The sequence below is a fragment of the Stylophora pistillata genome, chromosome 1, assembly GCF_964205215.1.
Source record: "Stylophora pistillata chromosome 1, jaStyPist1.2, whole genome shotgun sequence".
Taxonomy (NCBI): domain Eukaryota; kingdom Metazoa; phylum Cnidaria; class Anthozoa; order Scleractinia; family Pocilloporidae; genus Stylophora; species Stylophora pistillata.
In genome coordinates, this window is record NC_142519.1 from 39716330 (window position 1) to 39788418 (window position 72089).

Genomic DNA, 72089 nt, shown 5'->3' on the forward strand with positions numbered 1-72089 from the left:
AGCTATAATCACCACCTATTCTACGCTGAAAGGTTTGCAAGAAAAAACGTATCGAGGACACAGCGTGACAGAACCAAGTATAAGTTGTAAAGGAGATTTCCCTTCGTTGTCCGTTAGAAATTTATCGCAAATGGCATCATGATACTTCTTAACTACTCAGATAGAAAACCCTAACATGGACTAACTCTTTGATTTTTTTCTTTTTGTTAAGCATTAACTACACCATATTTTTGAGATTATTTTAGACATTCAAAATACTTCCTTCGAAATATAACGCGATTCAAGTCATGTCCCTTCTCTCAATATCGGTTATGGTCATGAAGTGTGGCGAGAAATCAATTGTATCAATGAGCGGATCCTTCAGTTTGCGCAAAGATTTCTGGGATCGCCACGGGACAACCATTGTAGGTTGCTAGAAGGAGACATTTGGCGAAAGGTTGCTTTGACATTAAAAAAAACATTTTGTACGTAGATAATAATAATAACAATAAATTAAAACTGCTATGGCGCGGGAATCATAGGGATATGTTCTGTCGCGCTTTGCAATATTGCAATCAGCAATGATATTATAATTGCGCTTTACAATCAGCAGTTATTTTTATAATAATTAAAATTGAAATATAACTCATAAAACTAGGTAGTCTCCGGACTAGATAGAACTATTGGATTAAGCTGTAAGCCTTTTCGAATGGGTGAGTTTTAAGAACTCTTTTGAAAGATTGTACATTATCTGCACAACGGATGGTAATTTATTTCATAGCGCTGGTGCAGCCGCGGTAAAATATCAACGGGTTTTAACCGTTTTTTTTTTTCATCATAAATGGATTAAGATAATGTGGTACGAGGGAAATTTAAGTTTTCTTTTTCGAATAACCACGAAATATGTTATAAAACATACCAGTAACGGTTTATGGTGAAATCATCATCACGTAATGGTCTCGAAGTATTACAAACTCAGCCATGCATCGCTAGGAAATTACTCAATAACGTCTTTTCAGTTATATTCATGTGTCTGAAGCCTGTTTGCCCCTGGAACTGGGGCAAATATTGAAAATTATATTTCAATGGGTTTATTATAGGCTAAAGATCTCAGAAAGAGAAGAGCAATCTTTTTCGCTTCGTACTAATGCATATAGGTTTGACAAAAGTTCGCCGAAGATCTAGATATTTCATGCTCGTGGAAGGCCCTGATCTCAAGAAAACTTTTATCTTCAAACAAAAAAACCCCCAACTTCTGAAATTAGCTCCGTTGATAATCTTTGCAGGTGAATTTTATATGGTTAAAGGGTGGAGGTCAAACGCCGACCTCGATCTTTTGCTCCTGCCCGGTTTTCTCTGACAATAACACTTAATGTTCCTGATGAGATCCCCTGAGGAGTTCGAGGAAAAGAGTGGCCACTCAAAAACCTTAGATTTTTCTCAAAGTATCACTTGACCTAGGGATTTTCTCATGTTTTTCTTCGCTTATTTTATCCCTCCAAAGAGCAACAGCTCCATAAAACAATTTCCATTTCCGGTGACCACGACTTTTCTCTTTAGAAGAGGTATATTGTCAGACACCTTAAATTGTTTATTGGAAACGTTAAAAAGTACGAAAACAGGCTTCAGACACATAAATATAACTGAAAATACGTTATTGAGTAATTTCCTAGCGATGCATGGCTGAGTCTGTAATACTTCGAGACCATTACGTGATGATGATTTCACCATAAACCGTTGCTGGTATGTTTTATAACATATTTCGTGGTTATTGGAAAAAAAAATTAAATTTCCCTCGTACCACATTATCTTAAAATCGGTTAAAACCCGTTGATATTTTACCGCGGCTGCACCAGCGCTATGAAATATTTTACCATCCGTTGTGCAGATAATGTACAATCTTTCAAAAGAGTTTTTAAAACTCACCCATTCCAAAAGGCTTATAGCTTAATCCAATAGTTCTATCTAGTCCGGAGATTACCTAGTTTTATGAGTTATATTTCAATTTTAATTATTATAAAAATAACTGCTGATTGTAAAGCGCAATTATAATATCATTGCTGATTGCAATATTGCAAAGCGCGACAGAACATATCCCTATGATTCCCGCGCCATAGAAGTTTTAATTTATTCATTTTTATTATAACCCACCCATTGATTTTGGCGCGATTTTATTGGTTACTTTAAGTCACATGGTGCAAAATCACAGGACAGTTATCACGCAATAACCCCCGTCCGCGTCGATATTTGTCCTCCGATTTTTTTCCGTGTAAAAGAAACATAGTCAACACAAGAGTTTCAACTTTTCCGTTCTGCTAAAACATGGAAGGAAACAGAACTGTTTTTTTTTTGCTTTCGTCAATCACGCGCATTCGCCATCAGATCACCACTGGCTTTTTTACTGTGTTTACGCGAAGTTTAATTGCGATGTGAAAATGAATGGGAAGGTTATGAAATAAATAAACCCTGTTCTGGCTTACTGGTATGTCGGCTGATAATATCCTTGGCTGAGAGATTGTCCTCAAGGTTTCATACTTGCACTCGAAGCCTCGTTTCTCGGCCAAATATTCATTTTTCGGACAATCTCAGCCGCGAACATTATCAGCCGACATACCATCCGCCCGAAGGGGTTTATTTACTAAGTATTTAGCACGTGCACGTTGTTACGAGCTTTGTCGTAAGCCCTTTTGTGTTCAACGTGAATAAATAAACTCACTTACTTACTTACTTACAAACATAACTAACTTACTTACTTACTTACCTCGCACCTCATAAGTCTTGGAATTAGTGGAAAGCGTGGTCGAAGAGAGGCAGAAGTCAGCGAATCGGAACTGATACTAAACCGGGCGGGACGTATTGGTATGTTTAGAGAGGATGTTTAATCATCTGCCCCAAACATAGAAAACACTTAATTACCGACTGGCCTGGCCGTAGGAATTACATTTGCTCTTATCCGGCTCATCAGGGGTTGAAAAAGCGACTTAGTCTCCCCAGGCGTGTTAATGCAAAAATATCCGCAGAAATATTTGTTGAGTTCAAGGAGACTGTTCTTATCGGAGCAGGTGAGTGAAGACTTCTCTTTATACATTTAGTTAATTCTCGCGTACTCACTTGTTTAGGTTATGGGACGTCTGATACGTGCGGTTCATTGCACTGTTCTTTCATGTGCAAGTAATTTAGTTTTTGGAGGCATGTAATAACGAGCCAAAGTAAACAGCACAAAACCATATAAAGGTGATTCACTAATAGTACACGAGTTACAAAACATATATGCCAATAGAATAAAAGACGCCGATAGAATAAAGCGAGGTTGATAACGTTCACGCTTATCAAAAACCAATCTTATCTAAAAGTTATTTAAAAGTTGCTGTTTGCGCGCGTGCCATATGGAGCCGGGCTGCGAATTATGTCTCATATAAAAATTAGACTGGTGAGAGTATTATCAGTTATATGTTAAACTCTCAACACAAAATTTTCAGTAAACATGCATTATGTTAATATAAAAATTAAAACAAAAAATACTGTTGGTGTAGCAAAAAGAATTGTGATCTTCCTGCATTGTTCATTTCCACTAAAGTGTCTGGGAGGGAGAGGTATGGGTGTGGCACTTTTGAACCACAGTCCTCGGACGATTGATCTGCAAGTTTTAAGTCCCCCAGATGAATGTATGACTGTTGAGCGAACTGTACGGCATGATTCGTCAAAGGACTGCAGATGAGAGGAGCGGTAAGAGCAGTCATCCGAACACCTAAGCTTTGACTCAATCCTCTGACACAGAATTCGACAATGCCACAGTCTTGTAAGTCTTCCTTTTCTTTTCCAAATGTTTTGATGGGTAGCTTCTCTTTTATCTTCGGAAACACTGCCAATCTTTCCTTTGCTCTTTTGGTAATGTAGCTCTGCCGACTGCCACTGTCAAATAGAATTGAGCATAGCCAAAACGAGGTTGATTGATCTGTGACATAGAGGTGTTGGCTGTTAGCAACAAAATTGACGTGTTTGAGTACACGTACACTGTTGAAGAGGACTTGCTTTCTAAGCGATTTTTTTCATTTACGACATTTACGGTCATTACTTTATTTCCTTGAGCTGTGTTTTCTGAGGTGAGAAGACGGCTGTTGGCTTTCTCACAAACTGACATGTGATGTCTTCCTAACCAAATGCAGCATGTCTTGCTTTGAGAACAATTCCTCGCCAAGTGGTTTCGACGTAAACAAATAAAGCAGCAGCCCTCTCGTTTCAACAGATTTCTTGTGGCTTCGATGTTAGTGACTACAGCACATCTCGCGCTGGGGTGCCCTTGCTTATAGAAGGTACAGGTTACAGATTCCTCAGACCGATTAGCAAAGACTGAAGGAGACAAAAACTCTTTACTTTTTCTTGACCGCACTGAGAAAGGCTTCTTAGGGGTAGGGGATCGGTCGGGTTTGTTCCAATCGGCTCGCATCGCTCTTTCGCTTCAATTTCACGGTCAAATGCATTAAAATCATCCAAGTCCCATTCTGGTTCATCCACAGCCCTTGAAATTATCAAACGCATATTCGGAAGTAATTTTTCCATCAGAAGGGGAATCAAAAGCTTCCATACGATTCAGAGTTTATTCTCAGGGTTTGCAAAGTTCGAACGTTTGCTTCAACTCGATCATAAAGAAGGCGTAGACGTCTCAAACCATTGTCCGCGCTTAGAGCTGATACTTTTACTAATCCCTTCATGTGACGATTGATAATCTGAGTTGGGGTTGCCCAAATCGTCTCTTTAGGGTGGATTTGACTAACTCGTAGTTTTTCTGCTGTTAGCGGTAGCCCTCGAATGGCTCCTGTGGCTGACCCTTCCAAAAAATTTCTCAAATGATTGGATTTGTCAAAATCCGATAAAACAGGGTTCTCACCGACAGCAATTACAAACGAGTCCTAGAATGGTTTGAGAGAAATTGGATCACCTTAGAATTTACTTCTTTAGATCAATCTTCGATAGTTTTGCCTTTCCGATTCCCAGATTTTCAGTGAACGAATTAGAATTAGAGAGGAATTGACATCACTGTATTTGCGGCCCTTTCCAGTTCAACTGTGTTTATGGTTTCGTCAATTTCCACATAATTTGATAAATAGATTCCCTGAAGTTCCCAGTTTGCTGGATTTCATCCTCGCTATATATGCTCCTCTGTCATTAAAGCCAGAATTTCGTCGTCCAGGGCTCCAAGGAAATTAAAGTTTTCGTAAGAGCAATCCGATAAGTTTTCAATTGATTCGCCAGAGGAGGTTCAAATTCATTGAGTAATGCTTTTTATTATCCAAATGTGCTTCGTAGAGTACAAGTAACGCGCGAGATGAGTACAAATGTCACGCGATATTTGCACTCCAGAAATATCCGCGAAATTCGCCCGCACTGAAATAACAATTTAGCGTGTCGGATAATAAATCTCTTATTAGACATAGTATTTGCAGTATCGATGAGTATTTTTACTCGTTGTTTGTATTTTCACGAGCCCGTAAGGCGAGTCAAAATGCAAACAACTAGTAAAAATACTCAGCGATACAACGCAACAAAACATGTAATAAGATATAACGTGTGATAAGCAGAAGAAAATCAACTACATTTCATCCCTATAGACCTATTTCGTGGTTGCCCACTCATCAGGGGATTTTAATGACATAATTGATTTGGTGCGAAAAGTGTCAAGTCAGCTGTTGAGTAGGAGGGCTTTGTTTCTGTGTCGGCAGGAAGAGACGAGTTCGTTACGTTTGTTGAGTGTAGATAGGTCGGGCCGGCAGATGATTAGGAATTTCTCTTTAAGGCATAGGTTGCATCGTTTGCTTGAGCTGTTGTAGGGCAGATGTGAAGATAGAATGCGTCAGGAGATGGAATAGCCGATGCTGTCGTCTTTAAGTGTCCAGATTTGTTTACTGAGTTCGGTAGCGTTGCGGTGTTTTGTGTGTCGGAACGATAAGGTGTGGCTGTTGTAGCGGGTCTTGAAGTCGATTACAGTGAGTCCGATGTATGAATCCGTCGAGTTGTCTTTACGTGTGACGGTAGCTTGGTAGATAACAGATTGTTAAAGGCAGTTTCCGTCTAGCGGGCATGAGTTTTCCTGTCAGCAGTTGCATTTCCTGAGAGAGGAAATTCTTAAGTGAGTCAAATTTTCGGGTCTCGGCACCATGTAAGAAATCCAAAAGTAAAAGAAAGAAACTAGAATCCTAACTCCGTAGAAATAATGTAATTGAAATTCACAATAGGTAGTTAAATTAAAACTCCTTAAACTTGAAATTCCAAACTGAGGAATTAGACAACAACAACCCAAACTAAACTCCTTACTGAAAATAAGTAAAAAAGACTAACATACAAGAGCAAAATGTACACGCCAGCCTCTTTTCAATATCAAGTCCAAGCCCAAAGTCCCCGACGCGATAAACCAATTAACAAAAAATCACGCGCGCCAGGCGTGAAAACAAAATAGCGGGGAAGGGAGAGGGGAGAAGCGAAATTGAAAGTCAAAAATGAAAGAAACTTCTACAGTGAGCCTTCGTGAACAGCTGCAGTTTTGCAAATCCCTCTCTGGATTTCCTAAAAGACGTGAAACATAGAAACCCATGCGATCCGGAATTGGATTTTTCAATTGAAATCCAGTTTGAGAACGGTTTTCTCAACGTCGTATTCTGTTTTCAGATTCCATGTTTTACCTTAAGGTAACCTCCTTGAACTTGTTCTACTATTAAACTTTTTTTGAAACTTGGTATAATTAACATTCATGATATAAAAAAAGGGGGTCACCGTGCTTGTTTACACGTCAGCAGGCTCTTAGAATGGGATATTTTTACTGGTTGTGCGTTAAAAACTCGAATCACCTTCATCAGAATTTAGCTTTGGTAACTTGAAAGACACAAAATTATATTTTGAAATTAAAGCTTCTTTTATTAAAATAAGCAGTATTGCTTCATTTTAGCTGTTTTTGATCGCCTGGTTGGGGGGATCTTGCACTTTTTCGGACAGTTCCATTGTTAGCTTGAATCCTCGCCTTGGCCAAAATACACTAAATACGGAACTATTTTCCAAAAAAAATCATGTTCTACAATCAAACCTTTTTCTTCCTCAAATATGTTTTTTATTAGACTGTTTTTAGCAAACACTTGCGAAAAAAAAAATGTTGGTGTCACCGCACTTGTTTCCTCACAAACTGCCCAGAAAAGTGGACATAGTTTTGAGATCGCAGTCATCCCATGTCACACGACGCTCCTATCCCCACATTTTCCCTTTCACTATCCTCTTTCCACAGCTTTCTTTCGCTTTCTAAATCTTCCAGACATGATTCCTTTGCCAATTTTTCAGTTTGGGGCCCTACTTCCCTCTCGCGAGCCTTCAGCATGGACTCTCAGAGTGATGAACTCAACGAATATTTCTGCGGATATTTTTGCAGTAACACGCCTGGGGAGACTAAGTCGCTTTTTCAACCCCTGATGAGCCGGATAAGAGCAAATGTAATTCACTGGAATTATCGCTCTATTACTCCTTAGCTTACCAACTAAAAATTAATCTCTTTACCTATCTGTCTCTTTTTTCTTTTGGTTAAATTCCAAGGAAGGAAAATCTTAGCAATTCTAAAGTGGATGATGATCAACGCTATTTTCTGCTGCCTTTTATTACCTATTTAATTATATATCTATATTCATTTGGTAGAGTACTTCTGTCAGAATAAAGACCATCGTTAATGTCGGGAGCGGGAAGCTAAATATGAAAGTTATACCAACCTTAAAGCTAGTTCATGGCTTGCCCTGTTTCCAGTGGTGCTTGTTAGAAATGATCGGTATCTTTGCTCCCCAACTGCAAACTCAGTTTATACTAACGCGATAGCTTTCAATTGCCTGGCTTCGACTGCCTTGCTGTGAGCAGTTTCTCTTTGCTTCATCTATACAGGCATATATTTTTTTATGATATTCGATTTATTTAATGGCATGAGAATTACTTTCTTACGAGCACATTTTGCTCTAAGCCTTTTTAAGACTCAGTGAGCGTGGAGAAGTCAAGCAATAAGACACTTGAAAACAAATGCGTGTTAAAAATTTTTCCAGTCTCTGGCTAAACAAAGCGCTAAAAAAAAACTACTCTTGTAGACATTCACGATCAAGAGAAAGAGAACAGACTTACAATAGAAAAAGCATAGGCCGTTTATATTTACAGCAACACTTTTTCACCAGAAAGTTTCAGTGGAAAGTTTAACTTACCACTCCATACATTTTTCCAGTAGAAGGAGCTTATCAAAGACACTTGATAGAAAACTTGCTGAAGAAAAACTGTGCTTAAATCCTTAAGCATTGTCCTTGCCAAGTCATCTCGAACGCTTTTTTCAACTCATCATTAAACTACAGGTGCACTCTTCAGAAATTTCCTTGTGAAAGTCCTTCCAGGTCAAAAGCTCAGTTATAATCGCCACCTATTCTACACTGAGAGGTTTGCAAGAGAAAACGTATCGAGGACAAAGCGTGACAGAACCAAATGATAGTTGTAAAACAGATTTCCCTTCGTTGTTCGTTAGAAATTTGTCACAAATGGCGTCATGATGCTTCTTAACTACTCAGATGGAAAACCCTGACATGGACCAATCTTACACATTCAAAAGACTTCCTTTGAAATATAGCGCGACTTAAAAGTCATGTTACTTCTCTCAACATCGGTCATGATCATAAAGTATGGCGACAAATCGATTATATCAATGAACGGATCCTTCAGTTTGCGCAAAGATTTGTGGGATCGCCACTGGTCAAACATTGTAAGCTGCTAGAAGGAGACATTTGGCGAGAGGTTGCTTTGACGTTAAAAAAGAGCGATTTTATAGGCAGATAATAATAATAACAATAAATTAAAACCTCTCTGGCGCTGGAATCATACGGAGATGTTCTCTCGCGCTTTCCAATCTTACAATCAGTAATGATATTATAATTGCGCTTTACAATCAGCAATTATATTATGGTAATTAAAATTAAAATATAACTCATAAAAGTAGGTGAGCTCAGAACTAGATAGAACTATTCTAAAGCTCTAAGCCTCTTGGAATGGGTGAGTTTTAAGAAGTCTTTTGAAAGATTGTACATTATCTGCACAACGGACCGACGGTAATTTATTTCATAGAGTTGGTGTAGCTGCGGTAATAGATCAACGGGTTTTAACGGTTTTTTATCATAAATGGATTAAGATAACCTGATACGAGGGAAATTTAAGTTTTTTTTCGAATAAGCACGAAATATGTTATAAAACATACCAGTAAAACCTCTCTCCTTGCGTAAGGTTTATCGGGTGAAATCATCATCGCGTAGTGATCTCGAAGTATTACAAACTCAGCCATACATCGCTAGGAAATTACTCAATAAAGTCTTCTCAGTTATATTTATGTGTCTTAAGCCTGTTTTCGTACTTTTTAACGTTTCCAATAAACAATTTACGGCGTCTGACAATATACCTCTTCTAAGGACAAAAGTCGTTGTCACCGGAAATGGAAATCGTTTTATCAAGCTGTTGCTCCGCTTTGGAGGGATAAAATAAGCGAAGAAAAACATGAGAAAATTCCTAGATCAAGTGATACTTTGTTTGAGAAAAATCTAAGGTTTTTGATTGGCCACTCTTTTCTTCGAACTCCTCAGGGGATCTTATCAGGGACATTAAGATAATGGGAACTCGAGCAGAAGCTGTGGACATTTATTTAGTTGTGCATCGCTCCTTAAGCGGACCAAGCTAGTTGAATCTCAATTTGTAAGATTTCTTTCAAAATCAAGATATGTGATTATAACTAGAAAAATTAGAAGATCGTCTCTTGATTTGATTGTCTTTGAAACTCTAAAAGAAGCACTTTGCTTGAAATTTATGCTCACCTTTTTAATTTTGAGTGCGGAACATTACTCGCAGGACGATCGGTTAAGACCATATTAAAACAGAGAATTATTTGACGCGCTTAAAGAAACGGTAGTTACAATAATAATGTTCATGATGGTGAAGTGGAAAAGAAGTTTATAAAAGTGATTAGCTAGCAATGAGACGTTGACATGACTTGCGACGCGAAGCTACAGAAATCTTACACAGAACACAGATGCGCTCACGCATAGGTTGGTGATTAGTAAATGGGGTGCACATTTTAGTAATATGACAATAAACACTTTGCGGTTGGCTCACAGAATGCAAGACTCCCTGTGAAACTGTACTATTGTCTCCCTTATAAAAAAATTTCAATCTTGCTTTTAGGCTGAGCCACCAATATTGCGGAATCGTATCTTAGGCTTACAACAGAAAGTAACACCAGCGGATAGGAAGTATTACTACTAGCTACTTCCTCTGGATTGCATGATACATATACTCTGTAGTCCATTGCAGGTTCAGCATGGGATCGCTGCAGGTTACCAGTAACACTGGACTTCATCAAGGGCAGTGCAAAGGCCTAGTACAGACCCAGAACTTCCTAAACTACCTCCAGTCACCTCACACGGCCCGAATGCATCTGAAAATTCATCAACGAGACAGAAAAAAAAGCCCTGTAGCCAGCCAAGCCATTTAAGTGGCCTAGCCTAGCTATAAGAGTGAAGAGAGTGTAAGGGGGAAAAAGGAACATTATTGAGATTTATCTTTTAATGCTCAGCTGTTGTTGAAGTGAGGTTGGTAGAGATAAACTGTAGTTTTCACCCTTTCGATTAACATCATTATCAGAGTGAAAGTATTTAGGCTCTTACAGAAAAGGAGGAAAAGGTCACACGACGGCTTCTCAAGATCGAACGGACATTGCAGAGAAATCTCAAGCTTAACGATTCATTCAGAATAGCCTTAAGTGCCATTCCTCTATCCCCTTCCCAGTCCTCGTCGGGCAAGAAATTGTACATTCCAATCTAAGAAGTTTTTGTTAATCAAATTTTTAAACCTGAAGAAAAAGAGAGTTTTCTCAACTGCTGTAATGTCATAATGAAGAAGTAGCCCTTTACCTTAGACCAGACGTAAAATATCAAACTAGACGATAAAATCTTCCCTCCCCTGTATCATTTCACCCTCCGATATCTAACCATGGGAATACCTATACATTGCGTCTCAAAGAGTCATCTTTCATCAAAGAGTTTTAAAAGTATAAAAGAGTGGATTTCAAATCGTCCAAAATATATGACTGGTTGATACGGATTTTACCAATATTTCTTAAGACATGAGCAGTTGATCTACCAGCGGGTAAGTCGGAGTTTCCATTCGATCGATACTTTTACGTGTTTACCTTATACATTTGTGACAGCTCATCAGTTGCTACACAGAAAAAGTCTTCAACCAGGTTATAAGTTATTTTAATTGTAAACTGACTTGTAATCCGTACTTAATCAATTTTTATTGTATATATGCAGCTTGAATCATAAAACTTTCCTTTTTTAACTTAGAAATATTTTCCATTTTTTTCCAAGGTACTCGTACTCTCAAGGTTCCTGCCATCCCAGAGAAGACAGAGTATGTCTCTAGTTAGGAAGACCGTTACAGTTAACTTACGTGAAGTGTGACTTGTGCGCACGTCTTTAGGGAGATTTATAAGCACGTGAGTGTCTGTGTGTAACATTTTAACGTGTTACCCTTTCGCGATTCGCGTTAGGGTTATAGTGAAAGGTTATTGGCAACCAGCAGGTTAAAAATGCTTTATCTGTCCTCACACTGAGAGATTTCTGTTGCTTGAAGAGGCGTTCAAAAGCAGTGGTGCCAAAACTTGATCAATGATGCACGCGCTTCCATAAGTAGGAATCGGTTGTTGTCATTTTTCAAAAGATGCTTTGGCTGAAAGCACGTCAATAAAAGCCAAACAATGCGGATATTGGGTGGGAACTCATTTTCTCTGTCAACTTTCATACTTGCCACTACTCTTTGACCATTTACTGGCTGACGATGTTATAGCTTCGTAGCGCTACTCACTTAGTAAGTAAGAAGGTAAGTGAGTAACTTTATTTAATGTGGGTGACACATGCATATCAGTGACAGAACTAATGAACTGATGACCCAGTGGCCTTCAAATAAAACGAAACAAAAACATGTATCACATAATAAATATAGAAGTAAATTCAAAATGTATAAATACGTCAATTTAAAAATGTGAAAATGTAAAATATGAGAAGGTATCACAATAGTTGAAATAAAAATTAAGAATTATTAGTCATAATTTATACAATCCATAAGCTACTATAGATGGAGGTTGCCGAGACCTAAAAGTCATATGGATAACTTAGAATAGCGAATACCTAGTGTGTTGAAACGCATAGATATCTATAATCAAATGATTTGTAAAACATTAAATCAACTTTCTGTTTACTTAGGATGTCCTTTTTTAATGATGCTTTAGATTCTCTAAGTGCTCTAGGAGAGGAATTCCATTCCCTAATTGAACGCACGGTAAAACTTCGGCCATCCTCAGTAACATTCTTATATATCGGGCACCTTAGATTTAACTTGCTATATCGAGTGTTCCTATTATGAATATCTGAGTTTGTTTTCAAAATATCGTTCATATATTTAGGAGTGTTCTTCTTTATTCTCTTATAAAGCAGTGAGCTTCTGTTGATGTACGAGTCTTGGTAGAATGGGATCCAATTTAGGGTTTTAAATGGGTCCACGGATCTTGATTTGGGAGGCGGATCCAGAATTACTCTTGCTGCTCTCTTTTGTAGTCTCAAAATGTTGTCTTGATTAGCCTTGTTTGTAGATGATCAGACACTTGATCCATATTAAAGAGTGGGTTTGATTACTGCGATAGAGTACGTTTTCCGCTGTGGACGAGTTAAAAGGGGGCTGAGTTGCTTTAGAAGCCCAATTTTTTTAGATAACTTTTTACATAAAGTACCAGTAAGTGCATCAGAGTTCAAATCCTTGTCAATTTCAACACCCAGGAGTTTATGGGTCCTAACTTGCTCCATCTCGGTATAATTTTTGTGGATATCAGGACTTCCTTCTGCTATCTACGCATTTTAGCACATCCACAAGGAATTTGCGCACTACAAATGCTGTGTAACTATTATTATTATGCCCGACCGCCTCCTTAAACGCTTGCCAGTCGATAACATGGATTTGTTTTGTTTCACTGAGGTACATTTTTTTCTTCTAGCTCAATTTCCAATGTTTTCTTTTTCCTCTGAGATATACTTTTCCATTAATGATTTCTCATTACTCCAGGTTGTACTATATGAAAGGGTTGCGTCATCCGCGCAAATATCAAAGTTAGAAAGCTAGAATTGCTAACATAGAGTTGCAAGTCATTAACAAAAAGCAAGAACAATATAGGTCCAACAATTGAACCCTGGGGTATTCCTTGTTTAACTGACATAAGAGAGGAAATAGTGCTATTAACCTCAACAGAATGTCTCAGATACGATTCAAACCACTTGACAGTTCGAACAGTTCGGCTGTATATTCCAATCTTATCTAATGGAACTTTATGGCTTACCAGGTCAAAGACCTTTTTTAATTCAATGAAAGATAAGGCCTGATACTTTATCACCATCCACGTCAAACAGAAATTTGTCAGTGAGCTTGATGAGAGCAGTCTCCGTCGGGTGATTTGGTCGGAATCCTGGTTGCACTCGGAAAATTAAGCTATTATCTTGTAAGTAAGCAAGTAAAGAGTTTGCAGCGTGCATTTCGATAACTGTATAAATAACTGAAAGGACCAAGATTGGCATGTAATCGTTGCAATCACCCCGAGGTCCACCTTTATACTTAGGCCCTTCGTGCAAAGATAAAAAAGCGACAACAACAACAACAACAAACAAAAGAGAAAATAGGGAAAAAGGCGATTCGAGGAGTCCGGCAACGGCGTGAGCGCGTGCGTTGGTGCCAGGATCAAACTCAACTGATGCATGCTTGCGTATGCTGCATTTCCTCCTTCCGTTCCGTTTGTTGTAAAAAATCAAATAGCGAAAAAACAAACTAGAGTCCAAACTCCGTAGAAGATATGTAATTAAAATGATCACAACATATATGTATATGTGCACGATCCTTCGCAGTAAAGCACTATTTGAGCAATAGTGAAAATCAGACCTGAAAAAAAATTTCAGGCCTGTACGGGATTCGAACCACTGACCTCTGCGATACTAGTGCAGCGCTCTACCAATTGAGCTAACAATCCAACTGGGAGCAGGCCATCAAATTAATTCGACATAAACCCGTAGATGATAAATCAAACAACAACAAACATATGAAACATATGTATGAACTGATCACAACACTCGGTTTGAATAAAACCCTTTCACTTCGTAAAAATTCCGAACTCATGGATTTAAAATAAACGCGAGTTAAAACTCAAAGACAACAACAACCGAACGTAGACTCATTGACTCGTCTCAACTCTCAGCTAGATAAACTGCTGCCGCGTACGCAACTTCTGACCCATCTCCAAAACCGTGTAATTGAATATAAATTACGCTCTCGTCTGAAAGATAACATCTTTGGATCTGGATACATTCGGCCTTTGACAGATCCGATAACCATTGCGAGTACCTCAAAAAAGGTCCCTCATCGAGAGGGGCATCCCATCCTATTCTTTTCCTGAAGTCATTTGTGGTAATCTTTACATCTACATTTAGTTAAAGAGATACATCTGTTTTTAGACAGATAGAAAATATTCCATTCCTCTAACATATTTCTGTTTTTCTCTTCAAATAGTTTGGGATTGCAGCAATAAGTTGAAAATATTTTAAATAGTTTAGTTCAACATTATATTTCCTTTTCAAATTTTCTTGAGATAAGAACTTACCGTCTCTATTTAGTAAGTCCTATATGAAATAAATTCCTTTTTCAAACAAATATTTCCATGAAATAGATTTGCTCTCTATTGTAATTTCTTTATTGTCCCAAAGAATAAATTCACTAATGTACACATCAGGATAACCACTGCGTAATTCCTTGAAATAGTCTAGCATTTCGCTATAAAAAAAGTGGCATTTTCTTGTCAAAGTGCTTAGAGTTGTAATTACATTTCAGTAGGAAAGATAATCCTCCATATTTATTAAAACAACTATTAGGAATAGCTTGCCAGGTCTCATTTGTGAAATTTGGAAACCTGCCTAACCAGCTCAAGTATAGTAATTTTACCACAGTGTGGACATTTAATTTGGGAAGTTCACACCACCATGAGAGAGAATGGCTGACATATTACTGCTCTTTTTACTTCATTATGTTTTTTATTTTTCCACAAGAATGCCTCAGCTGCAACTAAATTAATTGGCAAAACTGGGTCCTCCACTAATTTCTTTCCATTAGTACTAATGACAACATTATCTGTGTTTATCTCTGACAATAGTGTTTTCTTTATTATTGTCCTTCAACATCCTGACTAAAAAAAGATCATGCTTCCTCTACATTTTTTTATTTGAGCTTACTAAATGTACCTTTCAAACAGCCTGAGGAAAAACATGTATGACTTCAACATACTTTCTCCCCAATTCTCTAAATGTGAAAGTTAAGTAATAATGGGGGTATTAGTTTCTAAAGAAACTGTGATGCTGCGTCAGTGGGGGTTACCAATGTAATTTGGTTTTATCAACTAAGTTGAAATTGTAAATTGGCCACTGTGAAAGAGATAAAAAAGCTAACGTTTGGAGCGTTAGCCATTCGTCAGAGCAAATGGAGGAATTGTGGGTTCTGTGTGTGTTTATGTGCAGAAAGTGGAGTTACGCTATTGGTGGGAACATGATGACGAGAAAAGCAAGAATGAATTAATGGAATGGAAAATGTTCGTTGATAATATTTCAACTGAAGCATCAGTACCTTTTCAGTAGAGTTATTCCAGTCCTAATTAATCAGACCTGACCTTGATTTACATGTGTGTGAGACATTTAAAGTATACTCGTACCCTACATTAACAACAAAAGAAAATGATTTTCACTTAAACCATAGTTAGTAGAGGGGAAAAAATGGTACTGCAGTTGTACTTATTGCAGTATAACTATTATTGATGCAGAGTGCAGTATGCTTGTAGTATACTTGAAGTTATACTTCAAGGTTATCTTTTATGGTAAAGGATGCGGTCGGAATTTTCCTTCTGTAACGTTTGTAGTGCTGACTGTCGATCAATAAGTTGGGCGCGGTAGTGACCCACTTGAACGACAGAAACAGTGTGGCCACGTTTTTCGAAAAAGTGGCACAGTGACCTTGATTTCTCGACAAAATCAGTCAACACTACAGAAACGACTAAGTCTTAGAAACTGAGAAAAGGGAATGGAATTCTTGAAATAAGGTGGATGCAAAGATACATACTAACCGCCTCCCGGTTAGCTCAATGGATAGAGAGCTGGACTGTTGTGCGGGAGGTCGAGGGTTCCAGCCCCGGCTGGACCAATACTCAGGGTCTTAAAATAATTGAGAAGAATATGCTGCCTCTCTATAACATCAAGAAATGTCTAGATATTCTAGTCTTCTCGGATAGGGACGAATAAATGGAGGTCCCGTCTCCTGCAGGGTTAGGGGCAGGAGACGTTAATTTCCCACGCACGAGACTACTGCGTGATGGATGTCCTCTCCTGGGGTGGAATGGGTGGTTAACAGGACCCACGTTGATACCAGTGTTTAACAGACTGAAGGGGCTATCCTGTATAAATATAGATGTCTACAGCAAGTAACTATGTGAGTCTAGGTTTTTAAAACACACTAGTGCATAAATCGTTGCCCAAAGAGTTGAACTAAGGGAAACCAAAAACAAATCCAATGGGACACCGGATTACAAGTCCAGCACCCTAACCACTCGGCCACGCTGCCTCCGGAGAGTAAAAGAATGAATTACCTACACTTAAAGAAAGTCTTTGTTAACTACCATGCTATCATGACAGTAGGAGACCTGCAAGCCGAGTCAATGCGTCGGCTTGGGTTGTTATGTTTGTAAATGTTAGGTGAAAAGTAATACAAGAGGTTCTAGGAGTGGTAACGATGAGATTTTTTACAGTGGCGGCAACACTTTTTCAACTATGAGTTCGTTAATCGTATTTTTGACATGTTTTGATTAATGGAGGTGAGATCTTTGTCAACCTTTCGAAAACAAGAGTGTCAGAAAGTTACCGCAAAGCTTCTTTTTGGTAGAGGTCGGTCCGCCAAACAACTACCGCGCCGCCCTTGTCGGCCGCTTTGATAACAATGTCTTTGCGTTTTTTTAGGCTTTTTAGTGCTGGCCACCCTTTAGAGGAAAGATTGGGAAATCTAGTGCTACGATTGAATTTAAGTTTGTTGATAACGTGGCGACCGAAAAGGCCCTGAAAAGCCCCTATGGGGGAGTGATCAATTATTATTATGATTAATATGATGATGGTGATGATGATGATGATTATATTTGTTATTACCATGATTATTATGACTATTATTATCACTATTATCATTCCTTGAACTTCCTAATAGCGGAAACGTGGTCGGAACGTTTTCAAATACTAACCTTCTTTCAAAATCAATCGTCTTTAAAACACTTTACCGACGAGGTACTACTTTTCTTTTCTTCTCTATTTATGCGGTCTTGTTGCAGTCGAGAGAGAGAAGGAGATAATCGAAGAGGATCGCCAACTTCGGAGAGTAAGGAGGAACGTCACTTGGTTAGTCTCGCCTCCATTTCATACTTTGTCTCGACAAAAAGAAAAATAGATACTGCTTTGCAGAGGTTTCAACGCTTTTAGTAAACCCAAAACGAAAGATATTAAAACACCCAATTAGAAGTGAGAAAAATATTTTGAAGTTGTCGATGAGGATTCTGTCTACTGATAAACGACGGCATCAATGAGCTCTATTGCTCTGTTTTTTCCTTTGCATCTTGTTTGTTAAGAGGGTGTCACAAGTTCTACAGACAAATTACAGAGCGTAGTAAAGCAGTACCCTTAGTATCACTTATTATTATTATTATTATTATTATTATTATTATTATTTCTTTTACTATGAGGTTTTTCCCTTTGCCGTAAGTCTTTTTCTTTTACCGCGAGGTTATTTCTTCAGCCGTGAGGCTATTTCTTGTTCCGCGAGATTATTTCTTTTGCTGAGGGATTATTTCTTTTGCCTCGACATCATTTCTATTGCCGCAAGATTATTTCTCTTGCAGCGAGGTTATTTCTTTCGCCACGAGATTATTTCTTTTGTTACGAGACTATTTCTTTTGCCGCGAGACTGTTTCTATTGCCGCGAGACTATCTCTATTGCCGCGAGGCTATTTCTTTTGCCACAAGGTTATTTCTATTGCCGCCAGGTTATTTCTTTTGCCACGAGATTATTTCTTTTGCCGCGAGATTATTTCTTTTGCCGCGAGACGATTTCTATTGCCGCGAGGGTATTTCTTTGGCCACGACATTATTTCTTTTGCTGCGAGTTTATTTTTTTTTGCCGCGAGACTATTTATTTTGCAGCGAGACTATTTCTTTTTCCGGGAGGTTAATTCCTTTACCGCGAGATAATCTTTTGCGGCGAGGTTATTTCGTTTGCGGCGAGGTTATTTCTTTTGCCGCTCGGTTATTTTTATCGCCGCGAGGTTATTTCTTTTGCCGCGAGGTTTTTTCTTTTGCCGGCAGGTTATTTCTTTTGCTATAATGTAAACTCCGCCAACAAAGATGAAGTATATGTTTACGTTTACGTTGCGTACACCATTTGAATGAAAATAAAGCCTTGGAAAAGTCATACATTTCAATTAAAAAACCAGCGACAAATTCATGATGCGAAAAGGCCACAAAACTCAACTCAATTCCAAAGGAGAGTCCATGCTAATCCCAGTGTCACGTTCAAGGTCTCTGAACGTGAGTCGTTAATTGATCAGGTCACGCATGTCGCGCTGGAATATCCCAAAAATACAAAGGAGGAGAAAAAGAGATAACTGCCTCGAAATAATTTCAATATTGGATTTGGTTTGTAGCTATAGTTAGTTGGTAGAGGGGAGCTCAAGATGGCTGATCATGGACTTAGTTCTCTTGGTGAACTTTGTCTGAAGAAAAAGACTAAAATCTCGCTGTCCCGAACGACCAAAAAAAATTTCAAAAACCAAAAATGTGCTCATGAAGGTTTTTCTTTCTTTCGGCTGTTTGCAACAGAAACGGAGGTGATTTGTTTTACAACCGCATTTTCTTGAGAAAACTGTTAGGAAGACTGAAAAAACTGTTTTCTACTGTGGCCTATAGAAGACATGTCACAAAATATCGAGCGATAGAAATAAAATATGGCGCGATGATTTAATTCATTATATAGCTGGCTGATAGAGCTGGCAGTGCCCACAAGCAAGATGAAGCGAAATCTTATGTTCTGATTGGCTACCCGAGCGGGCAAGACGAAGCGAATCGTATGTTCTGATTGATTACCCGAGCGGGAAAGATGGGCCCATCTAACCTGCTCTGGACTTCCCGCTTTCATCCCGCGCAAGAGAAAAAGTGCGTGGAGCGGACTTACAAAGTTCGTAACTTTTGGATAATGTCGGCGACGAAGTCGCCATAAGCGGATGCTGCTATAAAGTCTGACTGACTGCATCAGGGATTTCAGGAGCTGGATGATATCGGACAATCTAATGCTAAATGACGACAAAACAGAGTTTCTTATACTAGGCAAAAAACAACAGCTAGCCAAACAGCCAGCTTGCGAAAATTCGGAGAGTGTCATGAACGCATTCAAAAGAATTAACTTAGGATTATGTAATGCAATTTTTTACTCTCTTAGGATATGTCTAGTGTGTGGTATTTGTATCAGTCAAGTAATTCCTATTCTTTACTTATGTAATTAACCCTTATTCTAAATATTCAATAGTTTTCTTCCCTTTTTTCTCGCACCTTGCATCCGTATTTAATGAAGGATTTGGCCACGGTTACGAAGAAATGAGGTGAAGGTTGGCGAGTTACGAGCGAAGAGCGTGGATAAATTTGAGGGAACGAAGACTAGACACAATATCATTTCTGACAAATTCATTCAGAGAAATCGGTCCACTTTACGGTAGGTAATCATTTGCCTGGGAACGGGTGTGCAAAGAATCTACCAGACTGTGAGCTAAAGGAAGAAGAGACAGTAACTGATTCAACAACAAGTCTGAGCGAGTCAAGTTACGACAAGTTTGAGCGAGTCAAGTTACGACAAGTTTGAGTGAGTCAAGTTACGACAAGTTTGACTGAGTCAAGTTAGGACAAGTTTGACTGAGTCAAGTTACGACAAATCTGAGTGAGTCAAGTTACGACAAGTTTAAGTGAGTCAAGTTACGACAAGTCTGAGTGAGTCCAGTTACGACAAGTTTGAGTGAGTCAAGTTACGACAAGTTTGAGTGAGTCAAGTTACGACAAATCTGAGTGAGTCAAGTTACGACAAGTTTGAGTGAGTCAAGTTACGACAAGTCTGAGTGAGTCCAGTTACGACAAGTTTGAGTGAGCCAAGTTACGACAAGTTTGACTGAGTCAAGTTACGACAAGTCTGAGTGAGTCAAGTTACGACAAGTTTAAGTGAGTCAAGTTACGACAAGTCTGAGTGAGTCAAGTTACGACAAGTCTGAGTGAGTCAAGTTACGACAAGTTTGAGTGAGTCAAGTTACGACAAGTTTGGGTGAGTCAAGTTACGACAAGTTTGAGTGAGTCAAGTTACGTCAAGTTTGAGTGAGTCAAGTTACGACAAGTCTGAGTGAGTCAAGTTACGACAAGTTTGGGTGAGTCAAGTTACGACAAGTTTGAGTGAGTCAAGTTACGACAAGTTTGGGTGAGTCAAGTTACGACAAGTTTGAGTGAGTCAAGTTACGTCAAGTTTGAGTGAGTCAAGTTACGACAAGTCTGAGTGAGTCAAGTTACGACAAGTTTGGGTGAGTCAAGTTATGACAAGTTTGACTGAGTCAAGTTACGACAAGTCTGACTGAGTCAAGTTACGACAAGTTTGAGTGAGTCAAGTTATGAGAAGTGAAAAGTTGAAAACTGCAAAGTTTTCAGAAGACGGAGCAAAGCTGAAACGAAGGAAACGAGCAAATTTGAAAACTAATGAGACGGGAACCTGGTGGGAGAAACGGGAGTTTGTTTCGGCAGGGCACCGTTTGTTGGTGGAGCATGGTGAGTTGTGGGCAAGACAAGAACACGGACGCGGGCGTAAGGTTAAACCTAACCGAACTGAACTGAACAAAAAACCCTCCTTTTTTATCTTAATAATACTCTTGTAAATATAGTTAGCGCATTCTAGTTTAAAATTATTACGTTCTTGTAAACTCTTGTAAAGTAATTTAGGTAAATAATTTACCAATTTAGTTTTATCGTATTATTGTAATTAGGGTAAATAATTTAGTTTATTGTTTTTTAATTTTGTTGTTTGTAATTTTTAATTGCCATACTGTCTTAGTTAGAGTAATAAATATTTCTAGGCCTACATTTAGTTGTGTTTCGGAGTGTCTTCTCGGGCTTGTTTATGTTTCGTGTTTTGTGTATGTTGGAGAGCGCCCACCTTTGTGGCGCGGATTCGTCACACGGTGATAATTCTTTTTTATCAGAGCGACTACTTTTGTTTGACACCAGATCAAGAATAATAGGCGTTCAATATTCTAAGCTCCTCAGCTGGTCGACATTGCAGCTTCCAACAGTATTTATGCTTAATCCTTTTACAGAAATTACATTATTAGGAAAGTTTTCTTTGTCAAGAAAGTTTTCCGAGTTCATGCCGAGAAAGTTCTGCCATTGTGCCTGTTTCTACAGACCCATCTAAAAAAAAAAACAATTTAAATTTTTCCTTATCTCAGCAAATTTATTTATAATGGTCTGACGCACGTTCACTGCCATTTCTTTAGTGGCCATGGACTTCATGTAACGAAACATTATGTTGTCTGAGTTAAATCTCAATTATCAGATTTTTCCTAGAAAACTTGGACTGAACTTAAAAAGCATCAAGTTAACCCTCTTAAAAAAAAGCAAGAGTACAAAAATTCAACTTTTAACCCAGTTTTATTGTCAGCATTCTAGTATTGACTGCTGTACACAGTTGCAGTGAATAAAAGCATCGCTCCGTTTTCTTGAAAGTCTGTTGTAAAATCGGTTGAGCTATCCCTCCGAGCATTAAAAAAAAAAATTAAAAAACATTAAGAAGAAGAAGAAAAAAGTCAGCTGGCCTTAAACAGAGCTCGCATCGAAATCAACCACGAGGCCTCCACAAGATATATATAATAAATTCTGATTGCCTCGTATGATGGCCGTCTCCTTTGTAGCAGTTGTTTGATCTCGCAACTCAACCTGCTCTCTCTAATAGTGAAGAACCTGTAATATAATAAGATGAAATAAAATACATCTTCTGCGAAGACCATCAGTGTGATGAAGAAAAAAAAAACCCTAAAAAACTGAACAGTTCTTCCTCAGCATGGTTTCTATAAAAAACAGCTTGGTAGGTTTTTTTAGCTGCTTAAATTGATGCTTTAAATAATTTCACCTTTTCCCTCTTAAAACTGAGTTGAATATCTAAGGAAAACTTTTTACTGCAAATAAATGCAGGTTATGATTATTTTTTCTTGGCTCCACAATGTTTTTATTCTCTTCTGTTCATCCAAAAGCTGACAATATTTTTTATGATTTTTTTCCAGAGACCGAAGGTATTTATACCAGGCATTTTTTCTATTTTACTTTCAGCAAATAACCGAAGGCAAATAGACCGAAAGCAAAAAGGTGAACAAAAAATATTGCGTAGCTAAAAGACGGTATACATACCGATCACAGTCTCTAAAAATCACTAACAAGCACCACAAGAAGCAGGGCACATCCTGATCAAGGTATCTGGATTGTTATGACAGTCACCCCTATCTGCCCAAGCCTTACAGCCAGGATGGTGATCCTCACAGCAGGACTCTAGTGAAAAAAGATAAAGGAAAGCCATTTTGTTTTGTTTGATTTTGGATTTGCTTTGTTCTCTTGTTTAGTTGTTTTTGTTGTATTGGTTGTTGTTGTTGTTGTTGTTGTTTTTTTTTTAAATTAAATCCAATACTACAGAATACAGCTGAAAATACTATTTAAGGGGCCGCCAGGGAGGGGAGAGGAGAGGGTTCGGAAGATTTTACTTATGTCACAATAAAATTGTGTCTGTTCCCACAACAAAGGTCTGAAATGTTCTTATGATCCTCATTCCCGCCACAGGAGATACATAATCACTGGTCCCCAAGGAATGACACTCAAAGGTAGCAAAAGGATATTTTACAGGTGGGAAGTTGGTTTTGATTCCGATTTTCGTATTAATAGCACTGTGTTATCATACTAATTGTAGGGTCTCGGAACGGTCAATCGTCAGAGGAACCAGTTGATATTTGCCAGTGCTTTCGTATTTCTAAAACAATTTTAATTAATAAATCAGAAGGAGTAGTAGTTGTAGTATCAAAATCGAAATTAAATAATTGCATAAAGTAAAAAATAAATGTATGAAATAAAAATAAAAATAAAAAATGAAAGATAAATGAATAAGTAAATAACCAACCCTTGAACCTATTCCCCCATGCATATATGAAAAAGAATAATTTGCCTCCACTTCAATGAGATGCTTGATTGTGACGAACGAGATTTTAAAGAAATTAGGTAAGTTCTGGAATGAAGTGCTAGTGACACTCGATCATATAGTTTTTTAATTCCGCTGCATCAGAAAGTCCTTTTGTTAAATGCAGTTCGTGATTTTACTTCTCCTGAAAGGCTAAGTAGATTAATTTTCATCGATTTATTTCCAAAAATAATGATTGGAAAAGATTGCCTGCCGTGGTCTTCCATGGCCTCCTCATAATTGTTCACTTTCTTAGAAGTAGAGGTTTTCTGCTAATAATTGCTTAACCTTTCAAATCTCAGTTGAACGTTCAAAAATGTACACTAGTAGACCACTTGTAGATGACAAAGATTTTTCTTCTCTTGTGAAAACATACTTTACAAGTTATTTCTAACGCGTTGAAAGGTATTTGAGGGGTACAGTTTTGCATCAGTCCCACTGACAAAGTTTATTTTTTCGGCTCCTCGCCTGTCAACAGGGATTCCTAGTTTAAAATAATCTTAAGGCTACTATCCCAATGCATAACAAGTTATTATAAATTGAAGCAGTAAAATCCTCACCACATACGCCACAGGTTCTGGGACAAGCCATCAACTTGTGATAGCTATCATAGCAATCGTTATGTTGTGTCCCTCGACAATCTTGTTTGTCAAAGCATTCTGGGAAGAAAATTAATATTGATAATCCTTTGTTTGTATTTATTTGATTAAACGTGCTAAACAATCGAAAGTTCTTTGGGGGAAATATCACCGAGAGAGAACTTCAGGAAGACGTACATAACGTAGATTGTGTTTGGGTTCACTTTAGCAAGTTCATTTGTCATGATGGTGTTATGATATTACGTTGTTATGATGTTCTTAGCTCTTTAATTTGATATCGAAGGCCTAAGGAAGGACATCGTTGTGATCAGCCAGTTTCAAATGAAGAGCTTATTACCATCTAAAATGAACTGTAAAATACATCTACTTAAACCAGGTCACGGTGAAACACCGAAAAATAAGACATTTTTTCTTTGGTCCTACACAACAGTGCTAAAAGATAAAAGCGATAGTTTTTATCCCTAGAAGGGACAATCATCCATCTACTAGGAAAGTAAGTCTGTTTGTAGTTCCTCTTGGTAACCTGCTCTGTAGTCTCAGCAAATCTACAAACATACCGTGTGCTCCACCTACAAGAAAAATAATAAAACAAAATTAACTAAAGAGAAGAAACTGGAACTGAATATTTGAATTAATTTTGCTCAGTGTCTTAGTTGTGTCGATAAAGAAAAACAGTTTTTTGCCCGTGGATTTGTGTACACAGGAATGAGCGACTCCATGTTTCAAAGCATGAATCTTCTGCTCTTAAGGAGAGCAATTGATTTTCAAAATTCTCAAGAAGTCTTACGTATAAAACACGTCTCTTTCCCATTGTTGGCAAGACCATAACCCTGAAAAAATTTCTAAGCGTGACCCATACCGTTGGTTCATGACATGAAAATCCACAGGTCACAGCGTTGTAATGTCATTTTTGAGAAATTCGGTATAAGCGACATACTTCAGACTCAAGAAATCAGGACTCCCCGGTGTAGTTGTTGCTTCGCGTGTGTGCATAATTCCGTCAGTGCGTGCTTGTACATGCATGCGTATGTTTATACTTACAATATTGAACACTGCACATTAGCACCAACATAAGCAACAATAATCCAAACTTGGGAGACATGGCAGACAAATCTAGATAAAATAAAATAAAGAAATTATACGTTAGCCCGTTTATGGGTTTTTGTGTTCTGTTGTAATTATTCTTATTGCGAGGAAAACATATAGGCAACAACACTGACGAATGTGTATCGTTAAATTAACTTAGACATGGCAAAATAGCAAGGGTCAATTGCTCTAAACGCAACTAAATATGAAGATAAAATCTCGCGCAGCCATGAACAAACGAGAGGGAGATATAAAAAAAAAAAAACTGACTGCAAGACCTTAACTTTTGTCTATTTTCCGCCATTTGTTTTCTAAAACGGAGTTTACCTTTCTGAGGAAGTGTCTTCACAAGAAGCTCAAGCAAATAAAATGCCTCGCAATTCTCGATAAAGGAGTTGTTTTATGGCCTTGAACATCTCATTAGACATGCACCAGTGACAAAATTAACAATTTGATTGCATTCTGCAGCCCATTCAGTTTGCTCAAGAGGCCATGATATCTTGCAGAGCGCTTCATGGTGTTTATTCAAGTGTCTCAAGCAAGAAGGTCCTTATTTTTAAATATACCCTTTTAGAGATTAACACCAAGAAGAAAACTTGTTACTGAGGGTATTTGTAGGAAACTGTAGTAATGAACGTTTTTGTTAATTCTATTTCGAATGAAATTAAGGTAAAGTCTTTTGAATGGAAACTACGATAGAAAGAAAGGTTGGTGACATGCACGAGTGATAATGTTGAAAAGCTATGCCTTTTGACAATTATCGGGTTATCACTAACCGCGGTAAGGTGGTCATTAGACCTTGTTATTTTCTCATAATAGAGCAGTCAGTTGTTACTGCAAGGTAGATAATTACATGAGTAATTAAAACATAGCCTAACGATAAACGTATAAATGCAAGTAAGCACAACTTTCCTACTCTATTGCTGGCGCACGTAACCAACAATTGTGCATCACTAACTTCCTCTCCAAGTACAATCGTAATAGTACTTCGTTGGAGTCAACATATGTTCAACGCCTATGCAATAAATGTAATTCCATCTTGAAGAGTTCGGCGAAAAGTTTGTGCAAAGTGCAAAACAACACACTGAGTACAGTATTCGTTATAAGAAGGGTGACTAGCAAAGAAAGGTCGGTCACATGTACAAGTTTTAATGTTGGAAAACTAACATCATCACTCAGGCATGGCACCAACCCTTCTTTCCTAGTCACGTTTCTTATAATGAAAACTGTTGGTTTGCACACTACAGAAACTTTTTACTATGCTCGCCAAGATCATTACTTGGATAGCTTTCGGAGAATTATCAGCGTTTATCACCTATTACATATGGTTTAAGCTGTAAGACCTTGTTGCTTTATCACAAAAGAGCAGTCCATTATGTTACTGCAAGGTAGATAATTGATTGCGTTCATTAGAAATAGCCTAACCTAATAAAATGATAAATATAAGGAAGCATATATATATAGTTTTCCTATTCTATCACTGGCGCCGGGGAAAGCAGTGCTTTCCTTTAATAGTTACAATTAGCGAGCAGAACTTACTTATGTGGTGCATTTTATAATTAGGTGCCATTCATGGTCATTCACTTGAGATTTATTTTGCACGTGGCGGTGCAAATTAAGTCCAATCGATATGCATCAATGACAGAGTTGGAAAGCTGTACTTTCCTTTAATAGTTATAATTAGCGCAACGATAGAGGTGGAAAGCTGTGCTTTCCTATGATAATTATGATAGGCAAGAAGACCTTCCTTATCTTTTTCTGGGTTATGACTCGAGGAAAACAGAGAAGTTTTAATTTTTTGAGATAATAACGCGCATGTGGACAAAGATAAAGGGGTAGAAACTTCCTCGTATAAAGCCAGAAAACGGCGAAGGGAAAGATCTAAATAATCTACAAGCTTGAGGCCAGTTTATTAAGAAATTAAACTGAACTGTAATATAACCAAAGTAAAGCGCGCGCTCTGATTGGTCAATTCAGTGTCCACCATTTGCCTATTAGTGTACGCTGCTGACGTGAGCAAATGCAAAGGCTAGTTTTCCGCGCGCGCTTGTTTTTTCTGGTCACGCAAGACTTGTTAAATAAAAGAAAACTCTTTGCTACAATCTATCAATGATATGTTATAAAACAAATGGTAAACGCTACAGCGTTCATTATTTAGTTATTAATGCACTTGGGGAGGTTTGCTTAGCATTCAAGAAGCTAGAGTCGCTGTCGGCTATCGCCACGCGCAACTCTTACGGCCCTTTCGTGCTTAGCAACCACCCACGTGCATCTATAACCCTAATAGTGTACGCTGTGGTGTTTACCCTTTGTTAATTTGTGTTCATGTCAGGTTTCATGTTTATTCCATCTTAAATCTTGTACTGAATTGATAAGGAGCCACCAGTACTCCGCTCTGGTATAACTGACCCAAACTGAATGCAGAGTAGATTGAGCTAACAAGCGAAGCATTGTTTCGCTCTTTGAGCATAATCATAAGTTTAGGTCAATCTGATATAATGATATTACCGTCAACTGGCTAAGGCTATTTCCTTTGTGGTGAACGTTTCCAGCTTTACGCTAAGAAAGTTCTTCCACAATGCCTTTGATCAAAGACTCGTCTCAGAATTAAAATGAATTTCCTGTTATTTCAGGAAATGTGAAAGATCAGCTGCTTTAAAGTGAGTTAAGTCACCTTGCACAATAAAGCATGGTTTCCAAATATTAGGCACCAAAGAATATCGCGGGACCAACGCCCCTTCTGTCGACTTTTCAATTAGGAGTTCTTATCAAAGACATAGAGACAGGTTGATTCTATACACAAGCAACAGCAAAGAAAGCTATGCTTTCTTCCAAATCTCAGCGAATCAGTAGGTTCTTGTGACCGTGGCGTCAGTAGACGTGCGAGGAGAGAGAAGTTATGCTTGCAAAAAGCGTATAAAGGGTCTTGAGAATTTCCCTGAGGACTTCTACGGCCAATAGCATTTCAGCCACGAGAGTGCGGAGTTATTCGATCTACTAATTCGACGTGCGGCGGCCTTCACGCAAATGAGAATAGACTGCTTATTTCAGTCTATAATCATCTAGGTGATGCTAAGTCGGTCAACTTTGGAATACTAATTTTGGTGCTAATGAACTTGTACAGTTTCTGATATTGTACCTGTAAGTAAAGACATACTCACGCTCATGTACACAAACACACAAACCAAATTTCACACAGACGCTTTGTGCACAATGCTTATCCTGATTAATCCCCATTTGTTTTTTTCAAATCTACAATTTATCAAGTTCTTGAAGATCCCAAGCTTGTATAACTATACTATCATTATTTTGTCTCGGACCCAAGGTATAACAAAAAGATAAAAACACGATTCATTCAAGATAACTTGAAACTGATCAGAAGACACCATTCGCGTCTTAGCTTTAAAACTCTGAAACATTTTGAGTATCAAGTGCTTGTCATGTTGGCAGAAGCTTCGCTCATCATTGCATACTCTCGTTCGTTCGCAGATAAACGAACACAAGGACAAACATAACGGAAGCATTAGAATTAATATACTATCCATTTCTCCTTTTCTGTGTCTTATGACATTTAAAGTTAGTTTTTAAAACTACTTCCCCACCATCGTTTAAAGGCAGTGAGAAGCAAAAGATTATAAACCGTATTCTCTTAGTGAGAAGCCTTTAGTAACGTTCAAGTAGAAACTGTTAGTGAGAAAGTGAATAAGGGCCTGTTTACATGGAGGTGGGGGACCCCAGGTAGGTGAGGTAGCCTGCCTAAGTGGAGTGACCCGCTTAAGTGGGATGACCCGCCTAAGCGGGTAGCCCGGTCTACCAGGTAGGGTAACCCTGTCAGCCGAGGTGACAATTTGCCATGCAAACGCCTCAGGGTGCGCTAACCCGCCTAGCCAGGCCCCGTCCATGGTAAAAAGCTCAAATACGAAACAAGCGTGTTGTAAAACTTTCCTAGCTGTCCCATACAGAATTAAAACGTTAAAACACCAGATTTTACGTCCTCTTACCAATGAAACCTCGGAAGTGATTAACTTACATTTTTACTTTGAACTCAACACTGCACGCATTCATATGTTATCGACCTATTGGTGAAAATCTTATGGAAAAACAAATGACGTCCCATAAGACGGAGTCTAATAGGAATAACAGTGATGGCAAAGCAAGTCCAAAACAGCAGAGATCACCAGAAATTGCAACGGACACACAAGGAGTCTAACATATTCACATTTCGGAATAATTAGCGTTGTAAATCAACCATATTTCGTTATCACTACTTTTCCATATAACGTATCAACACAGGCGACCCAAGCGTGCTTTGTGATTTTGGGGTCTAATGGTCATTAACGGCAATACCTAACATAATAAGATCGAATTAAGCGTAAGCGTGAGCCGTTAAGAAAGGGAAAAAATTATAAAAAAATTAAGTAAAAATTAAAACAGATACATAGCATATCAAATCTCCTTATCATATTTCTGTGGCCGCTCTATCGCCAACGGTCGTTTCAACGCTGTTTTGGCGACGTTCTTTGTAACTGGTGTGGTATGTGTTACCAGTCTACTGTACTGTATAAAGAAAAACCGGAGGCTGATCACTTCAACCTGTCCCGAACACCAACCATCTCCAGTCGAAGGCTGATAAATTCTACAAAAGTCGACCGATATCCGTCAAATTTCCATCCGTGAGAGTGCTTTATCAATACCTAATAATAATGCTGCGCGAACGGGTAGGTATTAGCAAAGCGTTAAAAGGACTGTAAGCGACAAAGCGGCTGCGGAAAAAAGTAAGGAGACTCAACACGTTATATTCGTTGCCTTTATTATCCTTTTTAATTTTCTTAATTCTTTTTTTATATTTTTTCCTTTTTTTTTTAACGTCCCACGCTCACGCTTAGAATTAGATCTTAATCTTTTAGGTTCAAAATAGGTTCAAATTGTCAACGGTACGTTCCTTGGGTAACCTAACACCGTGTAACACAACGCGTGGCGCTTTTATGAATAAGCACAAACGTTTCCGAGAATAAATCTTTCGTCTTTCTCGGGACGTCAGCTTAGGACACCTATGCTTAAAGTCCCTAATTATAAGTGCAACAACAACCTCGACAAACTTCACCCCGGCACCACAGGGTTGTAAGACTGTATGTAAAGACATTTTATTTTCCGACCGCGGCCAGGCGGGTTACCTCACCTACCTAGGGTCCTCCACCTCCGTGTAAACAGGCCCTAACTCATAACTTTATCTGTGACCTGTGACAGTGTGAATCAGTGACGCTCAACTTATCCCGTTTAACGTCATCATCATTTCGTTGCAAGAGAATATCAACTCTCAGCTGATATTCTCATGTGCGCGATCCTCACCATCAACTTTAGTTAATTTTATTACCCTGTCCGTCAAAATCAAATACAGAAGGAAATTCCATTCATCGGAGTTATCGCTCTCTCTATTGATCAATAGTTCATTAATTAAAAATTCATCTCTTTACCTATCTGTCTATTATTTCTTTTAGTTAAATTTAAAGGAAGGAAAATCTTAGCAATTTTAAAGAGAATGCTCACAGACATTATTTTTTATTGAATAAAGGGGTAAGTTTCTAAAGAAATTGTGATTCTGCGTCGGTGGGGGTAACAAGGTCATTTAGTAATATCAACTAAATTGAAATTGTAAATTGGCCGCCATAAAGAGTTAAAAAGCTGACGTTTCGATCATTAGCCCTTCATCAGAGCGAATGGAGGAATTATGGGTTGTGTGGGGGTTTTATGCCCAAAGTGGAGCTACGCTATTAGTGGGAACATGGTGACGAGAAAAACGCTAGACCTTTTAATCTACCTAATCATTCTGACTAGCATATGGCAATCTAACAACAACAAACATATGAAACATATGTGTGAACTGCGGTTATGAGACGTATATGAGCACGATCCTTCGCAGTAAAGTACTATTTGAGCAATAGTGAAAATCAGACCTGAAAAAAATTTCAGGCCTGTACGGGATTCGAACCACTGACCTCTGCGATACTAGTGCAGCGCTCTACCAATTGAGCTAACAAGCCAACTGGGAGCAGGCCATCAAATTAATTCGACATAAACCCGTAGATGATAAATCAAACAACAACAAACATATGAAACATATGTGTGAACTGCTCCCAGTTGGCTTGTTAGCTCAATTGGTAGAGCGCTGCACTAGTATCGCAGAGGTCAGTGGTTCGAATCCCGTACAGGCCTGAAATTTTTTTCAGGTCTGATTTTCACTATTGCTCAAATAGTGCTTTACTGCGAAGGATCGTGCTCATATACGTCTCATAACCGCAGTTCACACATATGTTTCATATGTTTGTTGTTGTTTGATTTATCATCTACGGGTTTATGTCGAATTAATTTGATGGCCTGCTCCCAGTTGGCTTGTTAGCTCAATTGGTAGAGCGCTGCACTAGTATCGCAGAGGTCAGTGGTTCGAATCCCGTACAGGCCTGAAATTTTTTTCAGGTCTGATTTTCACTATTGCTCAAATAGTGCTTTACTGCGAAGGATCGTGCTCATATACGTCTCATAACCGCAGTTCACACATATGTTTCATATGTTTGTTGTTGTTTGATTTATCATCTACGGGTTTATGTCGAATTAATTTGATGGCCTGCTCCCAGTTGGCTTGTTAGCTCAATTGGTAGAGCGCTGCACTAGTATCGCAGAGGTCAGTGGTTCGAATCCCGTACAGGCCTGAAATTTTTTTCAGGTCTGATTTTCACTATTGCTCAAATAGTACTTTACTGCGAAGGATCGTGCTCATATACGTCTCATAACCGCAGTTCACACATATGTTTCATATGTTTGTTGTTGTTTGATTTATCATCTACGGGTTTATGTCGAATTAATTTGATGGCCTGCTCCCAGTTGGCTTGTTAGCTCAATTGGTAGAGCGCTGCACTAGTATCGCAGAGGTCAGTGGTTCGAATCCCGTACAGGCCTGAAATTTTTTTCAGGTCTGATTTTCACTATTGCTCAAATAGTGCTTTACTGCGAAGGATCGTGCTCATATACATATGGCAATCTGTAGTATTTCCTTACATTTAGGTAGCTCGGAGAGCCGCAAAACTCTTGAACAAAATTTTATCTTTCAAATGGGCACTATTAACCCCATAGGTATCAACGAACGCTTTTCATTCTACTAATCTATTCATGTTTATCTCGTCACCATGTTCCCACCAACAGCGTAGCTCCACCTTCTGCATAAGACCCACACACAACCCACAATTCCTCCATTCGCTCTGACGAAAAGCTTATACTCAAAACGTCAGCTTTTTAATTATTTTCTATTGCCTTTTGTTACTTATTTAATCATCTATCAATATTCATTTCGTAGAGTATGTCTGTCAGAATAAATTTCATCGTCAATATCGGGAGCGGGCAGCTAAGTACGAATGTCATACCAACCCTAAAGGCAGTTCATAGATTGCCTTATTTCCTGTGGTGCTTGTTAGAAAGTGTCTGTGATCGGTATCTTTGCTCCCCCAACTGACCAAACTCAGTTTATACTAATGTAGTGGCTTTCAGTTGCCTGGCTTCGACTACTTTGCTGTGAGCAGTTTCCCTTTGCTTCATTGAGGCAGGCATATACTTTTTTATGATATTTGATCGATATAGTTAATGGAATCAGAATTACTTTTTAACGAGCACATTTTGCTCTAAGCCTTTCAGGGCGCCGTGAGCGAGGAAAAGTCAAGTAATAAGACACTTCCAAACAAATACGTGTTAAAAATGTTTCCAGTCTTTGGCTAAACAAAGCGCTAAAAATATATGACTCTATGTGGACATTCAAGAGAAAGAGAACACACGTGTAAGTGAAAAAGCATAAGCCGTATTTATTTACAGGATTCTTTCACCAGAAAGTTTCAGTGGAAAGTTACCGCTGCACACATCTTTCCAGTAAAAGGAACTTATCAAAGACACATCATAGAAAACTTGTTGAAGAAAAAAAATTGCTTAAATCCTTAACCATTGTCCTTGCCAAGTCATCTTGAACGCTTTTTTCAACTCATCATTCGCCTACAGGTGCACTCTTCACAACGGAAAATAAGTAATTAAAATGATCACAACACTCAGTTTTAATAAAACCCCTTTCACTTCGTAAAAAATTCCAAACTGAGGGATTTAAAGTAGGCGTGAACGAAAACTCAAAGACAACAATAACCAAATGTAGACTCTTTGTCTCGTCTCAACTCTTAGATGAACTGTTGCCGCATACGCAGCTTCCGATCCATCTCCAAAATCGCGTAATTGAATTGAAATTACGCTCTCGTCTGAAAGATAACATCTTTGGATCTGGACACCTACGGCCTTTGACAGATCAGATAACTATTACGAGTATCTGAAAGAAAGTCCCTCGTGGAGAAGGTCGTCCCAGTCATTTTTGAGTTTGCATAGATCTTGGAAGAGTGTCTTGATCGTTGTGAAAAGAGGTGAAATTCAGCCAGTGGATCGTATAACCTGGCCACGACCTTGAGTACTGTGCGCTCGTTTAAGGTAGTTCTTTAGCCACGAATTCGAGGAGATTATTCGACAAAATTCACCGAAGCTGAGGCGAACAATTGTTTTAGTATAATTTCAGACCAGAGCTGAACAACAGAGAAATTTCTAAAATCATAACAATTTACTAACATTTATTAACATTTTATTTTAAAATTTTGCTCCCTGAATATTATGTCATTGAAATTCACCTTGGCTAGTTGAATAAAACTCCTTAAACTTGTAAAAATTCCAAACTGAGGAATTAGACAACAGCAATCCAAAGTAAACTGCGTACTGAAAATAAATAAAAAAGACTAAGATACAAGAGCAAAATGTACACGACAGCCTCTTTTCAATGTCAAGGCCAAGCCCAATGTCCCCGACGCGATTGGCCAGTTCACAAAAGATCACGCACGCCAGGCGTGAGAACAAAACAATGCGGGGGGGAGAGGGGAGAAGCGAAATTGAAGTCAAAAGAGAAAGAAACTTTCTCGGGAGTCCCTTCGTTTAACAGGTGCAGTTTCGCAAATCCCTCTCTGGATTTCTCAAGAGACGTGAAACATAAAAACCCACACGCTCCGGAATTGGATTTCTCAATTAAAATCCAGATTGAGGACGGTTTTCTCTGCGTCGTATTCCGTTTTTCGATTCCACGTTTTGCCTTTAGGTAATTTTCTTCAAATTTTTCGACTATCAAACTTTTTTAGAAATTTGGTATATTTAACATCCATGGAATAAAAAAAATGGGGGTCACCTTGCTTGTTTACACGTCAGCAGGCTCCTAAAATGGGATATTTTTCCCTGGTTGTGCGTTAAAATTTCGAATCACCTTTATCAGAATTTAGCCTTGGTAACTTGAAAGACACAAAATTTTACTTTGAAATTAAAGCTTCTTTTATTAAAACATTATTAAACAGTATTGCTTCATTTTAGCTGTTTTTGATTGCCTGGTTGTGAGGATTTTTCACTTTTTCGGACAGGTCTGTTTTTAGCTTGAATCCTGACCTTGGCCAAAATACACCAAGTACAGAACAATTATCCAAAAAAAATCATGTTCTACTAAAAAAAATTTTTTTTTCAAAAATATTCTTTATCAGACTGTTCTTAGCAAACACCTGAAAAAAAAAAAAAATTGGGCGTCACCGTGCTTGTTTCCTCACAAACTGCCGTGAAAGGTGGATATGGTTTTGAGATCGCAGTCATCCCCTGTCATATGACGCTCCTTGCCTATCGCCACATTTTCCTTTTCATTATCCTCTTTCCACAGGTTTCTTTTGCTTTCTAAACTTTCCAGACATGATTCCTTTGCCGGCTTTTCAATTTCGGGCCCTACTTCCCTCTCGCGAGCCTTCAGCGTGGACTCTCCAAGTGATGGTGAGTAGGACCTACGCTTGCGTGTAGCATCCCCATAAATATGTCGATTTTTAAATCGGCATAATAAGTTAAAATTTATTTAAAAATTGGCTAGATGTTAAATGGATGCTTTTATTGTGGAAAACAATATTCATAGCAACATTAAATGTAAACAAACCCGCAGCGAGCTTCGTGTTTACATCAAAGATTGGTCTCCCCCGCGTTGTTCCGGTGCTACCTGCGGTGGGTCTTATTTCTTCGACAGATATTTGTCTCTCCACACTCGGAGTTTAAACAGTTTATGTAGAGTAGTGATCCTAGGCCGGAGACTGTTTCTTTTACGCAGTCGGAGAGCCGTAGAGCTGCCCCACACGCTTCACAGCTCCCGTCCAAAGCCTCAGTCAAGACATTTAATTCTAGAACTCGACGGCCGCGAAGTGGAAATCTACTACAGACTTCCGGATCACGCACTTCCTCTTCATTTTCTTGTTTTTCGAGAGCAGACCTGGAAGTGTCAGCCGATTTGCGGCATTCTTACTACGAATAAAAGCTTTTGCTCGCCAAACCGTCCCTTGTCTGTTCTTTTCACGCTAGCGGGAAGAACGGCCGCCATCTTGGATGTCGCAATGTTATGAACAGAAAAGGTTGCGCAGTGCAAAACGAGGGAATCACCCTAAAATCCGAAATCTGGATTTCCAAAATCCCGATTTTCCAATGAAATGCAAAGATTTCTTTGAACGCGGTTTCTTATTTCTGATTGGCCATGACTTCCTCTCGACTCAGTTACCTAGCAACCACATTCAAAATGGCGGATGGCTGTGGATTGAATACTGAAAGTATCGATGTCGCACTGTATAGTCAGGACGGTTGGTTTCGACAGCTGTGTTACATTTGGCAACCTTTTCTAAAAACAAGAGTATACTCCTCTTCACTCTGTACATCGGATGTGGGAAGTAACCTCAAACCCTCCTGGATGAAAATTCGAATTTATACTTCGACAGGTGAGGTCTAATATAACAAGACTTTCAACTTATTCAATGTCTATGACATGTATTTTATTAGTACCACTGCGTACTTATCCTTTAACAAATGTTGAAAGAACTGATCACCAAGCAATGGATTGGTGGACAAAACAGTGACCTCCAGTCCATTTACCTAACCTCGTTGGACAACTCAAAGGACATAGACCATGATGCAACCTTTTGATTTTTTCGTTTTGCTTTTTGTTAGTCACAACAAACACCACGAGATTTAGGCGATTGTTTTAAATATTCTAAATTCTTCCATCGAAATATAGTGCAAAGTCATTTAACCTCCCTCAGTATCGGTCATGAAGTGAGGCGAGAAATCGATAAAATGAGCTGTTTGGTCCGTCAGTATGATTTACGTTTATTCAATTGTGCTTCGTAGAGTACAAATAACGCGCGAGACGAGTACAGATATCACGCGCTATTTGTACTTCAGAAATGTCCACGAAATTCGCCCGCACTGAAATAACAATTTGACGTCTAATAATCTCTTATTAGACGTTTTGTTATGTAGTATCACTGAGCATTTTTAGTCGTTGTTTGTATTTGACTCGCCCTATGGGCTAGTTAAAATAGACAACTCGTAAAAATACTCAGCAATATACTGCACAAAAAACGTCTGACTAATAAGATATATTTATTATCCAATTGTGTTTTGAAGAGTACAAATAACGTGCAAGACATGCAAGCACAAATATCACGCGATATTTGTACTCCAGAAATATCTGCAAAATTCTCTCACACTGAAATAACAATTTAGCGTGTTGGATAATAAATCTCGTCTTAGATGTTTTGTTGTGTAGTATCGCTGAGTAGTTTTTTACTCATTGTTTGTATTTTGACTTGCCCTACGGGCTCGTCAAAATACAGCAAAACTTGTAAAAATACTCAGCAATACTACACAGCAAAACAATATATGTATTGACTTACAGTGTGTACTAGAAACAAAATGTATCAAGAGCTTTATGAATTGAAATTTTCATGAATTCAATTTCTCAAATGTAAAACATATTTTGACGAGTGCTGCCACAGCTTGTATCAATTGAAAGTGTTTCTGTTCTGGTAAATTTAAGCTCCCTTAGATATATACATTGTGTTTGTAAGGCCCTTTATTTATAAGCCCTCCTAAAACCTCTTACAAAGTTGTATATGCTTGTACTATTAATTAAACCAGCAGTCTCATACTGTTACACTGAGTATTAATGGTATTGTTTTCAGCAAAGTACTTGTGCATTTTGGGGTTAAAAGTCACTATAAATTGTGAATAAAACTAATCTACAGTACATGTACATTAGCATCAATGTTATCCAAGAAAAAAAAACCACAGTCACTTATAAAACAACATTGAAGAATGAAGTAGGCCATTTATTTGTAAGCCCTTCTCAAACCCCTTACAAAGCTGTATATGCTCAGACTATTAATTAAAGCAGCAGTTTTATACTGTTATGCTGAGTATTAATGGTATTGTTTTCAGTGCAGTACTTGTATACAGACGTATTTGTTACATTTTGGGGTCCAAAGTCACTATAATGTGAAATAAACTGATCTGCAATACATGCACATCAACATCAATGTTATCCAAGAAAAAAACAGTTGCCAATAAAACAACATCGAAGAATGAATTAGGGGTCGGAATGGTGTGACATACATGCTGTACAGTTGTACATATATTTGGCTCAGATAGACAGCTCTCTTGCCTCATCTTGATTGCTTTGTCCACATTTTGAGATTGCTTTAGCATTAACACCATATCTAATAGTGTTTTGTCCCCAGTGTCCCATTTACAATACATGTTAGTTTTGCTGGTTGACTTTCTGATGGAAACTTTTATCACTGTTCAAGTTGTTTTTCTGATTGTTACCATTCTCATGTGTTGGTGTCATGGCAACCACATATTTATTATAGAAGTCAACACAAAATTTTTTATGTAATTTGAACCTTACTGGATTAAGCTTTCAGTAATGATGCTGGGCATCCCTATGACAACCCTTGTTGAAAATCTTTCCTTTTTAACTTTTAGGGGCAAATGAGTTAATTGTTCTAAGTTTTTGCTCTGAATCTAGCTTCATGGCTCACTGTTCTCTCTCTTGGTACTGTAGTGTCCAGTCCACCAGCAAGGACCGTTTCGTTGCTTAATTTTCACCTGCAGTTCAAATTGATTATTCATTGAAAATTTTGATTAGATTTGCCTCAAAATTTTGCCTATTAACATGTGGCTTTGTAGCTGATAGTTGGTAGTAGACTGCTCAACTAGTATCTTGGAGGCAGGGGTTCGAATCCTTTCAAAGCCTGAATGTTTTCTGGTTTCTTTTCTGCAATTGCTTATAATAATTATATGAATTACAGTCTACTTGTGAGGATCGTTTCTTTGCTTGAATTTCATCTGCGGGTCAAATTTGCTTCATTAAAATTATATCTTCTGTAATAACTGAACAACAGTTAATCAGTCACATTTGCTGATAAGGATATGAAAAATTGAATTCATTTCCCTCTTGTGCTTTTGTTTTAGTTTAGTTTTGTTTTTTATAGCAGATGACACAATGTAAGTTGATGAAGAGTAGATGATTTGGCTGCACTTGTCTGTGATTTCTATGAAGTACAACCTTTGGAACCATTTGAAAAGGGTTCAAGTAAGTTTAACATCTTATAAAAGATCATTTCTTTATTAATTCCTTTTAAAATTTAGGAGATCCTTAACATCGTCCTGAGTATCAAGCCTCAAATAACTCTTTCAGAATTGTTGATGAAAGAGTATACATGTAGTCAGCTGTAGAAACGATTTTCAGTTCAAGCTGCAGTTAAACAACAATAAAAAGAACCATGATGTGTGTTTAACAACTAACTTAATGACTTGCATGTATGCTTAGGCTGCAACTGAATTAATAAACAAAATTAGGTCCTTCACTAATTTCTTTCCAAGCTTACTAATGACAACATCATGCACCTATGTTTATCTCGGACAGTTAAGTGTTCTGTTTATTATTGTTCTCGGTCAACCTGAGCAAAAAATGATCATGCTTCCTCTACAATTTGTTATTTGAGCTTACTAAATACACCTTCCAAACACTCTGAGTAAAAACATGTATGACTTCAACATACTTAAATCTCCTCCGTTTTCTAAATGTGAAAATTAAGGAATAAAAGGGGTAAGTTTCTAAAGAAACTGTGGTGCTGCGGATGTTGGGGTAACATGGTAATTTGGTTTTATCAACTAAGTTGAAATTGTAAATTGGCCACCACCGTAAAAGAGTTAGAAAGCTGATGTTTGGAGCGTTAGCCCTTCCTCAGAGCGAATGGGAGAATCGTGTGTTGTGTGTGTTGATATGCAGAAAGTGGAGCTTAAACACTGGGTGGGAACCGGGTGCATGACGAGAAAAAGAAGAATTAGTAGAAATGAACAGCATTCATTGACACTGCTTAGAATGATTATAGGTAGATAAAGTGTCTGGCAACTGGTTTTGATGTGTCCTTGTTATTCCTTTCTACGTCGCGAAGGTGTTATCGGAATCAAATAGTTTGATGACATCAGTCAGAAGACGAGAATGCTGTCTATCCTTTTTAAAGGAAGTAAACTGATTCGCTTTTAAAATTATATCTTTTGAACGCTATTATTGTGGCTTGAGATCTCAAGAAAATAAAAAACACAATCAAGAGGTAAGAAATATTGGCCATTTTCAAAATCAACTCTGTAATCTTGCCGCAAACCAACAACTCGCGATAACCATGTCGAGCGGTTCACAAGCAGCTGCTGCGCTGGCTATTTAAAAAAAAAAGAGATCATTATTTGCGTCAGTAAATACAGCATTTGTAGCATCTAATTGTCCAGGCAGATCATAATTGCCATTACAAAGCGTGGTCAATGTTGTTATTTCATAATGATGTACTTCTTACTGGCTGAGATAAATTTATATGGTTTTTCTTGTTTTAATTATAACAAAGCTGGAAGCCTCACTGCTTCGAACTCAACATTAAAATTTTAATAATTAAGAGAAAAGATGAGCTTCAAGCTAAAAGTCTGAACTACTTTTTTGTTACATTCCAGCTTAATTTGTTCAAGTTGTTAAGCTTTAATTTAATTCTGTTCCAAATGTAATGAAATGAATTCAATTTCTCAAATGTAAAACATATTTTGATGAGTTAACTGCCACAGCTTGTATCAAAGTGTTTCTGTTCTGGTAAATTTAAGCTCCCTTAGATATATACATTGTGTTTGTAAGGCCCTTTATTTATAAGCCCTCCTAAAACCTCTTACAAGTTGTATATGCTCGTACTATTAATTAAACCAGCAGTCTTATACTGTTACACTGAGTATTAATGGTATTGTTTTCAGCAAAGTACTTGTGCTTTTGGGATCAAAAGTCACTACAATGTGAATAAAACTAATCTACAATACATGTACATTAGCATCAATGTTATCCAAGAAAAAAAAGAAACCACAGTCACTTATAAAACAACATTGAAGAATGAAGTAGGGGTCAAAATGGTGTGACATATACATGCTGTACAGTTATACACAGGGTTAGACAAACACCAAGCTTGCATTTAGCTGTTACCTCAACTTAGTTTCTCTGTCCACAATTTTAGATTACTTTAGCATTAGCACCATATCTAATAGTGTTTTGTCTTCTTTACTGTTTACAATACATGTTAGTTTTGCTGGTTGACCTTCTGATGGAAACTCTTATCACTGTTTCTCACTGTTAAAATTCTCATGTGTTGGTGTCATGGCAACCACATAATTATTATAGAACACAAAGTTGTTTTATGTAATTTGGACCTTATCAAAATACAATTTTAAAAGTAAAATTCATGATTTCCTCCTCCAGAGACTCGAAAAATATGACGATTATATTGATTTGTCTACTTATCACAACTATAAGACCCCAGCTTGTTCTGTTTTCTTGCCTTATCTTAAATGTATTAATGTAGTTGCAGGGCAGGAAACTTGGCCCGTCCGAACGTCCGAGACGGGTAACTTTCCATTCGGACAAGGAAAAAGATGATTGAAGTTGTGCGATTGGACAAGTAAGGCCTAGCTTATACGTCGCGCTACAGTCGAATTTAATTCAAGGTCCCACAAGCAATTAAATTTGACGATAGCGCGACGTCTAAAACGAATTAAATTCGTCTGGTAAATTAAATTCGTCCTTCACGTTTTACCCGTCTTGGTAAGACGGATAAAATAGCGATAACGCGTCTTCAGTTTTAACGTCCCACTAGCGCCGCGTCGAATGAAATGCATACATTTTCTTAATGTTTTTCAATTTATTTTGGCAAGCCCACAGCGACCCGAGGCACTGCATTTGGGAAGAGAATTAAATTCGATCGTATTGATTTCGACGCATAAAACCACGCCACGGTTTACGTCGAAGGAACGACGAATTTAATGGAATTAAATTGGTCTGAATTAAATTCGACTGAGGCGACGTATAAACTAGGCCTAAGTTGTAGAGCTCAAACGTTGCCTGACTTTGGATAAATAATAAATCATTTTTTCCCGTATTTTACAACTAAGAGCCTAGGAAATAAACTTTCTTTTCTTTTTGTGCAAGCTGTGTATTTGATTTCTTCGCTCAGCGTCGCCATTGATTTCCACTTAACTGGGGCATTGTTGAACTGATAAAAAAGGATTTTTGAAACCCTAAATTGCTGTTGCCGATTTTTTGGGACAAGTAGTTTTGTGGTCTGGACAAGTAAAATACACACAACATTTGTCCAAAGGGACAAGTGAAATGAAAAGAAAGTTTCGTGCCCTGAGGTGTAATTTGTCTAGAATTTTGAATCTCTTCTCTGTAAATCTTTTTTATTTCATATTTTTTAATAAATGTATTAAACACTGCCCGCCTCGACTAGTTTTTGCTGACTGCGGGCAGTGCATATTTCTTGTAATATTGTAATATGTCATTAAACTGTCATCAAAACTGTCACCTTACTGGATCAGGCATCTGCAGCAAAGTCAAACAATAAGCCTTTTTCCTTATGATTCTCTAGAGTTAGGCAAGCGACTGTGGCGAGTTTTGAAAAGTTTAGAAGAAGTCTTGAGCATTAATTTACCCTCTGTTAGATCTATGACGAGGGAATATCGCTGAAATAGTCGACATTTTAAAATTTGCTATCATTACTCTGTCAGATGTTTGCTTTTGAGAGCATTATTTTGTGATTAAGGTCCTTAAAACCCATGGATTAAAGTCAAATGAGAACTATCCATTGTTGATGACTTTGATTTAATCCAGCTCCCTGGCAGTTTTTAAATTTGCTTGTTTTTTTCTCTAATTGCCACATTGTTGGTCTTGGTCAGGCGGGCCAACTCGAGACGCTGAAAAAATGAGCCCTACCACTAACCTTTTCTCCGCATCTCCTTAAAGTAAATTCTCATAGAAATTAGGCAGACTAAGACATGAAAAGCTAAACGAAGAAAACATTATCAAAACCACCAAAGAGACGTATGCTTTTTTTAGGATGTACATAACAGTTATGAATTCACCTGCCGACGCAGAGGTAATGTCTATTTTTTTCTCGTTTCAGACTGGCCGGATTCCTAGCAGCTTGTCCCTATTTGTTTGAAGCCATTCTAGGTCCAGTAGTAGGAAGAATAACAGCTGATATGCTCATAAGATACAAGATTTGTAAAGTTGGTACAATAAGGAAATTTTCTACGGGGCAGGTAATACTTACATTTGTATATGTGTAAGTAGTTAGCAATCGCTGAGGCCAGTAGCATAAACTATGATTCTGTTAAGGCTCGCATATGATCGTCTTTGTCGCAGGGATTAGTAAAATTATCATATGACCCGTCTGGCCCCGCTCGCGCAATCCCATAGAAAAGTGTACCAAAAGCTGACGTGTGCAGGGCTGGACGGGTTGACGTGAGCCGGTCGGGAAAAAGCCATCCGGCTCTGGTTCTCTTGTACGCCTTTATTGCACAAAAAAACAAACCAACATTGTTCGCATTTGTTGCAAAAAAAAAAAGTGACAACAGTGAAAAAAAAAAAAAGAGAAAATAAGTAATGTTTTCGATGAATTGTGAGTTTCTTGTTCTGACTTGAGAAAATAAATGAAAAGTTTTTTTTATTGTGGAATCGTTTTTGTGGTATTTCGCGCACGCCAATCCATGGCGTTCCATTTAAGTCAAAACCAAACTTTTCAAATTTTCAAAACTTATAGTCTGAGCGTATGTGGAGAGATGTATGCGGGCCATGCGTAAACCTCACTTGATAGTGGATGAAATTTTGACCTCAAGACTCACTTAAAGATGAATCTTCTCCGATTCTGTCCATAGGTTTATTAGCTGGAATATTTATGGTGGCAACAGGCCATATTTGGCTAAGGAAAACAAGTGTTATATTCCTGGTGTTGAATTTTCTGGTTTAAATGCTATTGGTTACGCTGTCGATCATTTGGACATTGCTCCACCCTTTGGATCAGCTCCTGGATTTATGATCCAGTAAGTAGACATGTATAAGAGGGACCTCAAGGAACCAACCACGCATGCTTTGTTTCGAAACTGAATCTGCACTTTTTCTGCCCTGTACATTCGACTGTTTACTGTGGTAGTCCATTCCGCAAGCTTAAAGGCTGTAATTGTTTTTCTCATTTAGATACAAGTAGATTAGAGGATAGTGTTCTGGAACACACTTGTCATGTTAACGCCGTAATTTTCTACACACAGCCTTGTTTAGGAGAACGCCAGCCATGGGCATCACCTACTACGCAGGAAGATATAGACAAAGAGGAATAAGACTCCTAGGACTCACACAGAATGATACAGTGCTACAGTAGAAACTACGTGGTAAGGTCCAATGGTTACATGTTCCAGTATCACGGTGGCAAGTTGGTTCTAGTCCTTGCTCTTTTGTTCCGTTTAATTAGCGCGAAGCAAAGAGCGAAGGAATACTTACCAACGTGTGGCTCATAGTGAGACGCAATAACTCTAATTCATCATCCGACCGAGGCTAGGAGTATGGCAGTTTGAAGGGCGTGATCAACAATTATGACTTTTTATACGATCAGTATCATCTTCGAAGTATGTCGACCTTAATTAAGAAAAAATATGAACATTTGGCTTCTATGAACAAACGTAAGATAAGTTTAAACTGAAGAATAAATCTATAGTCATTCTACTACTTTGCAGTATTTCTTTACATAGCGGTCCACATGTCCTGATCTGGGAGAGAATAGGGGAAAGCGCACTGACACTGCTGTGAAGAACCGTATTATCTTTAGCTGGGCTACCGGAATCTTTCGTCTCCAGGCTGCAAATGACGTGACTACGATTGTTACCTCTCGAAAAAAAGGATAACAGGCGGACAGTGATGTCCAAGATCCGTTCAGATAGTTAATCCATCATAATTTTACTTGAACACGATTGGTTTAAACGTGAGCGAATATGCACCAGCTAAGAAACGAACTTATCAAACGTATTTGCTTCATTGGGTTTTATTCTGAATGTTACGTTATTTAGTCTCTGTTACGTAGAACCTGTCTCCTTCATCGGTGATAAAACTGTTAATAAATAGTATATCGCAAAAGAAAATACCCTTCACGTTACAATACGCTACGGCTAGTTGAAACTCTGTTAATAATACTTGTCAGCAAGCCGACCAGATCTTTGTTTTGTACGTGGGGAGAGGAAGGGAGGGCGAAAGGCAGTTAGAAAATAGAAGATGCAGAGAACCCATTGATGTCGTAACGATTCTGTCTCAACGATTCGGTTTCGTTTTATTTATTAATTTTTTTCATGTAATTCTCATTGTGCCTGATAACGATAACCGTACTAAAATAGCAGAGTTGTGTCCTATGCATTTTCCACATGTCAGAACTGATTGCACAGATCCTATCTCTCCCCCCTCCCCCCGAACACACAAAGAGTCTGCTTTAAGAACTATTTTCAAACTGTGCATGTTCTTGTAACAGGCATCAGGACCAGGGACTTTTCAGCTGCCCCTTTCCTCCGCGGACAATCGTGGAGAATGCACGGGATTGGCTTAAGAACCGAACTACGAAGTAAACCAATATCTTGCTTTCTCGGGGTTGACAGCAACATCTCGGTAATACCAATATAACAACTATTATTATCACGAAAACTCTCGAACAGTTTTGTATCCTTAATCAAGAGTCAGGTTTTCTGCTTTGCATAGTCTGTCCTGAGAACGTGACAGTCAACTATTGGGGTCAACGTACAGTTATTATTACGGTATATTCATCAGTATCGCTTGAGCATGGAGCACAAGAACGGAAACAAGGTATCAAGATTGCGTTAAGTCGAACGCAAAGCCAACTAAACAGTTTTAAATATTCCTATTTTCTTAAAAATGGGGTTCCGCTTTTAGCTATCCACAGAGAAAAAAGTTCCTTGTCAGTGATATTTTTACAGTGTCTAGCAATAAGATATATATATATCTTTATTAGCCGTTTTGTTGTGTATTATTGCTGAGTATTTTTACGAGTTGTGCCGTATTTAGTAAAAATACTCAGCGATACTACACAGCCAAACGTCTAATGAGTTATTTATTATCCAACCCGCCAAACTGTTACTTCAGGAGGCGGGACGGAATTGACGCGTTGTCGTGTTCCTGTTTCTATTTTCTTCAAAAAATGAAAAAGTTTCCTGGTCGTCTAGGTTTTTTTTTCTTCGTTCGATTCAACTAATAAACTTAAATCTATATTTGCCATTCCATTCCGACTCTTCGTCGTCAGAAATAGGATTCAAATTGTCCGCCATCTTTTTTCCCGTAACTTTAATCCAATTCTTCGCTTGCGCGATGCGAGAAAACCTGTCTAACCGGCTTTCTGGAGTACAAATACCGCGTGATATTTGTGCTCGTCTTTGGCGTTATTTGTCCTCTACGAATTGTAGTTGGATAACAAAAACGGATAACTGAGATACAAGCATGAGAGCAATAGTTAAATTAATTCAACATAATAATACGTTCTTGGGCGGGACGTTTCAAAACATACGCTCATCAAAAGCATAACGAGTACTGTGCGCAAACTGAAGCACACGTTTAGCATTACGTAATTATTTCTGTATTACTTCGCTGTCGCCATTGTCCGAGGTCATTTCTTCGTCAATAGAATCCTGAGGAGTGCCTTCAATCGGGAGGGTCTCGTGAAGATACTTGAGCAGGCCTCCATCAGCAAAGTCATCCACTGTGTGTCCCTGGCCAGTCATTACTCATCTAGCGGTCAGTAATCCTTCCACACCCACAGGACCCCGGGCATGGATACGACCCGTGCTGATACCTACTTTAGCACATAAATAAAATAATGGTGTTTATTTAGTATCCTGTACCTTTGAAGGACTCGATGAATTCCCATCCCCGCTACCTATGCCAAGTTCCGCGACACACTATGCTCCTACGCAGGGCAAGAAAACCCACGATAATCAACAGGTAGAAAAACGGGCAAAGTGCGTCCACGATCAAAGCACTGGAGCTATACCGGGGTTTCAAGGTTCTAATGGACTCACGGGTGTACCTGGAAGGTAGGAGTCCCGATGCGCGCATAATTTCCCCTCCCTTTGTAAAACGACCTTTTCAGGTCAACAACATTCAAATCTTCAGAATCACTTTTGGAAAACTGCCCAAATCCAAAGAATGGTCAAGGCATTATATGTTTTCCGTGGCTAGATACTCCACTTGTTCGTCATTCTCGCCGCTTGAATGCAAACGCGCAAATACGCAGCATGAGCCATTTCACATAAGAGCACGGAAATTCGTGACAGCGTCCCTATCCCTCTTCCCACCGCCTTTGAAAAATCCTACCTATGCGTATCTAATGAGATTAGCCCGTTCACTCCCAAGATATCATTAGCAATTCTCCTCACAGGCAGCCATACAAATAGTATGAAACTAGTTCGGAGAATTTGGTATTGTATCGATAAATAATTCCTTAAGGAGAAATTCTGGGGCCCGTTTTCCGAAAGTCCCATTAACTGAACAGGCCCGAAGCCATATTTTACGATCAAAATTCAGAGAATAGATTCGTAGGTTCTGGTACTCTAACCAGTACATTTTGTTCCTTTAGCTGATAGTTTTATTGCACAATTTACATATCTTCTGAAACCCCACATTGAATAACAACATATTCCTCCTATATGAAACAGTAGCCGCAAAAACAGAACAGCTTTACCGGCCCGTTAATTTCACTGTACCTTCATGAAACGGGCCCCGAGTCAATGATGGAAGTTAAAGGTTTACAAGCTTCTAAATTCCAAATGATTACATAAAAAGAATACGAAAGGTGCCACGCTACACGAAGAACACTGGGAATGGAGGATGTCATCATCATTACGGTGTCAAAATAAGAAATCCAATCCCATAACTGCCGTAGTTGCGCGCCTGCAACCTGTTTCCTGGACCTCTGATATCTATGAGCAAAAGTATCCCTTTTTACCAATTAAGGATCGTCGCAGGTTACATTTTTTTTGCTTCAAGCCTCCCGAAAATTCGACAAGATTTTTATTTCCCTTCGGGATAATCTTTTAACCCTTGACAATCCATAACTAGAAACCTTGTTACTGGTACCGAAGCAAATTTCTCCTCCCATCGGGTTACTAATCAATTTTGCGCTCCACGAACTGAATCTTTTATTTTACCTAATTAACGGCAATTGTGTTCCTGTAATAGCTAAGCACACTGTTATATACTTACCCAGGCCAAAGGTATACCCATAGGAAAATCTAGTGCTTGTGTTATGGAAGACACACGCACTATCCCAGCTTTTAGAAAGTGATTAGCAGTCCCCTCTAAAAATAAAATATTTAGATAAGGGGCTTTTAGTAATCGGTACAACACAAACCATAAATGCATCTCGCGCGGCTTACAAATTTGTGAACTGAGCAATATGTAGTATAACATAGAAACTTGGAAAACATAAGTAAGCTGTCTATATTATTCTGCGTTGCGCAGCTTACGTAAACAAACAAACAAACAAACAAACAAACATACAAAACATCACAGTGTAGAGATGATGGCCAACAGAAATGACCTCTAAAAACGGACCTTACAATCATTGAAAGAAATGCCCCATACTGGAAACAAACGGACGTTGAATTGTTATAATGAAAACTTTAGCAAACGCTTAGTCAACATATGCGGCAAATTAAAATGGCGCGTGGCGTTAACATTGAAAGACTAATGTTTTTTACATGTAGCTAGCGGTGGATATTCACCTGGCTGCATAGCCACCCTCACTCGGTGAATAGCTCTTAAATATCACGAGAATTACCAAAAACACTGATATAATCTTCATCACACTGTCATAGCTCCGCGAAATCATTGCGATCAAAACAGAGCTGAGAAGAACCCTGATTACGGAGAGATTAAGTAAGATATTCTTACCATTATCAGTGATAATGACAGCGTGAGAGCTTCCACATTGGTGGATGCGATCAATGGCTTCCTCTGTAGTCCTGACTACTTCCACTGTACACTCTAACTCGCTGTATTCTTTCTCCGTAGTCTTGGCCAGAGCCGGAGCCAGCGGTAAAGTCTTGACCAACTTGAGTCCGGCGTGAACTATTACCTCAAAAGAAAATCAATTAAACAAACAAATAAAATTAATACGAGAAATAAGAACAAAATTAGCGAACGGGGTCAGTTGGTGAGTTGGTGGTCTTAATAAGGACGCACATTTTGTCCAGCATGAGTAATGAGCGAACTTACGTAGGTTAGCGACGAACAAAAAAAGCGTACCGATTGAAAAAAAAAAAATGATAAAAAAATGATAATAATAATAATAAAACAGCTTCGCACTTCAATTTCACTCAAAGCTGTGTTTTCATAGTTTTGTCAAATTTCGTGATTTTGACGCTTAAACGCATAGAGCGATGAAAAAAACAAAACAAAAACAAAGACAAAATAAATTCAATTGCGCAGAATAACACAAAAATTCATAACTTACTCCTTTTTCCCTGAGAGCTTTCAGCATGTGTTCCAGAAATGGTGACCTAATAAGATCCCTGTGGACTAAAAGAGTCTCCATAGCATTGCAAGCTGCAAGGTAGTCACATTTGGAATCCATTATTACAAAGGAAGAATAGAGTATACTGCAACCAAAATACAGATGATCGATGCCGAGAAATCACGTTTAACAGATGTACCGTACGAGCATGATCACCCACAACGAAATGTTTGTCTCGGCAATCATTAAGCCAAAACGGAAAGCCATTGAAGAACGGTTTGGTTTAAGGATATTACCCATGAGATCTCGGTAAATATTCGTTGATGACCAACATTTTCAGCTTTGCTGGGCCGAATACGTTCTGCGCGTTTAAACATCTAGTTGAATAGGGGGAGTTATCACATGGTTTTTGGGAAAAAAAGCCAAAATTTTCGTATTTCACGATCCTTGAAGTAAAGTAAATCCATGTGGTAAAGTTGATCCCCACACAAGCACCACAAGTAGTATCAAGGAAGTTATTGCTGAAGATTGCAGAATGCGGGTTCTTGTCGCGTTAATCGCACCCGAATCAAGAATAATTGGTTAGAAGAATGCTGCAAGTTTTTTGGACCAATCACCGAGCGAAGTTAAGCACAACGAATGCAACCGTGGGTTATTACTACTTCCAATTAAAAATCGAGCAGAATCGGCAATGAAACGCTTTTTCACCAAGCATGAGGTACAATAATGAGTTATATAATGCTCACCAATCTTTGTGGCCATTTCAAGATCTGCATCTTTGTCGACATACACGTGGCAAATTCCCTAAGCATGCCAAGAACAGGAATTTCTTTGCTCTGTCTGAATGCGCTCAATCATCTCACTGGAGCCTCGAAGGATGATTACATCCACGTATTTATCCAACTGATTAAGATGATTTACCTCTTCTCGAGTACTGACCTAACAGTAACAATAACATTTACACAGTCAGTATATAAAGACTACAGGACTGACACGGGTGTGATCGGCTCACAGAGTTCGATCACAGATCTGTGGCACGGCTTCTACGAGAAATGATCGCCGGTGAGAAGGGAGAGGAGGTTTGGGAAGGGTAGACGCCAAACCTTCCCAATTCAACGCTCTTCGTACCATCGCGCTTCATTTATTAGAGAAATTTCCACTTGAGTGTGAAAAGAAATTCGGAATTGTCTTCATCTTGGTTTAATTTACTGCGCCTTGTCATTGGTCCAGAAAACTCGTACCACTTCCTCGACCAATCGGATCCAAAACTACAACCAGAGGCGAGATGGTCGCTCAACCGCTTGCTTTTTTTTATTTGAGCCGTCATTGGCTCCTTGTGATTACTTGAGTTTTGTTTTACGATACCCAATCGAAAAGCGGTCTGAGAGAACTTCTGGAACAGGGTACCCACTTTGCTTATTCATGTTTTGGAAAGCAAAAGAATTGCGAAGTTCATCCCTGAGTAATTACTGAGAGCATCAAAGACATACTGAAACCTAATTAGTCCACAATCAGCGTGCGAAGTGAATTTCAAGGCAGTAAAACTCTGAATCAAAGTCAATGGCTGCGAGGTCAGTCAATGGTAGTCAATAGAAAGTTTAAATTGAGAGCAGAAAATTGATGTATGAAAAGTTTATAAGGGCCCGTTTAATGTTTTAATCCTTCAGAAAGTTACTGCTGCCGGTTTACTATCACGAAATTATTTGACTCTCTCTACAAATGACAGTAAAAATTGTAAACATTTACTGACGTCTGTTGAGGCGAAAAAACAACAAGGATGTTGGATTAGTGTCAGCTAATCAGCCTAAGCACCGTCACAAAACTTACCAAACTGACAGCTTGGGGGAGGGGGAGGGGGGAACGTACATGGACAAAGCCTCTGCAACAAGACTGTGAAGACATCTGTTGCTGTGATAAGCTTCTTTACCACCATTCAGAAGCAAACCGTTGCCTGTGCTGATGGCTAAACAGGCCACCTTGGAGAAAAAAATTCCAGCTTATGAAGAGACAAATACATGAACAAACAAAACCAGAGGGAAAAAATCCCTTTCGTTTTCCATGGGTAAGGCTCAAAATCCCTGGTTTTATAAAAGCAGGATTTTTATGTTTTCAGATTACTTTGGATCAAGAAGAAGTCAACAGGAACACACAAAAAAAGAAAAAACAAAACAAAACGAACGAACGAACAAATACTTTTCATATCTAAACACCAGGTAAGTCAACTTCTAAATCTTACAATACTTTGTAAGGAATAGGATGAGAAACATTTAAACCTACTACAGCTGTACCTGCACTAAAGCAGCTGGGCAAGATCCAAAAATCACAAGAAGCCCTCCAATTGGAATAGTTTCTTGTTTCAGCTTTCAACCATATGCGATTTTGATTCGTTTTAGCACACGACCCAAGATGTTGTGCGAGGAATTCGCAATCTGTCTCAGTCCCTGAGAAAGGTTTTCAAGTTTGGACGGACGGTGTCAAAAGTAATCTGTCCATCATAAGGGCACTTAAGTGTCTCTCAAACCGAGCATAGTCCAGATCTTTGAAGTTTGCATCTAGAATTTGATCCTTGCGTTCGATAAGAAGGTCGGCTAATTTGTAAATGATTCTGACCCGCTAGACAAAACACGTAAAAGAAAAACAAAGGCGCATCATTTAAACTGCAGTACTGCGCGTGACGTTTGAATGTTGAAATGATACATGAGGCGCGAGAAGACTCAGCTTCAAGTCGTGCTCTAAACCTAGGCCGAGGCAATAAGAGAGAGAAGATGTTGGCAAAAGCCGAACACTACCCCTCAACCAAAGGGAATTCTGGGTTATTTTGGTCAAACATCTCGTCGACAACCATTCCGTGCATTTTTTTTGCCTATAAGTCTGGATAATTTGAAATGGCCCAAAGAAGCCTGCAGAACAGACATTATTTGTTTGGCGTTTATCAGTGGAACGGAGGTAAGCGCGAGACAAGCGCGGAGTGCCAGTCGCGTGTGAGGGGAGAAACGTGTTACTTCACGCTCGCCTCGCGTTTGCCTCCGTTCGTCTGAACAGCACAAAAGGATTCCGCCTGCTCTGCAGGCTAGGCCTGAACATGGAATTAAATTAATAGTATACAACTGTTCGGCCTTAAGCATTTTCAATAGTCTACAGCCGTACCTGGTCAGCGGTCAGTGCTTGCAGAGCTCCTCCCCCTTTGCGAGCTATGAAAAAAGCGATTTAATAAAAGAAACCTAAAAACACATTTACGCAGAAAAAAAGGAAAGCAGAATTACAGCAAGCAATTCTATAAAACTAGTATATCCCGAGAAGAAGGTGCAAATTTACAGTCACAGGATCAACCTGGACCACTTGGAATATCATCACGCGCGAGTTACCACAAATTTTCAGGAGGGAGGGGGGAATGGGGGAAGTTACTGAAAGGCTTAACCAGACACTGTAATCACTAAAAACACTCGGTATCTAGTTCAGGATGCACACTGAATGAAAACGCTGATATGGCATTTTTACAAAAACTGCCCCCAATCTGGCATCTAAAATCAATAATTTCACAGAACCCTATGTGGACATCCCAATCTCCTCTTTAATTGTTTGATTTCAGGATCCTGTCCCTCCAGCGTTTCTTAATATTTAAGTTAAGCTCGAGATCAACTCTGTATCAGATAGCCATTAGAGTTTGAGAATTCTAAACATAAAAGTATCGCAATCAAGTCTCGATCTAATATAAAGCGCTCTCCGATTGGCCTGCTGCCTTAAGTTTCCAACCAATCACTATAAGGTAAACTACAACATGACGATGACATGGACTAAGGTACAATCTGACGTACCTGCCGCAGCCTGATTCTCTACAGATGGCCCTGGTTCTTCGACCATAATGAAGAATGCTCCAACTTTTCGGCTATTCAGAACTTGACGAATGACGTAATCACTTCCTGTACCATTGGCTTAAACTACACTCGTAGCGCTCTTTGGTACCCAGGCTGCATCCTGAACAGCCATAAAGAAGGTAAAAATAAAATGGTTAAGTTACGAGAGTTGAAATAATTCATCGTTATTTTGTAAACCTTTTTCTCTGAGAGCAAATCGAAGACACGTCCTGCGAAACTGTTTCGATCTCTCTTTCCCAAAGATTCAAACGTAAACTTGCCTTTGTAAAGGAATCATAACACGATTTTTGACTCGTACTAAATTTAGCATAAAGCCCCGTTCACACCGTGCTGTGACTTTCTGTCATCGTTCTGCCTTGCGTCCACACTAATCCGAAAAAATTCTCCACTGAAAACAGAGATTTTCAAACTACAGATAATTTTAAAAACGGCACTATAGGCCATACGGTAACTAAAATGTACTCAGAGAATAATTGAAAAGAGGTAGCTGTGTACGGATAATCCAAAATTGAAAGGATTTGGCTTCATGTAAATTTCAGTACCTGTCTGCCTGCCTTGAAGTTTACCTCAAGATTTAGTATCTTTCTCGTTTGTACTTTTTTGTGATTTTATTGAATCAAAAAGACTGGTCTTTCACCATGTTTTTGAATGACAACTTGTTCCTTGCAAATGGGAATTTCAATGCTGCGTTCCAATAAAATTTACCTGACCTCCCCTTAAAGAGTATCCGGTGCTCTAACAATCCTCGCTCATGGACGGTCAATTTTCTAAAGTTCCCCCTTCATACTCTTTGCAAACTTGTTTCAAACTACTGGAAGTACACACTTTCACTTTAGACTCCATGCCTCCCCTGCCAACACGTGACGTTTCTCCAAATTCAATGTTACTGACGTCCGCTGGCCTGAACGTGTCTAGAAGGCGAGACTCAGGCAAGTCGGGAGGGCCGCTGTAAATGCCCTGTATATCTGATAATATCAACAGCAAAAATCTGCCTTCATTTCCACTGATAGCAAGGAAGATAAACTATCATTGTCCTTTACAGTTATCACCTGATGAAAACAACGAGAATCGAATCTTTTTTAAGAGCAGTGGAATAACAGTCACGTTATTATCAAATCCACTTTTACGTTGAAGCTTAACAGTAACATCAGGAAGTCACAGAGGAAAGTTAAGTAAAACCCCAAAGCAATTCCGTATTACTTTCAGCACACAATAATTGAAAATTGCTCCAAAAATTTTATCTACAGCTAAGATTCCTACATGCTTAGAACACCTGCAGACTTGTATCTGTCATGTTGAGGATTCAGTGATTGTTCTCAATTTTGTCAGTGGCTATTTGCTGGATCAAAAAAGTGCACAATTTGTTTTTGTCAGTAAAAAGTTTTCCACGCGTTTTTTTCACTCCAAATTGCATCCTATGTCGTTTGATTACCGATAAATAGATGTTGAGAATTTGAGAATTTAGCGTCACATCAAGCTTAAAACTCTCTGACTGATAAGTAATGTCTGCAGCTCCTACGATCTGATGAACACTGAATGATGGTTAACCCTGCGGGTGACAAGCATCTAATTCTTCTTACAATAATTATGACTGCTGAATCAAACATTACAGTACTGAGAATAAAGCAAATGATCACCAACTGCAGAAGCTACTGATCGTTCAACAAACTCTCCTAGTCAGTACCGTACTGGTGAACAGTGTGGAGAATTTGCTTACTGATATTGTAAGGACAAGATATCTGTTAATCTCTTCTAAAAGTCCATTGACTAAGATAATTAACAAGACTTTCACTACTAGGCTGCTTTCTGTAACAAAATTCCAAATTTTTTTTACTAGAAGAACAGCTCGTACTGAGTGACTATTTTGCATGACTGTTTACAATGAGCATGCAACAAGGCTTTGGAATCAACATAAACATGGACGTTGACAGGAACAGCAAACAATCCTATGAGTGAGATTAATTCAGACAAAAGACAGAGTCACCAAGGAAACTAAAGATAAATCGTGATAAATTGTGCTTAGAGTTGGTGGACCCTTGAACTCCAAGAAGTGATCAACATGTAACTTCTCCCAATAATATTCAATAATATCCAGCAAACAGGTAAAGAGAATACTCAAAACTTATCAAGTAGAATTTGTTATTGTGATCTAACACCAAATTCTTGTAACTAATTTACAAAGGAAATGTGTAGCAGCTATAAGAGGAATTAGCAATCAGCTCTTAGGATTAATGATAAAGGGTTAAAAGCTAAAAATGCCAGGCTGACACAATGCAGCTATGTGCTAATGCCAAAAAATGCATGACACGCTAAAATACCAGGTCAATCTCTGATATGCCAGAGCATAATATAAACTTTTCACTTGCTGATCCACAAATTAAAGGTAATGTTCTCAAAGTTTGACAATAAAATAAACATGTACATGCTGTACTTCAGTTAATTATTAGGCCTCTCAAGTTTAAAGAAACTGCTAAAATTAATACATATTTTTTAGGATTCTTGGAATTGATAATAACCGCGAAACAGAAAGTAATTAGTTTCAACATTTTGTCTTCACTAGCGTTAACTACAACTTCTTGTGCCAACTAACCTCTCTAAATGATGCTAAGTGACTGAATTAGGGATTTGTGTTTGAAAATGTTACTCACCGGTGCCCAGGCCATCTTATCAAATTGGAAGAAAAGTGCATGTAAGGGAAGGAGACAGTGACAGTGTTAGAAAACTTCATTGTCTAGCTTTTAACTACATTCTCACTGAGCTAAATTCTACATAAAACTGTCTTAAGTTGAACTGTTTAACAAAATTTTATTTAGGTTGTCTATGATGACGAGTTTCATGTTTTTTGGCTACTCTGTTCATACAATTGGACAATTTCTTTGGTTCCTTTGGCATGGCAATTCCACAATAATGTACATATAGCTTACTCATCAGCTTTCTGAAAACTCTGTCCAATCATTTTCAGTTCCACTTCATTATGTGGCAACCAACAAGTCCTCCAGTACATGGAGAATCTTAGAAGAATAAGTTACATGTATGCAACTGGGATCAAGTGGATGGGTGGTGCACACTGCCTCTTTTTGCAATTTGAGCATAATGAAGACCAAACAAGACTGAATAATTATGAAGAATAACTCATACATGAGGTATCAAGTGGAACGATAGGTGCATACTGTCCCTTGCAATAAAAACAAAACAGAGATGTGCAGCCCAAAGAAAACTTGAATAAAACTACAGCAATGGATGAGTGTATCTAGAAATCTTTTACACTGTCTTTCCCCCTCACCCAACCCCTCCAGAGACAGTGACATCTTACCACTAAGCCAGGGGAAAGGACACAGCCTTTCATCCTATGCTCCCCATGTCCCATATTGCTATAATATCCAACAGAAATTATCACTGAAACCTCTTATCTGCTCTCTTCAGAAATCAATGATTTTCTGCTTTAAAAAACATATCATGATATATGCCCATGGGAGGAAATCACTGCTTAATGGTCACAAATGATTTCTACCAATTTAACTTCAGTGTTGTGTAGTTGCAAACGATATCAACACTCATACAGCAGAAGAGACCCCACTAGCCTGCAAACACTCTGGCCCTGACGTATTATCAGCACTGTGGCCAAGCATTTCTTCAACCATGGGCAAGTTTAAGGCCTTGAGCAAGGCAAGCCATCTACTTGACAAATCAACAGTGGTTTAGTGTGTTCTGTACACTTATCAACAATGATATTTGTCATCACAGAAGTCGAAATGTTGTGGACGCACGCGACTGTCAACAAATTTTGATCACTGTGAAAATTAATATCGTTGTAGATAAGAGTACAGACCACACTTAACCACTATCAATTAATTTATTTTAACCATAATATCAATGTCAAATAAATTGGTTCTAGCAGTCCATGACTCAATCACTGCGTGAGCAGCACTGTATGTACTCTTGTGGACAGTGGCAAATTGGCCAATGCCATCGGGACACTTAGACAGTGACAAATTGGCCAATGTCTTTGGGACACTTTGACAGTGACAAATTGGTCAATGCCATTGGGACAGTTAGTGACAAATTGGCCAATGCCATTGGGACACTTAGACAGTGACAAATTGGCCACTGCCATTGTGACAGTTAGTGACAAATTGGCCAATGCCATTGGGACACTTAGACAGTGACAAATTGGCCAATGCCATTGGGACACTTAGACAGTGACAAATTGGCCAATGCCATTGGGACACTTAGACAGTGACAAATTGGCCAATGCCTTTGGGACAGTTAGTGACAAATTGGCCAATGCCCTTGGGACACTTAGACAGTGAAAAATTGGCCAATGCCATTGGGACACTAACAATCATTGCTAAATCCCTTGAAGACCTCTCATTAGCTCACATTGCTCATTAAGACCTCATATTGCCCCACAGGCAAAGGCAGGCAGAAGCACCTGTAAATTGATGGTCTGCTTGCGGGCTAAGTCCTTGCCATTCTTAAAATTTCAGTTTTGTTTCAAGTGGTTTTCTTCAGAAGTTGCACACGTTTAACTCCCCTTGAGTTTGCCAGGAAATGATCCTCCCTAGGGTGGATGTGAAAAGGTTCTAGAGCTGCTTATTTTAATGCCATCCACCTAATATAGCTAACTAAACTATTCTGACTTGAAAAGCAAGTTAAGTAATAATATTTGAAATAGTTTTGAAAAACAGAAGAAAAAACATTTCATGAATGTTCCAAAATGACAAACAGGTCAGGAAATTTCCTAGGCAGAAAGATAACTGATATAACACCATGAGCTGGAATTAGTGATTATAACAATTTAATCAGAGAATGTTTAGAAATACATTTGATGATAAAAATTAACGGTAAAAAACTACGACGTTTCGAAGTCTGCATGACCTCATTATCAAGTAAAATGTTAAAACTGATGTAAAATTGTAGCTCAGAGATTATATACAAATAAAATGTGATAACTTCATTAGAATAATGAGCGTTCATTGTTATTGGTGTCAGATCGTGCAGTATATGTTTAAATAAATACTTTTGCACGTATTGAGTCAGACTGCGTGTTTAACTTTGGTTTTTGTTCGCGAATGAATAACATTTCGTGGATTAGGCAGTCCATTTTCCCGCGGCATTTCTTGAGAACGGAAAACATTTTCTCCAGGCCAGCGGACGCTACACCGTGGGCCTCCCTCAGATGCTTGCCAATGACAGAGGCTTTATGTTCTTCTATGCGTTGATGAAGATGGCGTGTGGTATAACCGATATAATCCGCATCGCACGAATCACATTTAAAAGTGTAAACAACGCATTGGTGGTTAATTAAAGCGGGCTTCTCTTCTTGTATCTTGAGCTTTCCCTCGATCTTACGACTCGTGAAAACTGGTTGTAGGTCAGTTCCGATTTTCCGGCCAAGATCTTTCAGCTGATGTCTTACTGTGTCGGCCGATTTTTGGTCTTTAAATGGTAAAGTTATTCTGACAGGTTTTTGTGTAGCCGCGTCAAGTTCAGTTGGGGTTTCGTGACGGCTTTGGATCGTAGAACTCGTGTACCAGGCGATAGCTGAGTTGATGAGTTTCACTGGGTACTTAAGCTTAGTAAACATCCGCTTGAGATGCTGGCATTCCTTCGTAAAAGATTCTTTCGTTGATGACAGGCGGTAAGCTCGGTTCAGCATTGTATTCAGCAGAGATCTTTTGTAACGCTGATCGACATGGCTCTGGTAATGTAAGAGCAGTCCTGTATCAGTTGGTTTATGATATACGCTTGTTGTCAGGTGGCAACCGTTTTTCTCAATCATCATACCGAGGAATGGAAGCTTGTTGTTTTCAGCAATTTCCATTGTGAACTGTATGGCAGGATGGCATTCGTTCAATGTTGAAAGGAAAGCTGTTGCGGCTTGAATATTTGGCATCGTGGCTAATGTGTCATCGACGTACCTTTTGTAGAAACTTGGTAACTTGTTGTTGCGATCCAGTTGTTCTTCAATGGAGCACAGGAAAACGTTTGCCATAAGGGGTCCCAGGGGCGAGCCCATGGCCACACCGTCCACCTGCTCATAAAGTTGACCGTCGAACTGAAATAGCTGATCTTTGGTTGCTACTCTTAAAAGTTCGGTAAGACCTGTCTTTGTGAGGTTGAGACCATGCGTTTCATTAAACCAGTTGTTTTTAAAGGCTTTTTCAGCGATGATCTCAATAGTCTCGTCGAGTGGCACGTTGGTAAATAAAGCACATACGTCATACGACACGAGAATGTCATTCGGGTTGAGTGCTGTTTCCCTTATCACTTCGGCGAAGGAGAAGATATCGCTGATAGTATGCTGATTTAATGAAAGGGGCTTAAGCTTCTCTTCAAGCCACTTGGCCAGGGCGAAGTTGTAGGTCCCAGTCGATGATAGTATCGGTCGCATTGATAGTTGCTGTTTGTGAGTCTTTGGAAGACCATAAAGGTGAGCAAGCCGGGAACCTTTGCGACAAACTGTGTCAGCAATCGGCTTTGGCAGGATTTTTCTGACGACGGACTCCAGCTGTTTTTCTTTTTGTAGTAAGGGATGGTAGTGTTTAGGAGGCCGGCCGCGTGTTTTTGGTCTTTCTGTGTTGATAGGGGTGAACTTCGTTGTGTCTTTGATGGAAGCATCACTTATTATTATTATTATTATAAATTATTATTATTATTATTATTATAAATGGATGTGCACATTCTGAAGTGTTCCTCTGTTTATGATTATATTTAATATGTTTTATGATTTTAGCATATCTATGGTGATGAGACATTTTGCATCACAATAAAAACTTTTATGATCATGGAATTCACGAGGCCTTGAAGGTTAGAAAGCAAATCTGTGACACGAGTACATTGGATTAATGGACAATTTAATCAACGGCTGCTTCATGAAAAAATGCTTATTAATGTTAAGATTTGCAAAAACTTAGTTTGAAAAATAAATTTGATGATAAACATATACATATAATTAATATGTAATATATCTCTTGGTACATTTTGTAAGGCATACCTTTTATTGAACCTAAGTTTTAAGCCTCCAAAATTACTTCTTGTCCTAAAACCTTCAGGTTCCCGGTATTGAGAATTTCTTGGAATTATTTGGATGCAGAAATTCCCAAGAATTCCACCCTTCTTAACTTATAAGTAGTTTGTATAGCTGAGAATGCCTTGTAATTCGTAGGAATTTCAAGTCCTCACAGAACTGGAACCTTCCTTTCCCAGAAATTCCCAGTCATTCCAAGCTTTTCAAATCAGAGCTTATTTACATTGTTGGGAATTTTTGAGAATTCTCAGGAATTCCCAGAAAACCGGGAATTCAGTTCGCAAAGGCTGTTACATTTTTCAGTATGTGTTGGTGCATTGCTTGATTTTCATCTGCAGCTCAAATTGAGTTATTTATTAAAATACTATGATCAGACTTGCCTCTAAATTTTGCCCATCAATATGTGGCTTTATAGCTGACAGTTGGTAGTAGACTGCCCAACTAGTATCATGGAGGCAGGCGTTCAAATCTTTTCAAAGCATGAATGTTTCTGGTTTATTCTCTTCAATTGCTTTAAAATAAATTGTACTTTACTTGTGAGAATTATTTCTTGGGTTGAATTTCATCTGCATGTCAAATGAAATTTATTTCATTAAAATTATGGCTTCTGTAATAACTGAACAACTTGTTAATGTCACCGTTTGCTGGAAAGGATCTGAAAAATTTAGTTCCTTTCACTCAAGCATTTTTTTCTTTCTGTTTTGTTTGTTCATTTGTTTTGTTTTGTTTTTTTGCTTTTTTTATAGTAGATGACACAATTTATCAGTTAGTGAATAATAGATGATTTTGGGGGCGCTTGTCTGTGATTTCTTTGAAGATCAACCTTTGGAACCCTTTAAAAAGGGTTTAAGTAGGTTTAAAATCTCAGAAAAGATCATTTATTTGATTAATTTCTTTTCAAAATTGTGGAAATCCTTAACATGGTCATGAACATCAAGCCTTGAATAACTCTTGCTGAAATGGTGGTGAAAGAGTATGCAAGTAGTCAGCTGAAGAAATGATTTTCAATTGTAGCAGTGGAAAACAATTGAAAAAACCATGACATGTGTTTAATTATTATAACTAACTTACTGACTCACATGTATGCTTCAGCTGCAACTGAATTAATTAACAAAACTGGGTCCTCCACTAATTTCTTTCCAAGTTTATTAATGATGACATCATCTGTGTTTAGCACTGACAATACTTATTTCTTTATTCTTGTCCTTGGTCAACCTGACCAAAAAATGATCATACTTCCTATACAATGTTTGATTTGAGCTTACTTACACCTTCCAAGCAGTCTGACTATTATTTTATGACTTTTTCCTTCATTTTCTAAATGTGAATATGAAGGAGCCTCTCTAAATTGTTTTGACCGTTAAACCCCTGAGGGGGACTGGTTCTAATTTCTCCTCACAGTATCACCCTGAAATCAAAAGTAAAGCTCCAATGAGAATCAAGGAAATTCTAATCACCAATTCAACAAGCTCCTGATTGGCAAACAAATTCTCCTTGTCAGTATCATAGGAAATGCAGAGAGAACAGTGTGGAGAATAAATTATCATGAATACTAATGCTGGATTGTACAGGGTTCATTGACAGTCAGGCTTTTTGAATAATCACTTCAGATTCACCCAGAGCCCTGGGGTCTCTTGAAAAGTTTACAGTTTAGTGAGTGACATGTAGTTTGTGTGGTTTCTTTTAATTTCGCACCAAGGCCATGTTATTTTTACTTATTGACCACTTTCATAAATTGCTGCCGGATTAATATTCTTTTGTTTAAATTTAAATTAGCCTCTCAGGCCTCGCTTGAGATAATGTATTATTTTGAATTTTGTACTGGAGAACGAGGCCAGAAAGGCATCATTTGTGTTCGTTTTCATACTGGGAAGGTTATATTATTCATTTAACTTGTACTTCTTTGTATTGTTTTGTTTTGTTTTAATCTTATAATGTATTTACGTCTTTCTTATCCCCTACAGCCGGACTCAATGCTCGTAAAATGGATGCAAGCTGTTTTGAAAACCTTAAGAGCAGCTGAGGCGGCCCGTGGAAGGGTAACATGCCATATTTCTCCATATGTCTATTGAAGGGAGAATCGTCTGTAAAACTGATTAAAAATAACTCTTAAGACGTTCCAGCTTTTTGCTTCCTGTGGAAGACGCCTCGTGCCATCACACGGAGGCTGATGACGTCGCCTTTCAGTAAATGAAAAAGCTAAAGGTGGAGCGTACCGCGTGATCAGCTAGGTCTTCATGGACGGAAGAAAAACAATTTAATGCCCTCTCTGGCAGACATTGTTCCTGCGCAGCTAAAAATACAATTTGAATTGTAAGTTGGCGAGTTGTGGTGTTTTTGTTATAGAGGAGACACATATAAATAAATCGAGTGAACCTGCCGTTGTGTTTTTGGCTTTTGTAAATCTGTCTTTCAGAATCAGTCAAACTGTTTTCGTCAACATCATCACTTTAACTGGTTTTAAAAGAACATGTGGTCTATTAATAATATCTGCAGAATCACTTCGGCTTCAACGGCTCTGATTACGGTACATACGTAATAATGTCAGCGCAGGGGCTGTGATGTTACATCGTACATTGAGATATAATTGTCAAGAAAAGTAATTTTATCCCAGTGAAAGTTTAAAAAGCTTTGAAATGAAATAAACAATCAAAACCAAGCAATTTTTTCGCGAAATAAGGAAGAGATAAACATCTGAATATGAAAAACCAGGATGAGAATGGGTCAGTGGAAGGGAGATGGGATAGTGTTTCAGATGCGCAGTGCGTGCTAAGTTTTAACTCTTCAGTTTCTCACCCTTTTTAAACGGAATTTCAACTAAGAGATCTGTCTCAGTCATTTGGATGCAAATCACATCCGTAAATCATCACTTGTTTGTAATATTTCGTCCTTGCATAGAAATGCAGCCAATCAAGAACATCTATTCTTGGGAAGAAGACCTTGCATATTCCGCGGTTAGTTGGGCAGCAGTTCATAGAAATGTTTACTTGGCAGCCCTGCCGTCACTAATTTTCCCGCCCAAAATATCAAGGGCGACCATTGCACAGCTTGGTACATGTTTTCTTTGAGCGTACACGTTCAGCATCTGCAAACAATATAACAAGATGCATTTCAATCACCTTATTACTTCGAGTGTGTTTCTCAACAGACCATCGTTGACCGAGCAGGTCACCAAAGTTGCCTAATTCACGACACAAAACTCGGCTCTTGTTAAGAAACTGGCGTGGAGTTGCAGTAGCTTATTTTCCTTAAGTTGAGTGGGTGGCATATGTCTTCGTGGGAGTTTTACTATGATTTGTCGTCTATATCCTGCATCTGAGTCATTGTTGAGCCGTGGGACGATCTCACTGGAGATCGTTCTCGTATTGGCCCCTGCAGGTGCAGCCTGCAAAAAAGGCCATCCCCCATTTTTGTGTGCTGTGATTGCTTAGTGAGAGGAGGTGTGTCTGGGGGCGTAAGAGCTTGAATAATAGCGTGAGTACAGGCGTGAATTTTTTCGCGCTCCTCCCCTCACGCTATACGACTCACACTTCGTGCCCGCCTCGCGACCGTCGCCTCTCGCCTGAAAACGTAAAACAACATGCTGGTTTTACAGGCTACCGATTAGCTACTGTATGAGAATTAATTGTCTATCGTACCGGAAAAAGGTCTTCAGCTGTTTTTTTTTTGGTCTGAGAAATTGAAAAGAATAAGCCATTGAGGAAAATGAAATGCTGAATTAGGTATATGTTTATCCTTTCGGAAGAGACGTCGACGAAGCAGATTTTGAAACAAACACTGAGTTTAATTTCGTTTTAACTTTTTGTCAAACTACAAAGGAAAGAAAATGTATACATTACAATATTTTGAATAATAGCGTGAGTACAGGCGTGAATTTTTTCGCGCTCCTCCCCTCACGCTATACGACTCACACTTCGTGCCCGCCTCGCGATCGTCTCCTCTCGCCTGAAAACGTAAAACAACACGCTGGTTTTGCAACTAACTACAGGAATTGCAAAAGTTACAAGAAAATCACTAAACTACTTACAATTCTGTGCCTTCTCTTCTGACTTTTTAAGCGAGGGACGTATCTATTATACTTTTACAAAAATATGTAAAACATTTATTATGCAAAACAAATGCTCCATTGACATTTTTGACAAGTTCTTACCAAAAATCTAATTATGATCGCAAAATCCTTTGTTATTCAAATACTCACAAAGCACGTGGAAGTAAAAGTATGATTAACTATTCAGTTTACTACAGTTTTGAATATTTAATTCAAGAGATAGCGACCTTTTGATAGCACTTTTAAATTAGGAGTATTACATTGATAGCAAACTGAACTGCGAAATGTCTTACCGTGAAAAAAGTTAAAACTTTCAATAACCAAAAATATTATATTCGAGAGCTAGATTAATTTTTAAGATTATGCTGGGTGGAAATAAGCATTCTTGTGGCTAGCAACTAAAACAGGTTGAACTTTATTTTAGTTTTTCGTCTTCGAAACAGTAACATATTCAACTTACCGGTTAAATTTTTTTAAGGCTACTTGTGTCTGTCGATAAAAAACAAAGACACTGGCTCTCTCAAATGAATTAAAAATAAAACAGACTTTACGTTTATCAATTGCTTGCGCAAAGATCAAATACCAGCTGTAAACATCTGTGTAGGGTTTTTATATATGGTGATGTCTGTTAGACAATTTGGTTCTGCTCGAAGAGTTCTGATTATAATTTACAGGTCTAGGCTGCTTATGCTTATGGCCGAGCTTCTCTCGCTTTCTACAGTTGTGACGTTGTAGTTTATCTGTTCTTTCATGACTGAGATGGTCTCCCATTCAGGGGCGGATCCAGGATTAAGTCCAGGGGGGTTCGGGAGATTTTGAAAATCAGGTCTTCGGAAACATGATTTCCAGCATTTTGAGGGAAAATTTAGGGGGTTCGACTCAACCACCCGAACCACCCTTGGATCCGCCCCAGCACTGTACTATTCTGGGCAAGATTCACAGTTTACCAAATATTTCTACTGTATAGGAGGTAAACGACTACGCCGAAAGCCTTGATGCCACTAAAACCAGGACAACCCCAGCTGAGACAAGCATTTCCCCTAAAATTTCCCATTCATTTCCCTTGCGTTCACTTAAACACACACGTGCGTGCATACGTAAGGTATAGGTCCATGTTCAATTACTTAAAAACTCGTCAACAAGCCTTATATCCATATGAAACGTCCCGTTAGCTGATCAATCATGAAAAAGTTAGGCGAACAATAATATGTTTTGTGTTAGGTTCTTCGGTAGGAGAGAAAGTAGATTAAAATATTTCAGTGATGTCTTCAGCTCGATCATGGTTTCCCACAATCTTCGGGCAAAAAGAAACATTGTAAACATACCCAACGATCTTTATCTTACTTGATCTTACGCGAGTACTTTTTTTTACAATTTCTCGGGTACTTAATTTCGCGATTTTGGCGAGACAATACTTCGCAGCGTTTTATTACCGTTTTATTATTTATTAAGGCAAATATTTTGCAAAATGTCTTAACATTTAATGAAGATGATTACTGGATTCTCTGTTCCATAAGCCAAATCTATGCAAATTAACCTCATTTGACAACAGAAGATAGAACATGAATAGAAGTTACCCGTAAGAGCAATTAGCCATTTGTGTATTTGTTGACACATATCTTGTATATGTTGTTTTTTCAAATTTTGATAATTTTTTTTTCTGCGATTTGAATTCTCCAAAGAGGATTAGATGTCGCTTGTTTGTATTCTGCGAGGATTTTTTCATGCGCGGGTCTTTACTTTAGTGATTTATTTGCAATCGCGAAAATAAAGATCCCCGAAATTAAATACGAATAAGGTAATCCAGATTATAAATAACAAATGGTGCTTAGGTGTTTATTTTCTTTAATACTGATTAAGATATGTTACCCATATAACAATTTTCAGCAAATGCACTTAACTTTAGACACTGAATCTTACAATCGATTTACTGTTTACGTAGTTGAAGGTATGTCACTTTCGATGTACAGAGTAGGAGGAAGTATCGGCGTGTGTTAAAACTTCCTTTCCAAAATAAAAGTAGGGCATTTGGAAAGCTAATTATAAAAGCTGAAGACACGTCTAAAAACTCGTAAAAGAAAGGTAATATGATTAGAAAGGCTAGAGGCTCACTTCGTTTTGAGGTGGATATTCCCCCAGCTCTGAAAAAGTACTCACGCCATTTTTTAGCCATAGCTAGCTAGTGTGAGCATTGTTTTTCTCTTATTTTTTTTTCCAGTTTAGCATGATTAAACACGCTGAAAAACTCCTCTTCAGGAGCTATGTGAGATAAATATATGTTGAGCCTCTATGTTGGTAGCTTACGTATAACCCCACCGGCTTGAAACATCTGTTAGGGTTTTATTGATGTATACGCGAATAAAATATTTGTTCTGTCATTAAAAGCGACCGTGGCATAAAAACACTTTAGCAGAGAAAGGAAACAATACCCATTCAGGTAATCTTGTAGTTTTCTTTTGTTATAACTCTGTTATTGAAAATGAGTCAATTAGAGTTTTTGCTCTACTGCCGGAGAAAAATAAGAGGAAAAAACCTAGGGTAGAAGAACGAAACGTTGTGCGTCGTTTTCTGAGCAATTGACTGACGACAACGAGTTTGTAGTTTTTCTGTTTAAATTATTACTCAGCCTCCAAAGGAACTTAATTACAAAAAAAAGCTACATAGAATACTTCTAGAATTGAGATGAGTGTGACTGAACATTTTCTTCTTTCACCGTGAGCGCCAAAACAGTGGTAAAATAGTAGTCCATGAAAATGTGCCGGATGTTGCTAAAAGTCTTTAATTACAGACAATGTTTAGAAAGAGTATTAAAAATTCAGAAAGTGAACAATTTTTATTGCAGGAGTATCAACCAACCTACACAGGGCTAGTGTCATTTTGAACATGTGATGTAAGCAGCTGAAACACTCCTGAAATAGTGTAAGGTAGAAATTATTTCGCTTATTCATTCAAACGTCTGTCGAAGGGTGTTTGGGTGCTTCGATGGGCAAAATGGCGTAAACATTATCAGCATACTATAGCCATAGTGGCCAAAGGAACGCTTTGTCGTTAAGGCATAAATGTCCTGGTTCAATTACGAGACGAAGAAAGTAAGATTGAAGCCGAGGTGACACTGAACCGCAACATATACAACGTATAGATGTACTGAGGTGCCGAGGAGAGTCATGCAGATTAGATAGCTTTCAATTTTGATACTCATTTGTTTTATTTTTCCATGAAAGATGTCCATCAACAGCATGTGGACTTTCACTTTTGTTTTTGGTAAGTCGGTTACGCTTGTTGGTAGAAGACACGTGTAGTTTTAACGAGCGAGTATGAGGCGAATGATTGTAGTTTGGGTATCAGAACAAACGTAAGTGTGATTTGCCGAGGGTAAGCTTGGATTAATTCTACCGGTAGGATAACAACTAATAGGCATTGTTTGAGGTGAGTATTTTGTTGGCATATTCACGTAAACTTATGGGCAGAACCAAGGGAATAAGCCTTATTATCTATAAGCAGAATAGCTGAGGGAAAAAATCTGTGAGATTCATCGGCTCTAATTGTATATGTTGACTTTTTCTGTTTTTTTGTTTAGTTTTGTTTGTTTGTTTTTTTCTTCTTCTTTTTTTATACAGGCTCGACGCCTTTTTAGCAGTTCCTTCTATTAATTAATACGAATAAAGTAATGATATTGTATTTTATAATTTTGAGGAGTTTATATTATTCATAAATCAGCCATTAGTGATAAATGTTAGGCCAAGTATATCAGCTATATTTAGGAAAAATACACATGATACAAAGGGCCGAAGATTTTTCGGCCACTAAGGGTAATTCCGCGCAAATTTTAACCACAATTTAGATAAGCATTGCAGGCTGGCAGTACAACTTTTTTGAAGACGGAAGTTATTCAAACCTTACCAGCGGCATTTAAGACAGTTCCAAACAAGAATATCGTATTTTTGTGAATATCCTTTGTGAAATCCATGCTTACCTCATAGATCATCAGTGACATCGTTTGAATCAAATGGCGCAGCATGAGTCGATTGTTAATTAATGACGTCGGAGTTTGACTTGCTCAGACACTGGTTTGTAAAAAATAAATTCCTCTCATATTACAGGTGCACAAGAAAAGTACTGGGAAAATTTCTTCATGAAGCTAATCTGAAAGTTTATGAATAGTTTACATTATCTTTTACGTACACGATAACAGAGACTTGAGAACGAGATAAACAACCATTGGCCAACTTATTGTACAAAGTGTATTCACTTATTACTCTATGAAATTATTTTCTTTATAATAGCTGCGATAATCACAGAAGTTTACTCCAGGCAATATACGATACGAGACTTTGATACAACTCAGGTCCTTCAAGTGGAGAAAGGACAATATGTGGAAATAAGATTTGGCATCTGGAAGCCCTCGTTGTCTGGAGCACCTTGTGCTGATGAGGAGTATCTTGAGGTCCGTGATGGTTATAATCAGTCTGCCAATCTACTGGGTGTATTTTGTGGAATATTCAATTCTGATTTTACCCTGCGATCCAGTGGACATAACATGTGGTTAAGATTTTCAACTCAGCATGGATACCGGTTTCTACCTTACTCAAAGTATGAGGGAAAAGCAAGGAATGAAAGAGGTAAGATTTTTCAGGCTTAAATTTTTTCATTTTCTTATTGGTATAATTCCTGCCAGTAAGAATAGTTCATAATTTGTGTATTTGTTGGTAAATATCCTGTATGTATGTTGTTGCTATTACAAGTTTATTACATCCATTGTGAAATCACTGGTGATCCCTGTAATCTGATTGGCTCTAATTGGTGCGATTTATTCACAAATTGCACCATTTTTTGCTTTAATTCGCATCATTTTACGGTTGACTGAGTTTTTGACAAATGACCTCAAAGTCTTTCTGTCTGTATACAAAATAAGATGTAAAAGCGTTTCTGGTTCCGCTTTTTATTTAAAAACCGGCTCAGAACTGCATCAGTAGAATATTTGAATTGACCAAGTCCTGTATTTGGGCGATTTCAAAATTGATGTAGTAAAGTGGTAATTGAACCTCGTGTCGTGGAATTTTGGTCTGAAATCATACTTGTGATTTCAAATTGAACTCGCGCTGCGCGCTCGTTCGATTTTGAAATCACGCGTATGACTTCAGCCCAAATTGCACTCCACTCAGTTCAATTACCATTATCAATCATTTTTTTCTGTGTTGTGGATTTTCTATGGGGGACTTAATTTCGCGTGACTGAATTCTGCGAGGATTTTTTATGCGCAGGTCTTCAACTCCGCAAATTTGAAAACTTTAATCTGGCTTCTAGCCTGAGATAACAAATAGTGTTTGGGCGCCTATTTTCGTTAGAACAGATTATGATGTTACCCTAGTAACAATTTTCCGTAGATGTACTTAGCTTTAGACACCGAGTTTAACTTTAGACACTGGTTCTCGGTTTTGGGAAGATGAACCGCCTCCCGGTTTGCTCAGTTGTTTAGAGCGCTTGACTGTTGTGCGGGAGGTCGAGGTCGATGGTTCAAGCCCCGAACGGACCAACACTCAAGGTCTTAAAATAACTGAGGAGAATGCGCTACCTTTCTGTAATATCAAGAAATGGGTAGACATTCTAGTCTTCTCGGATAAGGACGAATAAACCGTAGGTCCCGTCTCCTGCATCTATTAATTAGTTAATTTGGTTAGGCAGGGGACGTTAAGAAGGGGACCCACTCACGTGATTACAGTGATGTGGTCTGGCCTGTTTACTGGGAATTGGGGGGGAGGGGGCATCTTCAAATAAGTTTCCTTCGATTGTTAGTAAACTGCCGGTGCAGTCCGGCTAAAGTCCGCCGAAAAGGGTTGTGATGCGCATTTGATCATATCCACATGTTAGTTTGCGCAATATAAATATTAAATTATTATTACTATTATTATTATTATTGCTGTTATTATTATTATTATTATTGTTATCATTATTATTATTATCATTGAGCAAAGCGGACACGCTTTGAACATGTCCTCGGTTTAAACGTCATTTTGTGCTTGGATTGAATTCTTCTTTGAATTAATCAATGGGGAGCTCCTTTATATTGTTCGAGGCTATTTTTTGTTCACGGTTTTTGTTCGTTTTACTCGCTGGTGTGGTCTGTAAGTTCTGCGGCAAGGATTTTGTCTCGCTCGGCCGCCATGCGTGGCGCTGTAAACATAGAATTACTCAAGCAGAGCGTCCTTCTACTGGAATGGATAAAGGTGCGAAGGAGTCAGTCGCTGCAGATCCTTCCCCTCGTATTTGTCTCGTGAAGTGCTGCAGTGGTACACTTTGCAAGGGTAACAGAGGATTGAAGATGCATCAAAGGAGTTGTAGAGTTGTTTTGGATTTAAATTATCAACTTCGTGCTGACCTCGATAATGCCACACTTACCGATCAAGACTCTGACGATGTAGGTGTTCCTTCCATGGCCTCTAGTGTGCCATCCCCTCAACCTCAAGATCATTGCTTTCTTAATATTAAAAAGGGAGTAAATCTACTTAAATCGGAGGAACAATGGCTAATGGCAAACGATTATTTTAAATCCAAATTGTCTCTGAATCCTCCAATCACTGTTCAGAATCTCAACTCAAGTGTTGAACCTCTGAACGACACTGTTTATGACTACTTTTCTGATAATTTTGGTCAAGTTGCACAAGCGCCTAATGGAAACCTGATAATGAAATACGAAGGAAAATCTAAAAATGATCTTAAGGAATCCCTTAAAATCTTGAAGAGAACGCGGACATCACATAAATGAAATACGTATCTCACTTATTGCGTGACAAACTGCGAGACAACACGTCACGTCAACTCAACACTGACCTGATGAATCATGATCATTCCATCTCCAAAAGTTTCTGGGGATATGTCAAAAGGATCTTCAACAAAAAAGACGAAATCTTCCCTTCGTTTTCCATGAACGAGTGCTTTGATTACTTTAAAAGAACTCTTTCGTCAGTAAATCCGACTAAAGTTTTCAACCTTCCAAGCTGGATACCTACCTTATCAGAACCTGTAATTCCGTTTAACCTTGAACCTCTAACATATCAACAGATCTCAAATGTGATAAAAAATATTGTAACACGTGCTGGTTGTCTACTATCGGGAGACGTAGGAGACGTTTAGATTGTCGTGATCAAGCACGTCTAAAGAATGACGTGAGGATCTCAATGCACTCACTGAAGAATCATGCGGTCATTGTATCACAATCAAGGGTCAGGTGACTTATGAAATAGCGAGCTATTGATAACATATTGTAAAAAAATGAAGGCGTCCGGTTCTCCTTGTCCCCTTAATCAACTGTCAATAATTTGTTTCAAACGATGTCCTTTTCTTCGCACTTACTTATCTGAAATCATACGCACAGCTTGGTCTACTGGCTCCGTCCCAAGCGAATGGAAGCGAGCCTGCACAATCCTTATCCATAAAAAGGAAGACACCAATGACCCTGCTGACTTTCGTCCCATTACTTTACAATCTGTGCCTTTAAAGGTTTTGACCTCGTGTCTTCGTAATGCCATTTTCAACTTCCTCGCCGCTAACAACTACATTGAACAGGAAATTCAAAAAGGTCTTTATGGAACTTTTGAGCATACTGCTCAAATGGCTGATATCATTAACAAAGCTCGTGCCAAACAGCGTTTACTCGCCATTACTCTTTTGGATCTTAAAAGCGCTTTTGGTGAAGTTCATCACAACTTGATCCAAACCGCTCTTGATTACCACCACATTCCCGATCATATTAAAGCACTGGTGAAAAGTCTTTACACTGACTTCACAACCTCTACTCTTACAAATGAGTTTCGCACTGCGTTTATATCTGTCGGTCGTGGTGTACTCCAAGGTGATTGCCTTAGCCCACTTCTCTTTAACTTGTGTTTTAACACGTTTCTACAGCATATTAAATCTGAAAATACCGCCAGTTTGGCTTTTCCCTCGAGTTCTTAAATCCCATTCACTAGTTTCAGTTCGCGACGATGCCGCTGTCATAAGCGGTCAAGAATCAGAAAATCAACACCTGATTTATCGCTTCATATTATGGTGTAATTGGTCGAACATGACGATCAGAGTTGACAAATGTTCTACTTTTGGAATACGGAAACTGTGCGCTAAATCTGTCCAATATCTACCCAAGCTGTTGATCAATGGAGTTCTAATTCCCTGTGTGGAAATGAGTGTATCATTTCGTTGCTTAGGTCGCCTCTTTGACTTCAACATGTCTAATAACCAACACAAATCTCA

At 38.5% G+C, this 72089-nt stretch overlaps 2 protein-coding genes, 1 long non-coding RNA gene and 1 pseudogene across 10 annotated transcripts; 1 reads left to right on the forward strand and 3 right to left on the reverse strand.

The window, feature by feature from the left end:
- Positions 1 to 4465: 4465 nt before the first annotated feature.
- On the reverse strand, positions 4466 to 12881 carry LOC148742478 (uncharacterized; annotated as a pseudogene).
- Positions 12882 to 35919: 23038 nt separating this feature from the next.
- Positions 35920 to 41240, forward strand: LOC148742479 (uncharacterized). The gene is made up of 3 exons (XR_015998652.1): positions 35920 to 35959; positions 38516 to 38616; positions 40916 to 41240. It is a non-coding gene; the product is annotated as an uncharacterized LOC148742479 (long non-coding RNA).
- A 5167-nt stretch (positions 41241 to 46407) lies between these two features.
- Positions 46408 to 52817, reverse strand: LOC148742480 (delta-1-pyrroline-5-carboxylate synthase-like). 8 transcript variants are annotated; one of them, XM_088757131.1, is made up of 7 exons: positions 52705 to 52817; positions 52037 to 52080; positions 51178 to 51502; positions 50717 to 50865; positions 48890 to 49828; positions 48328 to 48511; positions 46408 to 47732 (listed from the first exon to the last, which is right to left on the reverse strand). In XM_088757131.1, the coding sequence occupies exons 5-7, from the start codon at positions 49007 to 49009 to the stop codon at positions 47626 to 47628; spliced, it is 411 nt and encodes a 136-aa protein (XP_088613257.1). In that variant the 5' UTR covers positions 49010 to 49828; positions 50717 to 50865; positions 51178 to 51502; positions 52037 to 52080; positions 52705 to 52817; the 3' UTR covers positions 46408 to 47625. The 8 variants fall into 8 exon arrangements, with proteins under 8 accessions (XP_088613257.1, XP_088613261.1, XP_088613253.1 ...); XM_088757135.1 differs by lacking the exon at positions 52037 to 52080; XM_088757127.1 differs by lacking the exon at positions 52705 to 52817 and having other exon boundaries at positions 52037 to 52694.
- Positions 52818 to 57560: 4743 nt separating this feature from the next.
- On the reverse strand, positions 57561 to 59385 carry LOC111346598 (uncharacterized). Its single transcript, XM_022953875.2, has one exon. It carries the CDS (start codon positions 59156 to 59158, stop codon positions 57773 to 57775), a length of 1386 nt encoding a protein of 461 aa, XP_022809610.2. The 5' UTR covers positions 59159 to 59385; the 3' UTR covers positions 57561 to 57772.
- Positions 59386 to 72089: the final 12704 nt, after the last annotated feature.

What these genes read in the sequence shown, in the direction of transcription:
- LOC148742480 (XM_088757135.1), bottom strand. Translation starts at nt 49,009, where the DNA reads ATGGATTCCAAATGTGACTACCTTGCAGCTTGCAATGCTATGGAGACT. An exon ending in AAGCTCTCAGGGAAAAAGGA is followed by an intron (nt 48,512 to 48,889) that starts GTAAGTTATGAA and finishes TTTTCTTTTGAG; the next exon opens with GTAATAGTTCACGCCGGACT. An exon ending in TGTCATTATCACTGATAATG is followed by an intron (nt 47,733 to 48,327) that starts GTAAGAATATCT and finishes TTTTATTTTTAG; the next exon opens with AGGGGACTGCTAATCACTTT.
- LOC111346598 (XM_022953875.2), bottom strand. Translation starts at nt 59,158, where the DNA reads ATGCGACCGATACTATCATCGACTGGGACCTACAACTTCGCCCTGGCC.